The following is a 64,052-nucleotide window of genomic DNA, read 5'->3' as shown; positions in this document are numbered from 1 at the left end:
TTAAAATCGTTATCGTTCAGATCTGACAGAAAATCTGACCATGTGTATGCACCATTACATCCAAATATAAATCAGCTCCAAAGCAGTTAGTAAGATCTATTTGTTGATGAAAACACACTGATACCTTTCAGAAAATTCATATAGCCATGCGCCAGACGCGACGAGCGAAGGAAAGTCCTTCGCTCGTTGTGTCCGATCAAAGGGGGCGTGCTGTCAATGTTGATTGACAGCACGCCCCCTTTGGTAGGCATGCCGGGGGCGTGCCTCCCTGACAGGGGCGTTCCCACGGGAACACCTCCCGTCAAAAGCCGGCCCACTGACATCACTAGTGATGTCAGTGGGAGTGATTTTGGCTCTGATAGAGCCAAAATCACTCCGGAGCTTGCGGTTGAAAACCTCAACCGCAGGCTCCGGCTCGCAGTTTCGATGGTCGCGATGGTCACGACCATCAAAATGCACGCTCGTATAGCCTGTGGGTGGTGACCCACAGCTATACGAGCGTCCAGGACGACGCTCCATTTTCATGGAGACCGGCCCTCATTCAGAGCGTGCGCTCTGCTCAGAGCGTACGGCTCTGAATGAGGGCCATTGTGCCTTAACCAATGCATGAAATTACACCATTAAAATTATATATATATATATATATATATATATATACATACACACATACATATATATATATGGGCTGTCTTTTTATAAAACAGCTTCATAATGGGGGTAAGATGCAATCAGGGAGATTGCTGCTAAATTAGGGAGAGTTGGCAAGTATGGACTACTGTGGTTTGTATGTGTCAGATACAGCACTGGATTAACAAGTCATTTAAAAAAAAAAAAAAAAAAACTGTATGATGACAGAATTCATTTTAGCGTTATAGATGTTAGATGGTAAATGAACAACTATCTTAGTTTTGATTTATAGGGCCCATGGGACTGGGAGAGACATCATGAAGTTTTTCTGTCTATTTCCAGAGCCCTGCACAGGAATCAATAGGACAGCCACAGCATTGAGGCAGGCAGCCTATGCCACACAGTGACAGAAGTCAAGAGAAGAGGCGGCAAGGCAGGCTTTGAGTAAGTGACTGGAGAGGCTACAGTACCTGGCCAGTCAGGTACACATATTTTCTTAATTTTACTATAAGCCATCAGTGTTGCTCTTGATGCAGAAAGATTTGGATTATTATCCTCTTGAAAGACAAATTTCCTCCACAGTGTGAGTATTTTGACAGGGGCTATCAGAATTTGTGCAGTAACGGGCATCTTTTAGCTTCTCAACAAGCGGACATGATCCTGACTAGATTGTCAGTCAGCGCCACAAGACAGCATCCCATAACATGCTGCTACCACAGCAATACTTGGTGACATTATGCCTCAGTAAATCCCCTTACAATACATTATGCCACATAGTAATGTATAAAGGGCATTACTGTGGCATAATGTGTTGGTAGAGGCATTACTGTGTGAAATAATGACCCAGTTTTAAAAGTGATCACATCCAATAAGATTTCTCCTGAAATAGGAAAATTGGTGACAGAAGAGAAATATCGCGTATCGAGAAGAAAACATTAAAAACTTTCTCTTTTCTTAATAAAACCTTACAAAATTACATAGACTTTCTTTTTCTTGCGACCCACACAATCTTAGACCTTTGGCCCAACTGGTATTTTGCGTTTGACATGCCTGCACTACACAATGGTCATGTAGAGTGGTCACAGGTACCATGATTGCACAATGGTTTATGTGTACCCAGCTTAACACTTTAGTCTCCCTTTAACAAACATTGGCTGGGTGACCGTCCTTGAAATCTCTTATTTTTCTTCTTTAATATTGTTACGTGGGTATCAGATCCTAACTTTAATGAAATTAACATATTGGGGTGTTCTATCAAGTACACCATACTTCCCTACATCCCCAGAACGTTTGTGACACTCCCAATCCTCAACATCCAGCATCCTACCCACTTTCCTAGTGAAATAGGCAGATGCATACTGTACCTCCCAACATTGCTAGGATGCTAACCTACAAAGAAAAGTGATATGCTTCCCCTTTCCTGCTGCTGTTCCCCCGTCTGTATCCCGCTCATGGAATCACACGAGGGACAGGAGCACATGGCAACCATACACTGCTGCTCTGTTACACCTCCCCAACCAGGCAGCAGTTCAGACACTGCACCTCAAATAGGGACTGTGCCGCTGAAATCAAGGAGGCATGCAGGCTGTGTATTGACGCAATCATAGCAATGCATGTCATTATGGACTCACAATCCAGTTGTTACAGGAGTCTGCAGCAGGGCCTTCATACATATTGCGTCACCACCCCACACTTGCCACATGGATCAATTGAATCATAAATGTAGGCAAACAATTCTGGGCGACTTGAATAGTGCCAGGAATGAGTTCCCAGAGCTATTTAATTGTCCCCATCGTGCCCTGCACTAAGTCGGGATATTCAGGTTACCGCATTTGAAGCAGGATGTTTAGTCATGGTAATACAAACAAAAAGTATGGTGGTCGCTCACATCAACTTAATGACATTGCACAGGTGCTCGTAAAGGGTGGGGTTTACACTGAGCTACAGAAAAAAAAGGGATTTTCCCTCCAGCACACTGCAGCAAAAACAAAAATACTTGAATCCTACATGATAATAGAAATTCAGAGGTATTGGTTTACATACATTTGCAAATATATGAATAAGCGCTGGGCCAAACGTCAAGGCTCCTCTATACCAGCGTCCCTAACATTATGGGGTTCACGTCTGAAACGCAGGGAACCCCAAAAGAATCCAGCCAAGGACCATCCCCAGGGCATCACACGAATAATGGAAAAAAGGGTGAAAGTGAAGTGTAAAGTATAGTTGTGTAAAGATAAATCAATAAGTGTTAATGGTAAGGGGTTAAAATGACATAAATAATAGACAAACAAATAGAAAGGTGATATTTTTTTATCACCTTTCTATTTGTCTATTATTTATGTCATTTTAACCCCTTACCATTAACACTTATTGATTTATCTTTACACAACTATACTTTACACTTCACTTTCACCCTTTTTTCCATTATTCGTGTGATGCCCTGGGGATGGTCCTTGGCTGGATTCTTTTGGGGTTCCCTGCGTCTCAGACGTGAACCCCATAATGTTAGGGACGCTGGTATAGAGGAGCCTTGACGTTTGGCCCAGCGCTTATTCATATATTTGCAAATGTATGTAAACCATTTCTATTATCATGTAGGATTCAAGTATTTTTGTTTTTGCTGCAGTGTGCTGGAGGGAAAATCCCTTTTTTTCTGTAGCTCGTTGTTTAGTCATGGTAACCTGTATTCTGTGACTAAAGTGCCAGCCATGATGCTGTTAGCACAAACGTTAAGCCCGAAAACAAAGTAAGAATGCCTTAAAAAAAAAAATATGTTATGGTAGACTTATCATTGATAAAGTATTTATTTTCAAGATCTATAGGGATACCATGGGGATAAAGTGGTTGGAGTGATCCAGGCACCAAACAGTTAAGCTTTCAGCTCCCAGAACACCTCTGGTCCTCCTCCACATATACCCCACCCCCGGGAATTCAGTTCTGCAAACAAGCCCAAGGCAGGAGGAGGAAGACCAATCGTACACAAGAAAGTCTCATAATATGAGGGAATTCCGTGCCCGAAAGAAATATTAGCCAATGGAGCCAGGTGCGTCAGGGTGAGTGCCCTGTGAACCCTATGGACCTTGAAGAAAAAGTGTTATCAATGGTAAGTCTACCATAATTCTTATTTTCTTCTAAAGGGTCCAAAAGGGATCCACAGGGATGTCCTAAAGCAGTTGCCCTAAGGGTGGGGGACGCTCCTGCGCAGAAAGGAGAACTCGTCACCCAAAGAAAGTATCCTGAGAGGCAAAAGTATCAAAGACGTAGAACCTAAAACGGAAGACCACGTGGCTGCCTTGCACAATTGTTCAGCAGAGGCACAACTAGACGCACACAATGGCCCCACAGACCGGGTAGAATGTGCCGTTGCCGTGTTCGGGACAGGGAGATCAGCCTGTGTGTACACCTGAGAGTGATATGTAACCATCGAGCCAGAGTCTGTTAGTTAGCTGGCCATCCTCCTTGGTGAAAACCATAGAACACAAAAAGAGCATCTGAGTTTCTAACAGAGTTTGTACCCTCCACATAGATACAGAGTGCACGAACCACATCCAGGGAGGTTTCACCTACAGAAAGGTCTGAAGACTGAAAAGCTGGAACCACAATCTCTTCATTCACATGAAAACAGGACACTAACTTAGGACGGTAACCCTCCCTTGTACGGAAAACAGCTCTATCCAGGTGAAAAATAAAAAATGGAGAGCAACGAGAGCCTGCCAAATCTGCGTGCAGAAGAGATAGCAAGGAGAAAAAGTGTCTGCGCTGTCAACCATTTCAAATGTAACGAGTCCAGAGGTTCAAATGGGGAAACTTATAGCCATTTGAGAACCAAAGACAAATTCCACGGTGCTACCGCTGGGACAAAAAGGAGGATGAACTCTGAGAACCACCTGAAAGAAAATTACAACATCTTTTAATGAAGCAATCCTTCTCTGGAACCAGACTGACAGCGCAGAAACCTGCACACTCAAGGTGGCCAGGCGGAGACCAAGGTCTAATGCAGTCTGGAGAAAAGTCAGTACCCGGGAAACCCTAAACACCTTAGGGTCATATTTTCTGTGGGAACACCATTGACCAAAAGAATGCCAAACTCTGTAATAGATGCGGGCAGAGGAAGGCTTTCATTTGAATCACAGAGCTGGAGAAACCTTTGGCTCTTAAGATGGAAGGTTCAAGAGCCACCTCATCAAAGACAGGCAAAGCAAGTCTGGATGCAGGCAGGGACCCTGTGCTAACAGATCGGACTATAGAGGAAGAGGATACGGACTGTCTATGGATAGATTCCGTATGTCGGTGAACCAATGACGTCTGGGCCAAGCAGGAGCCACTAGTATTACTGTTTCACCTTCCTGCTTGAATTTCCTGAGAACCCTTGGGAGGAGGGAAATCGGATGAAAGAGATAAGCTAGCTTGTCCCATGTTACTGCCAGTGCATTACGAAGGCTGCTGAGGGATCCCTGGTCCTGGACCTGTATCTGGGGACCTTGTGATTGGGATGTGATGCCATGAGGTCTATGTCTGGTAGGTCCCATTTGTGCACCAGGAGTTGAAAAACCCCTGGGTGGAGAGACCACTCTCTGGCATGTATGTCCTGATGACTTAGGATGTCCGCTTCTCAATTGAGGACTCCTGGGATGAATATTGTAGAGATCGCCGGAAGATGACGTTCTGCCCAAATCAGAATGTTTGATACTTCCCTCATGGCTGCATATCTTCACGTGCCTCCCTGATTGAAATAGGCTACGGTGGTCGCGTTGTCAGACTGGATTTGGACCAGCCTGCCCTGTAGCAGGTCCTGTGCCAACGATGTGTGCTTTGTATACTGCTCGAAGCTCCAGAATGTTTATGGGCAGATAACTTTTCTGATTTGACCATCTTCCCTGAAAGGTGCGATGACCTGTCACTGCCCCCATCCGCGAAGACTGGAAGACTGGCATCAGTGGTGAAAAGCACCCAATTTGGAATCCAGAAAGGGCGACCTTTGTCCAGATGATCCTTTTGTAGCCACCACGAGAAAGACAAGGTCCCAGAGTATCCTCACTCCAGAGGTTTATTAGGCGATACTGTCCGTTGCACCGTTCCAATCAATTTTTGCAGAGGCCTGGAATGGAACGGAGCATACCCCACCATGTCGAAGGTGGTTACCATTGACCCCAGGACCTGCATCTCTGATAGAATGGATAGTTTGCTTACATAGCAATTTGCATACTCGCAATGATAGGGCCGCAATCTTGTCCTCTGGCAGGAACCCCATTGTGCCTGAGAATCCAGAAGTGCCCCCAGATGTACCATTTGCTGTGTTGGAAAGAGAGGATTTCTTCCAATTGATGATCCAGTCATGCTTCTGTAGACAGGCAATGGTCAGTTGGAGATGGTGTTGTAAAACAGCTGTAGACTGTGCCAATATCAGAAGGTCCTCCCTGGTGCCTGAGTTAGGCCGTCATAACCTCCATTATTTTGGTAAAGACCTGAGGGGACGTTGATAGACCAAAGGGTAGCGCCTGAAATTGGTAATGTTGCAGGACAGCAAACCGTAGAAATGGTTGGTGGGATGGTGTAATAGGCACATGCAGATACGCATCCTGAATGTCCAGGGAAACCATAAAACCCCCAGGCTCCATTGCCAAAATAAATTATCCGTGTACCAAAGTTCTGTATGGAAACTCTTTGGTCAAACTTGTTGAGGGGGCTTTAGATTTAGAATAGGGCGATGAGACCCATTCGGTTTCTGAACCAAAAATAGATTGGAATAATAACCACTTCGTTGCTGAAACACAGGAACCGGGATTAAATCACCCGTACCCCCAACAGGGAGTAAGTGGCCTCCTGAAGGGCCAAGGCCTTGTCCGCATCCGACGGGGGGATCTGTGCAAAAAAAACTTCTGGGGAGGGTGCCTCCAGAACGTGAGGACATACCCCTGAGAGACTACTTCTTGGACCCAGGCGTTTGTTTGATGCCATTAATCCGCAAATTGAAGCAGTCGGTCTTCCACCCTGGGGAGCAGCCCCATCAGGCAGGTGGTTTGTCTTCCGGCTTAGAAGCTGGACATCTGGTTGGCTCTGCCTTGGAGGAAGACTGTTCTTTTACTTGTCCCTGAGATGAAAGGACTGCCACGCGCGATCTCCCGTAAGCGAGGAATCGACTTACCTGACATCTCCATGCATCCGGTTGCAGTCCGGGCCCCAGCATCGCTGCTAGCAAGCTCTGTCGTGACCCGTGAAATCACCAGAGATCCTGGTGTTGCGGCCCGGCGGAGGTAGACTGAGTCGCAGGGCATGCGTCTTAAGTTAGATGCTCAGCACTGCTAACTCAAAAATAGAAGTAAAAATAATAAAACAAAATATAAAGCTTGGAACTGCCTGAGCAGTCCCGTTACAAAGGTGCATCTGAATCCTGCCGCACCAAACGAACAACTGAATGCCTGTTGGGGGGGTATATGTGGAGATAGGACCAGAGGCAACCCGGGAGCTGAAAGCTTAACTGTTTGGTGCTTGGATCACTCCAACTCATTATCCCCATGGTATCTCTGTGGACCCTGGAGAAAATAGAATTTTTAATAGTTTATTTTTTTTGTAATCATTTTACAAAACCCAAAGTGAATGAACAGAAGACAAATCTAAATCAAATCAATATTTGGTGTGACCATCCTTTGCCTCCAAGGCAGCATCAATTCTTCCAGGTACACTTAAACAAAGTCAGGGATTTGTAGGATTATAGCTGGTTGTATGATTAACCAATCATGCCAAACAGGTGATAAAGATCATCATTTTAATATGTAGGTTGAAACACAGTCATTAACTGAAACAGCTGTGTAGGAGGCTTAAAACTGGGTAAGGAACTGCCAAACTCTACTACAAAGGTGAGGTTGTGGAAGACAGTTTCATGTCACAGGTCATACACCATGACAAGACTGAGCACAGCAACAAGACACAAGGTAGTTATACTGCATAAGCAAGGTCTCTCCCAGGCAAAGATTTCAAAGCAGACTGGGATTTCAAGATGTGCTGTTCAAGCACGGGCAAAAACGGGCATCGTTGAGGACCATAGACGCAGTGATCAGCCAAGGAAACTTCGTGCATCAGTTAAAAAGAGACACCTCATGTTTCCCTTCAAAATCAGGTGTCCCGCAGTGCCATCAGCTCAGAACTGGCAGAAACCAGTGGGACCCAGATACACCTATCTACTGTTCGGAGGGGTCTGTCCAGAAGTGGTCTTCATGGAAGAATTGCAGCCAAAAAGCAATACCTTCGACGTGGAAACAAGGCTAAGCGACTCAACTATGCACAAAAACACAGGAACTGGGGTGCAGAAAAATGGCAGCAGGTTCTCTGGACTAAGGAGTCAAAATTTAAGATACTTGGCTGTAACAGAAGGCAGTTTGTTCGCCGTAGGGCTGGAGAGCGGTACAGTAATGAGTGTCTGCAGGCAACAGTGAAGCATGGTGTAGATTCCTTGCAAGTTTGGGGCTGCATTTCAGCAAATGGAGTTGGGGATTTGGTCAGGATTAATGGTATACTCAATGCTGAGAAATACAGGCAGGTACTTATCCATCATGCAATACCATCAGGGAGGTGGTATGATTGGCTGACTGTTTGGGGTTGTTGTCCTGCTGCAGAATACATTTGGAGCCAATGTTATTAAGAACTATCTTCAGAGTAAAGAACAACAAGGAGTACTGGGAGTGATTACATGGCCCCCACAAAGCCCTGTTCTCAACATCGAGTCGAGACAGAAGGATTTGAGCAAGCCTACATCCACAGAAGATCTGTGGTTAGTTCTCCAAGATGTATGGAACAACCTCCCTGCTCACACCAAATATTGATTTAATTTCTTTTCTGTTCATTTACTTTGTTTTTTTTCAATTAACAAAATGCAAACAAAAAAACAGGATGGGTACGGGATGCCAGCGCTCTGGATCCCAGCGGTCAAAATCCAGACGCCGGCATCGCAACAGGGTTAGGATACAGACGACTGTCGGTAGGTATCCTAACCCTCTCCCTGTCCCTACACTAACTCGCCCTAGTGCCTGAACCTAAAACCTCTCCCCCTAGTGCCTAAACCTAACCTCACTCTCCCCGCACCCTCAACCTAACCCACCCTCCCTTAGCGCCTAACCACAGTGCGTACTCTCGGGATCCCAGTACCGGTATTCTGACTAGTGTCGGCATTCAGGCATCCCAAATAAACTATTAATACTTTCAAAAATAAAAGTGTAATTTCTTTGCTACATTTTTTCCACACCTGCCTAAAACTTTTGCACAGTACTGTGTAATATGTATATTTGGGCTGTATGCCATTTGAAATCATAAACGTCTTGTATCACATCCCAGTCACATGAAGTCATTCCATTTTCTGCGAGTCTCATCTTCACAGAAATCGGTTTACACTCACCTATATGGTGCACATTAGACAAAGCTTCTGAAGCCCTTGACAGTACACCATTATTCATTTGCACTTATTTTGGCACATGCACTGTAATAGAACTCAATAGTTTTGGAGGCAATACAGCTTTTTGTACTTGGAAATCATTTATATCATATTTCAACATACCATTTCTTCAAATAAAACTCAAACTTCCTATTTTACATAAAGTAAAATAGTGTCACCAATGTACACATCTAAATGTACATATATATTATTGATGGGAGAATAATCGTATGGTGGACATCCCCCTTAAGAACAGTGATAATTCCTAGGCGAGGACGTTCCCTGTTCCAAAAACAGAAGTAGCCTAAAACATCTACAAATCCAAAATATTAGTGCCCCTCGTTTAGGTATACCATTCAAGGCAAGAAATTTTGTCTGCCCTGTATGGATTAATGATCAATAAATTATACATGCCTACATTTAATACAGTTGAAGCACTTTTTTTTTTAAACAGGTACTCTGAACACCATAACATTTTGGGAATCCCATTTTTTAGGAGTATATTGTACTCCTGTGGGGTGGGGGGCAAAATGTTGAGTTGTTCCATGTGACCCTGTTGGCGGTGGAATGAAGTAGCTAGAATGAGCACATAGAAATTCAACTATGACCATGTGTATAATGTGTAACCCTAATTTTTATTTTGAATTTGTGGCAGACAGCGAGTGATTGTAAGATTTGGGAGTACCACTAACCCATTAAAATAAGGTGTTTTGGATATACAATCAGATATACTAAAGTTCAGCACTTCTGGATAATGCACTTTATTTGTAATAGACCCCAATTACTTCTCTTTAATATCTATTAGTCCAAATATAAAGTAACACAAATACAAACCAGATATTTACCAAGCATGAAGTCGCACTACTTTGGTATCAAAGAAAAATTTATTGAACAAATTATGTACAATACAAAAGTCTTTTCAGGAAATCACTAATGACTTAATGCATTTCAATGGCTCATTCTTTATTGAAATTCTGATTTAAAAACAAAAATATATATTATAATAAGTATAATAATAGCACACATGTTCAGATATTGGACACAGTCTCTACATAAAAAGTGCGTTTGTCCACCCAAAAAAATTATTTGTACATACTTAAAAATGAACATATTAGACTATTCAATTTTTAGGTTGCATGATATAAAAGCATGGTAAAAAGCACATTACAAAAAAGAAAAACCTGGTAACTGCACTACCAGTGAGAGCATTTCTATTGCACTTTAAATATCAAATTACCATCAACAGCTCTACAAAAATGTAGATAATTGGAAAGGTCCACAAATCAAAATATAAGTTATAAAACAAAAGTGTGAATAATGTCTAAAGAATGTAATATCAACAGTTTTTGAATGACAATACTTCAGAGTGCATGCCTTGAGGAGTGTGTTAAATTGCAAGTGGCATAAAGCTGGCCATACACTAGACCAACTTACATCCAACTAGTTGGTTGGAATGAAAATCTGGGATGGAATAGAAGCAAATGACAATCAACCATTTGCTTCCAAACCCCAGAAATGGTTTAATTCAAACATTTAACCAACTTGTCTGAATGACCATTTTCGTCTGTTTTCCGGCATTTGGTAGCAAATTGCTGATCATCATTTGCTCCCAAAACATTAGCAAATTTTCATTCCAACCAACTAGTTGGATGAAAGTTGGTATGGTGTATGGCCTGCTTAAGGCTGTGATCATTGGGAGCCAAGTGTCTGTGCACACTGCTTAAAAAAAATCTACTAAGTATTTGCAGTAAGCTATTCAATGCCTTCTTTTATGGTATGTTGGAACTTTTACATACAGATTTGCAAATGTTATACAGTTTCAGATCCAGTCAGCGAAAATTTGCATTTTAAAATCACCTAAGTAAAATGTAACAACTTTCTAAATTTCAGTGCAAGCCGGGTGGATATCAAAGTCAAATAAAAAAAACAAAAAAAAAAAACAACCATCCCCTCATTTGAAAAGATGTACAAATTTAAAAGTAAAAAAAAAAGTTTAGAGAAATTAAACTTTGGAAACATCTTTCATATAATGTAATTTCAGTTTTCAATAATAAAAATAGCATTGTTAAGAATTCACTTTAAATTTCCAGGGGAATCTTACTAACAAAATTAAAATAAGAGCTAAATATTTTATGATCATTACCATTAAAAAATAAGAATGTTAATGGCCGCAAGGTCGAATTGTAAGAACGCCTCCTGAAACACTAATTTGTTACTATCAAATGAATGACACAGAAAAGATAAAATTAAACTATAAAACCAGCTGCATAACAAGTTAATAAATGAAATCACTCCAGTTTCCAAACTTAGGCCGGGTACACAGCAGATGATGTATTGGACGATATATCGTTCAAACGTGGTCTGGAATGATTTATAGCCTATATCGCTCATGTGCGTCGTTGTCCCATCCGATATACTGCCTGTCAGATGGGCTGAACAGGACGACGACAGCATGCAGGTGAATGGAAGGTTATATCGAGGTGTACACCGGATTGTGCAGTGCGAATGATTGCCCAATATATTCAGCCATCGGGCGTTGGGTCAGCTGGGATACAAGTCGTTCTGATGTGTACCCGGGCTAAGTTTTCATTTCCAATACGCCTTGTGTCACTGAGCCAAGGGTTCCCATCTACCCCTATTTTATTTTGTGAAGGTCCAATGAAAAAGGACAGAAGACAAGCCTCAGCGTACTCAGATACCAGACTGTGATGGGAAAAAGAATAAGTACAGGAAGACTGACAAATAGAAATTTCGCCTGGGAAGGGCAAAATCGTATGAGGAATAGTATGATTTAAACAAAAAAGTTCTCGTCTAACGCCATCCTACATACTTCAGTGCAACAGCTATGCAAATTATTATTCCACACAGGGGAACGTACATCCTTGTATTTATCTATGGAGGTTGTAGGTGCCATATTGCTTGTAATTTGGAGTCTCTACACACAGCAATAGATTGTCGCAAAGCAATATGCATCAAATCAGAGACATTGCTAGTACCATTATATGACGTGGCAAGAAGAGGTATGCAATAAAAAGGTATATAGCTTAAAATATTTAAATGTATAAAACAAATGTATACTGAATTGAACAACAATTTAACACCAGCTTCCCATGGTCTCCCTTTTCTGAATAGACCCTTCTGTGGTTTATCTGGTTTTATGCAAGGTAATTTAGTGTTTAAATATGCAAATACACACTATTAAATAGACAAGCCTTAGGAAGTTTTAAATTGCTGATACTTTTTCTTCCATGTCAGTTATGTATAAAAATGCAATTTCCACCAATGGACTTCTATAGAAAATACCCACGCATTTCACATCACATAAAAACCCAAAGCCTTAACTCACGATCCGTTTTGTTCTCTTAAACCGGTCTTTGCATACGAATCAAGAATGCCTTCTTTGTAACAAAATATTGTCTTATAACTACTAAATTATGCAAATTTAGGATTAAGAGACCTCTCTCTCTGGGAGCAGGCAATTCAGTACTGCAGTTCTACTTTAACGTAATTAATCCCCATTGTGCATGGATAGGGGTCTGATCAGTTTTCAATTGTTTCCCCAACGAATAGCAAAGTGGATCACCCAATGGAAAAACTGACCAAAACAGTACAAACTAGCTTTCAAGTATGTGGAGGTAATGCAGTACAATGACTACTGTATACATGAACATGTATGTTAGCTTGTAATCTTACAATATTTTTTTTATAGATATCTTGGATGATACCTTAAGAGGAATCCTAAATATATATGAATTTTTGCTACACTATCGGGGATAACATATTAAAGACCAGATATCCTGGATTATGAGAGGATCCACCAAGTTCATTGGATCAAATATTTAGTTACAGCTTCTGTTTACATATACTGTTTACGTATACTCCCAAAGGGCTTGATTTTATTTCTTAATTTAAAAACACGGTCATCCACACATTTCATGCTTGCACCTGGGTTCTACTTAAAGAAAAGCACACAGGTGTTTGTGAACTCTTTAGAATCCCATTCAAGTGAAAGTAATCATTGAGGAGCATCTAGAGTGTCAAAGCTCTATAATCAATAAAGATAGACAAAAAAAAAAAAAAAAGGCACTTGGACTTAAACATATACCCAAGGCTAATAAAACGAAGTGGAAGACTAAAGCAATAAGAAAAAAAAAAAAACAACGAATATGGTATAAAAACAAATATATACAGGAACATGTAATAATTGCTCAGTGTATCTCATCCTTTACTGACAGATGTTTAATCACTAGCTGACCATGCAGCAAGCATGGTATGTGATGCACGGTGCTCCACAAGCACACTGCTTATGTCAAACCTGGAAATGTTGGTGAATTAGTAAGGAGTAGTAAACTGTCCCTAGCCACAGCTTGTACAATTACTATAGGCATCACAGGACCTGCCGGCTTGGAAAGATAATGGAAGCACAAGTAAACTTTTAGTTTTTAGTTTTATGTGGAGTTATTGCTTAAAGCATTTACTAGTACTATATGTGAACAGACAATGCAATTTAAATTATATATATATATATATATATATATATATATATATATATATATATATATATATATAATCTGACTATTGACACATTGTCGGGAGCAATTTCTAAAATAACTATGAAATTTAACTTTTATTTAACTGAAAGAAAACACGTCATCACCCATCACTAAAAGAGCCACAGAAGTCCCTCTCACAGGCCCTTCTTTATGGAAATACCCGTCAAGGACTTTATTTGCCTGTTTTATACAGCCTGTGAGAGGTCAGGCAGTACAGTGTCAATGGGGCACACATTCAATATTCTCCAGGTCATTTGGAGTGGAAAATAAAGCCAACGTGGGCAGCTAATGAGGGACATTCATCTGTTTGGTGCTCAGGCCAAGTAGCCCTATCACATTACTGCAACTGAAAAGTTCTAAGGCTGAAAAGGGTCTTCATTCATCTGCATTTTACAAGATGCCCAATGACCAATCAATTTAAAAAAAAAAAAAGGATAGTCCTTGAGCATCTTATTCCTCCTTTGGGCCACATGCGTCAATATCAGGCCTTGTTACCGGCATTTATCTATGCTATCTGTATTTTTTATTGCAAGCATCTACAAAAACATTGCTAAATGCTGGGAGAAGTATTTCACAATTAAATAAAATAAAAAAAATAAAAAAAAAAAAAGGGCCAAGCTTTACTCATTTTTGTATGGTTTCTTGGAATGTTTGCAACATTCTCTACAGTAAAATAATTGTCTGACCAAAGATTAAATAAATCAAATTTCTAATAAATATTTTAATAAATGTATATAAAAAGCCCACACAATTCAAGTCAAAAATTAAATACAAAGCAAGTATATAGGACTTATACTACATATTGAGTAAAATTTTAAAGTAATAGCTGGTGTTTGCCATTTTGGTTAAAGTTTTAAAGATAATCACCTTCCTTATATTAAGTTTCTGGTACTGACATATGTTACCAATACCAGCGACAGGAAGATTATAGCCCCCTGTCAGCAAGTAAGATACACAAATCTCCCAGTACACACACTGAAAAAATAGAAAGTGAATGGATATCCTCCAGCAACTACAGACCTGGTCTAAAACATTTATCAAATAACGTTCCCACAACTTTATTGGCCAGTAGTTCCTAATAAATATTGTCTTAGCCCAAAAAGCTGTCTCTGGAGGATGGGTCCATATTAAAATTTCAGAGCCTTTCAACTTATTCTAACTTCTTGTATGTTAGCAAGTAGTTGTTACATAAAGAAGAAAAAAAAAAAAAAAAAGGGGATGGTACATTACAGTGTAGCAAAAAAGAAAATAAATAAAACAGTTGTGTAAATGAGAACCCAAAGCTCAGTTTAGTTCAATAAATTAGTTAGCATATGCCTGGTTGAATGACTCTCAACATAGGCAGCTGTGATAAATATAAAATATTTTATTTAGTTCAATCTTCAAGGCAGTACACACTTCAAAATTACATGGCACAATTTTTTTTTGTTGATGTTAAAATGTGAAAAGTGAAAATTTTTCTGGACTTAAAATATACACAACTAGCAGTCTACAAGTATTCTTAGTAAAATGTGAAAGCTGGTTAAGTCCTATTGTTTAAGGCCAAATTTGTACCAGAAAAAGGATGTTTGTTTTATCTTCTTGTGCAAGTGTTCACCAGGCACCTGTGAAAGCAAAGTGATATATTAATACATTAAGCTAATTATAATAATATTCCTTAACAGTTTTAATTCCTAAAAAAAAAAAAAAAAAATGTACACAGTCAACAGAGTCTGCAAGATCTGAAGATGTGATGTACGACCAGTGTATACGCGCGTCGGCATTGTGAGTGGACACACAATTAGGACATATTTTACACGATAACTCGTTCCGATGCGTCGGAATAAGGCGGATCGTGTAAAATATTGCCTAGTGTGTAGGCACTTTTAGGGATAAAAAAAAAAAACTGTCAAGGTTACAAATATCTATCCTGTTTAACTTAAATATAACAAAACTGCTTATGCCATATAACCCAGGTAAGGTGTTGACTCTTAGGCCAGGTACACACTAGACGACATTTTAAACGATAACAAACATTCGTTATTACAAATTCTTTAAGTTGTCCAGTGTGTACGCACACCCGTGCGTCATCAGTGACCTCGTCCGTCTGACCTACATGTAGGTCCGATTAGCGATATAGTCAGCCGGGTCCCTTCACCAGCGAGGTCGGTATACACTAGACAGTCTAGTGTGTACCCGGCCTTGGGCAGTGGCATCAAAAGTAGGACACCGACAGATAGAAGCAGAAATGGTCATTAGTAACATATGTGGACTATCTAATTATAATGTTCACGAAGTTTAACTCAATTAGGAGCACATGCTATTAGTAAACACTGCACCCTATGTTCCTAAGAAAGGGTGTCATTTTTGTGACCCCGTCACTGAGCTGTTAGGTTCTGAGTGACAAATTTTAAGTTGTCTCCATTTATCAAGTTGTACAGTTATCTGGAACACAAAGTCAGTCCATATAAGCTGGGCGTTAGTGAAAACCACATCTGCACCACTTTCTCCCTAAGCTGAACATCCCTGGCACAAATTTTACTTCCAACTCTTGCAAACTGACTGCATGTCAGACATTAGTCTGATGTAACAGCAACAAGTTCTTGTACTATTCGGTAGTGTCAATATTTTCAGTATAATGCTCATAAAGATTGTGCACTCATGAATAAAGTGGTCACTGCATTATCTTTAACCCATTTCACATTAAAAATTATACTAACCCTAGCTCTTAGCAATTATGGGGTCTGACCGACCTAAAAGTGAGCAACAGAAAATGAAAACAGTAGGGGTACACTAGAAGTCTCCTAAGCGAGACATTTAGCATTTTCAATTTAGAATGGGGTTCTTCTTTAAAAGTTAGTATAACCCAGTCAGCCCCTTAAACCTGACAGGGCCTATCATTTATCCAGCTTGTTTCCACAGAATTAAAGCCTCAAAGATTGACCTGGTTTAGGTTCATTAAAGAAAAAACCTTACAACATATGTGATCAGTCATGTTAAACATGACCGGTCACATGCATTCTGCACTCATTAAAGGCGATAGAAAAAGAGATTTTCTTTGATTAAAGGAAATAAACTATCATGAAACTGATAAAACAGGATTTTAAACAGCAATATAGTCAAAGCTGGAATTTGCTCAGTATATAAAATGGGGAAAATGTCACAGACCGCCGCATCACTGCAGGAGGCTGGAGTAGAAGGAAATCGCTGCAGTAACCGGGGAACACAGCGGCTGGTGTGGTCACATGTGATACGACCTTGCCAGAGGAAGAACCTCTGGCTCCATCGCATTACATACCAGTTAAGTGGTTAACATGTCAAATTTCCCCGGCCAGCTGACGGATCGCCGATCATTAATGTGGGCAGTACAGGGAATTGAAGCTCAGGTGTATGGGGCCCTTAAGCTTTGCACTATCTTAAATAATGATCATAAGTAAAATATTTTGCCGTGTTTCTGTTAAAGTTTTGTGGTCATATTTCACTGAAGCTTCAGCCCTGTCCTGTTACAGCCTTTACAATATGAAATATCTCTTTCCTCTCAATGAAAGGTAACAAGACAACTCTAGACTAGCAGCTCTAAGATCACTTTGTGATCTATTCTAATGCAATGCAGTTTTGTAGCTTTAGGTCCCTTACATGCAGAAAACGGGAGAGCACTAATTGGCTACTATTAGGTCATGCATTTATTATTTGTTATTTATTTAACTTATTGCCTAATAATATTTAACATTATTTTTTTTTAGGCTTTTTCAAAAGTCCTTGACACTTTTACTATAAAAGTTCCACTTTAAGAACATTGCGACATACCATGTGCTCATTTATGGGGAAAATGCATCAAACCTTATAAAGCGTGATGAAGTTGAGATGTTGCCCATAGCAATCAGATTCTGCCCATCAGTTTACGTGATAAATGCTACATAGAAGCTGATGGTTGCTATGGGCAACTCTTTCACTTGTCTGCTCTTTAGAAGTTTTGATACATCTTTCCCCTTACTGTGCTTGCTTGAAACACTTACTTTCATCATCTGAGTCGAACCCAAAATACAGCTGACACTTCTTTTGTGCTAGATGCTGTTCAAGTGCTTCTGAGCTGCAGTAATTCGTTAGGCACTTTGAGCATCTAAATTTGTCCACTGATGTTTTGGAAACCGTATGGTCCTCATCAGGGTGCCCTGGGTTGTTCTTTCTGCGTTTTGGCATCGTAAGGTACTGTTCAGCTAGGTAACTAGGTGGCAATGGTCTACGGTATGACTGCTTTTCAACGGTGCCATAATCGGATGTGCAAGTGGTCGGATTTGGCTTGGAGGGAGTCTGTGTATTTTCAGTAGCAGTGCTCGTCAGTAGAACCTCTTGTGCAGTATCTGAGCCCAATGTATCATTCATATCAGTTTCTGTTGTATTGGCTACAGGTCTTGAGGTTTCTACTTCCGCAACAGTCTGCTCCTGCATAGCACATCCATTGGGCATTTGTTCCTCAACAGCAGCTGGTGGCGCTTCTTGAATTGGATCCTGCCTAACATTTACCTCTGAAACTTTACAACTATTGCCGCCATTCACTTTTTTCTCCACTTGTTTGTAGGTCTTTGGTTCCGCTACATCCTTTCTAGACTTCCAAATGGGAACTGGCAAGTCCACAGCTTCATCTTCCTGGACAGGCGCAACCTTTTTACCAGGCTGTGCAGGTGTGTCTTCTCGTTTAATGTCCTCCTGTGGGACAGGAACAGTCTCTATGGGCTCCATCATGACTAGTAATGGAGGACAAACCTTCAAAGGAGTTTGTCCATAGTGCAGAGCTTCATGCTCGTAAAGGGAAGAAATTTGCTCAAAAACTTCGGGACAGTTCAAGAAACCGCAGCGAGCTATGAAAGACTCGTGGCTTAGCTGATGTTCCGTGAGCTGAGCTGCTAGCTTGAAATTTTTATTGCAGTTTAGTTGCTGGCAATAGTAGACATTGGGATAGCTGTGCCTCTTTAAATGGTCTATAAAGTGTCGACAATCCAAAAACTTTCTCTGGCAGAACCGACACTTCCCCTTATTACATGCCATTATATGCTGCTGTACCTTTACGTCAGATGGGTGGGCTTTCCGTGCATGCTTATTCAAAGCCCTCACTTTTTCAAAAACACGGTGACATCCCTGAGCAGGGCATTGGTAGCTAATTTGCCTATTTACAACAGTGGCTTCTTTACTAAATAAAGATCCATTTAATTTAACACACTCAGTCAGATTTTTACTTAATGTGTCTTTCACCTCTTGCATTTCCTGTACTGTAGTCGTATCTTCTGAATTACTAACGTCAGTGGAGAAAGACGTCTGTGTGGCAGTTGAGTGATTTAAATCCGCTGCCTCGAGCTCAACGATACGATTTTCTTCCGGGACGATATGTTCTAGGACAGGCTCCTGACACGGGGTGTCAATGGCACTCAACATTTCATTGGTTGAACTACTAGAATTTCCATTTTCTAAAGATAAAGATGAAGCTTCTGAGGAGTGAACTTCATTTGTATCCGAAACCAAGAGGAGGGGTCCGTTCGGTGGAGCTTCTGGTAGATTTGTTATTGGATGCCTTTGCATTACCTTTATATGATGTTTTAAATGCCTAACCATGTTTATTCTATTCCTGAATTTTCGGGCACATATAACACATGAAAAGCAGCCTCTGACGTGATGAGTTTGTGCATGTCTAAATATGTGACCGCCCAAAAATTCCTTATTACACAAAGTACAACGATGCCTTGGAACATAGTGCTCCAGCATAGGAGGACTGAACGTTGTATGGTTTTTCTTGGCATTTATAGAAATTCGCAGCCTGCTTCTGGGGTCTTTGTGCTTCAATACGCCATTACGTAACTGCATCCCAGAAACATCCAGGGGCAAACTTTGCTCCACAACATCCGGACAGACATCAGAGCAAACAGTGTTTTCACTCTGCGGAGTTTCCGGTGTAGTGGGGTTTGATAAAGTCACTGCAGCCTTATCTCCGAGCAGAGAAACACAGTTTGTCTGGATCATTTCAAAACTCCAAAATTCTGGATCAAACACTAGACCCCTTTTTAAGATTGGAAGTAATTCAAAGCGCACACGGTTTTCAACGCAGCTGGTAAACTCATTATAGTCCTCATCGGAGTATTTGTATAAACGTTCGACATCCCTATAAAATTCCATGGTTTGCTCCAAAAAGAAAACGGATAATGCGCAGATTCTGCAAATCTCCAAGTCAGTGGGTAAAAGGTAAGCTATAGTTTTATAAATTAAAGATTTTGTTTCAGGATTATCGTGAAGATCCAACTGTAATGCACATCCACATAGCTCGACTGACAGTTGTGCACCAGCTTCTCCAATCTGTACAGATCATAAACAAAAAAAAGTACGTTACTAGAAACTGTTGTATAGCTAAAAGGTAACCATCCTTAAATGTTGTATAGCATATAGAATTATAGAAATAAAATATTAAAAAGCAACACATCTGATCTTCTGTTGATTGTACTCTATTCACAAGCAGATTGAGGTTAACATTATGCATTAAAAAGAAAAAAAATATTGAATCTCTCTACATAAACACATTTTAGAAATAAAACAGTGCTAGTTAGTTTCAGGATCCTTTACAAATGAGCATTTGAATACATTCTTCTTTTAATAACTATTTATTAATTTGATTTCATATGTATGACAAAAGGCATTTCTTTTGTAGCCCCTTTCCCCCACAGTAAAGTACATTATTAAAGAAATGAACCACAGGTCAACAAGACGATTTTCCCCATTAACCTGGGTCTACTGCTCAAATAGAAGTCTACTCTGAAATTTCACATAAGTGTGAATATTCACTGTGACAACCGATCTGAAACCTTAACAGAACCAAACGTGTGCAGATATCAAAATGGTCAATAAATGGTATGGTCAAGATATTTGTGGGTTTCAAGATTAATAATAATCAAAACAAAATGTATGCCGTTATTCCCATCTCCACCTGCAGAAAAGATATGACAATTCTTCTGTTTCTACAAAACCAACGTTACTCCACTACTGCTCAGAGAAGCCTATTCACTATCATTTACCTATGCACAAAACACGCTTACCTCCTCCTTGATGATCTTCATGAAGGGAAATATTACTTTAACATTGGCCGCAATCCTCAACATATTGTAGCACTGTTCAACAAACACTTGCTTCGAGGGATTTACTTTCAGTTTAAGTTTACTCCATATAAAAATTAATTCCCTGCAAACAGATAACCTGGGTGAATTAGAAAGCTTATGCACAGTATCGCTATTTTGTCAGATAATTATAGATAAATGAAACTAAACATTGACGTCGGTGAACTTCACCTGTATATTTGAAGTGCAGATTATAACTGATATTTGGTTGTGCCCTTATAGAGAAAGGGTGGTTACATTTTACAGCCACTCACAAAATGGGTATAAAATTCACAAAGGTATTTTTATTTCAAACACTGTAACTGAGTTATTAAGGTCTTATAAGGCTGGAACCATTTCGATCTGCAGAGATCTTGCAGTTCAGACTCCAGGTCACTTCCCCCACTATAAGATGGTATGAGATTCAGTTTACATGGATCTACAATGGTCTAGCAAGACAGAACTGAAACCCCGCCCTCCTGCTATTTGTTTCATCATTAGAAACACCATACAGTAATTCTGAAAGTGGTACGCAATGTCTGAGTGCACTATTGCAGAGAGTAGTTATAAGAGTATATGGTGCACTAATTGATATCCAGATAGTTAAAATTCTAATAGATTTAGATGGTGATGCCATTACTTAGATTTACAGATACTAGGACCTGGTGTACAATACGTAACCAAGAGAAATGTTATATTTTGCAGGTTTAAAAAGGTTTCTTGTATCTGACAAAACAGAAATGAATACTGTGCAAGGGAAAAACAAAAACTCCACAGAAAGTTTAACCTTCTGCGGTTACTTAATCAGCGATATATCAATGTATTATGAGTAACAGGACAGTACTTCCGGTGAATACAAAAGTGATTTTTAGATCCCTAAGTTAATCAACGAGATGAGAAACCGACAGTTGGTTACTATAGCTTACAAACAGAGATTAATAATAATGTACATCACCAAATGGTGAGCCATAGTTATAGAGTGCGGTCTCAAGGCTGGCGGCTCTATACCAACTCTTAACGGGCAATGTCTAACATTTGCTTTCACATTAGGATAAATGATTAAATGGATTTGTATGCAGGATCCCAGATATCAGCTGGCACTATTACCATTCTTAAGTTGCCCATACACGGTGCGATAAAGCAGCCGATCTGACGGATTGATACGATTTGACTGCTCTATCGTATCGTGTACGGGCATGATATAGGACAGAGCGCACACCCGTGGGGTCGTATATCGCACCCCCTGATCTTACTGCAGGTTCAGTTGATTTGGGGATAAGATGTGCGATCCAATGCAGCGCTATGCGGGTGGGGGAAGGGGGAGCCGGCATATCAGACGGTCGGCCACCCAATCGCTCTGTGTGGGGACCACCCAATATGTCGGACGTCTGATCCCCCATCGCATCACACCGCGAATGGGTGGTTTTAGTCTCTCACTATTGTAGCAATAGGAAATGAATAAATGATATTAGTTCCATAGTGATTATACCACAAATTGCTCACTATGAGGCCGTTTCAGATTAAGGCCCGTATTCATTAAGTTTCGCGTACGCGATAAAGTTTTGCCTACCAGAATTTTCGCCTCGTATTTTAGCTGCGGAAACTTATCGCGCGCGTACCTGCGATTGACCCTATTCAATTCCAAAAGACGCGTAAACGGAGACACGCTAAATCAGAACATGCGAAAAGTGGTGTCTGAATCGGGGAAATCCGCCTGAACCCTCCCAAAAAGATGCGGAAACATTTGGGATCAATGTAGTAGTGCCCGATTAGCCCTAACGAAACAGAACTTTACTTAAGTTTGCACAATTGCCTCTAATTAGCATCTTTGCACAAGTGGTGAAGAATAGCATAAAGCAGTATTTTTAGGAGAATATAAGTAGTCCCGTCTAATTTGGGGTACTTGACAATGGGTGCAATCATATTTAAAAGTTGCTAAAGTGAAGTTGTAAGAAACGTAAAAAAACGCACCTTCAGCAAACACTTGCAATCAAGAAAACACCCCACCAATACTTGCAGACCCCCCAAAAAAGTCTATTTCACTACTTATGTTAGTACCCCACTTTGCACTTTTTCGCCCCCGTTTTCAAAGTGCTTTTTTGGGGTGTTCCTCACTTTAGGTATTTTTTGACGCAGGTATCCTTTGGGGGGCTGTCCAAAGGGTGCTGAGTGATTTCTCCACCTTTGCACCCCAAAATAGCGATTTTGCACTTTTTTCTCAACCTACTCAGAGGAGAATCTATTTTGCATATTACATTGCGTTTTCAAGTACACGAAAAGTGTTTGCAATTGAATACGGATATAAGTTTCCGCCTGGCGAAAAGTCACAATTGGCGATACTTTTTCGTAGATTCTGACTTTTCGCGACTAATTTAATTAGGGACCTAAGTTATAAAATGGGCTTAAGTTACACGTGAAAAAAATACATGATTATAGAGTGGCCTGATATACATTGATCATCAATTGAATATACATCGCTGCAGTGAGAAACTCTGTGGTGTCTTACAAATGTAACCCACAGATTTTCCTATTGAGACTAATGCAACACAGAAGCTCAGATGATATTTTTCTAGGAAACAGTTTAGATCAATTGATTATTGATAGAGTGACACACAAATACATCATATTTCAATATAACTCCACTCAAGTGGAGATAACTCTGTGGATGTGGAGTAAATTGCTCACCAATTACTACACTGCAGATCTTAAACTGAAAAAATGCAAATGTGTTTTAAGTGGCGTAATTCAACGTAAGGACTAGTTTACCATCCCTTAATAAACTGTAGCCCAGCACATCTCAACTGTTAGGTTACTAATTACAGGAAAGTGTTGTTACTAACATAAAGCTAAACAGCGGTGCTACCACAGGGGCACCTTACACTCCTATCTATTCCAATGACCCTATTCCAATGAAAGGGTCAACATTGTAGGCCTTGTTCTAACCAGGGGCGGATCTAGACTGTTCTTTTAGGGGGGGCGATTTAATTATGAATTCCGACTCCTCCTCTTTGCTGTACTGGCACCTCCCCTTTCTGGTCCCAGCTCCTCCCCCTTCTGCAGCGCCCCCATATGCAGCGCCCCCAGACTGGCCCCATATGCAGCGCCCCCAGACTGGCCCCATATGCAGCGCCCCCAGACTGGCCCCATATGCAGCGCCCCCAGACTGGCCCCATATGCAGCGCCCCCAGACTGGCCCCATATGCAGCGCCCCCAGACTGGCCCCATATGCAGCGCCCCCAGACTGGCCCCATATGCAGCGCCCCCAGACTGGCCCCATATGCAGCGCCCCCAGACTGGCCCCATATGCAGCGCCCCCAGACTGGCCCCATATGCAGCGCCCCCAGACTGGCCCCATATGCAGCGGCCCCATATGCAGCGCCCCCAGACTGGCCCCATATGCAGCGCCCCCAGACTGGCCCCGGCCCCAGCCCAGACTGGCCCCATATGCAGTGCCCCCAGACTGGTCCCAGCCCCAGCCCAGAACTTACCTGAACATACTCTGCGGCGGCGCTCCCACTCCCGCTGCCTCGCTGTGACTGGACCTAGCAGGAGCGCAGGATAAGCTCTTCACGTCGCGAGTGATGTCATGACGTCACCCGCGCAGTGCATCACTGGGAACGCTTGACTCTGAAGCAATCGGAGGCTTCTTTAGCCTCCGCTCACTTCAGAGGCCAGCGTTCCACACCAGGAGGCGGAGGGTGACTGGGAATGCGGCAGGGGGAAGTGCCGGACGGTGGGCTGTTTCTGCCGGGCGAAAAAAACAGCCTGGGGAGAACACTTCTATAGGGGGGAGGGTTAGGGTGTGGGGTGGAGGAGGTTAGGTTTAGGCACTAGGGGGAGGGTTAGGCACCAAGGGGGGAGGGTTAGGCACTAGAGGGAAGGGTTAGGGTGCGGGGCGGGGGAGGTTAGATTTAGGCACTGGGGAGGGTTAGGATACCGACTGACAGGTGTAGGTCTCCTATCCCTGTTGGGATGCTGGCGTTAGAATTTTGACCGCCAGAATCCTGAGAGCTGACATCCCTTACCCATCCCAAAGGAAACGCTAGGTTAGGTAAGTAAGACATAGTAATGGGGAAAGGGAATGAAAAACTCAGCACAGACCAGGAAGTAAAGACTAAGCCATGAATTTTATATTAAAAACATAACTAACAATATTTATTTTCTAGGAGCAATTAAAGCGATTTAGTTTAGTTAACTTGGTAAAACAATGCAGCACTAAATAGAGCGACCCTGTAACTGAAATTACACAGCCATCTGATAAAGCATAGGGAGAACACAGCCCCTGCGGGTACAGGTATAATGGATACACACACACACACACACACACACACACACAATGACAGGTAATGCTCCCCCCCCCACACACCCCTCCTCCCTGAATTATTTACTTCCCATTACATCTATACATTCATGATAGACAATAGTCACTGTACTCACTGCAGTGCTGTCTCCCAGACCCTTCTCTACATTTTCTCTGACTGTGACTGGGAGCCGGAGGTCAGGAGTCACGCTGGGAACAAGCAGGGACAGTGTACAAATTACCAGTCACTATTCAAGTGTACTCAACAGTGTTTGAAATTGAATACACTTGTAAACTGGCATATATTTTGCAGACTGTCCCTGCTTGTTCCCAGCGTGACGATCTTTCAAGCAGGGAACAGGAAGAGAGGGACTCGGACTTACTGAAAAGAGGAGGAGCACTGGCAGACGCTCATCTGCCATCCAGACATCCCCCACGGCGCTTCAGTTCAGGCTGATCGTCCTACAGGTACTGTAGCTAATCAGCCCTCTGTCTCTGATGGGACTGTATGAAGAGCGCTGCTCACCCGCACTTTTCTGTATAGTAGGCTGCCGCTAGCTGTCTCAGTGTGACAGGCGCAGCGGCAGCAACAAGAAGTGTCTCAGCAGCTGCTGCAGGGAGAGCGCCTCTCCAACCTGGCGCCTCCCTGCAGTGCAGGCTCTGCTGAGCGGTGTGCGCCGGCCCTGATAATAAAGGACGGACTGTGCTAGGGGGGGGGGGCGATCGTTCCAATCGCCCCTCCCTGGATCCGCCACTGGTTCTAACGTGTGTAGTTCTGCAGCCCCTGTTTTGCCATTTGCCACTGCAGGCAAATTTAGAGCCACAGGTTGTGCTAGAATGCATCATAATAGAGGTTAGGCCTTCATTGTTTTGGAGGAAGCACTGCAATGAGCAAAGCTAATAGGCTCCAGAAGAGAGCAATGCTGTCTTTGTGCACGTACCAGATGAACTTTACCAATTGGAGTCTCAGCACTCAGCTGCTGCTCTTCTCTTCTGATCTGATCTGAAGATTAAGTCCTCTCAAACAAAAACTTCCTGCAACTTTACCAAACTGCCGTGTTCTGGTCATTTTCAAACACTTAGGAGCTTATTTACTAAGTGTTCATGTCCGATATTTGAAAGGGCAGTGCTTTTACTAGCAAGACACAGATAGTTAAACACTGCCCTTTTAAATATCGGGCAAGGGCATGAACAAAATGTGTTGAGTTTAACAACCCAACACTTAGTAAATAAACTCTTTAGCTTCTTTAAATTGTTCATCACAAGCAAACAGAGGCTTCTACAGCACATTTCTTTTCCAATAAAAATTAGCAATTGTTTTAGTTGGACTATCAAAATGGACACCTCTATAGGAATGTGGGAGGTAATGGTAAGCTTTCCTAACCTAAAGGGTATATAACATGTTTCAGGCTAAGGGCCGTGTTCAATTAGCCGCAATAAGCAGTTTTCGCCGAAAAGTTTTCGCCGGTGACGTCATTTCGCCAGGCTGGAACTTATCCCCGTATTCAATTCCAAAGCCTTTTTGCCTTGTAACCAGCGGAAAAGATTCGCCTCTGAAAGCAGGCGAAAAAAAGTGCAGAATTGGGGGTTTGGGGTGCAAAGTTGCGGGAACACCCCTACAGCCTTGGGACAGCCCCCAAAAAGGTAAACTGCGTAAAAAAAACACTTCAGATCAACCCAAAAAAGCAGTTTCGTTTTGGGGGCAAAAAAAACCCCAAAGTTGGAGTACAAGCTTAAACTAGCGAAATAGAATCTAGGGGGTCCCCCAAGTACGCCCCAGGTGTTTTTTTGATTGCAGGTGTTTGCTGAATGTGCGTTTCTTAAAACCTCACTTTAGCGATTTTTAACCATGCTTGCACCCTTTTTCATCTACCCTAAATTTGCTGGGACTACTTATTTTTGTCAAAAAAAACCCTGCTAAATGCTATTCTTCACCACTTGTGCAAAGACGTTAAATAGCAGCAATTGAGAGCATTTAAAGCACCCCAAATACCTTCAGCAGGGGTATTCGGGGGTATCCATAGTGATCCCCCATGTCAGTACATCTTTTGGGGGGTGTCAGGCTGATTTCCACAAATCTGACAGCACTTTTCGCATGTTTTGAGTTTCACCGGGACACGTTTTCGCGTCCTGTGAAATTGAATAGGGCGAAAAACAGCCGTACGCACGGAAAGTGTTTTCTCCTAAAACACGCGATGTAGGCGGAAAGTCTGGCAGGTGAAAAGGATGGGACTTTTCGCGACCAATTGAATACGGCCCTAAGCTGTACATCATTGACCAATGTGGTTTGTCGACATTAGCAACACCTGTGAATATATTTTTTGCTTACTGACCAATTGCAGGGACACCTCATGAGGCCATTATACACTTATGTTCAGGTATAGCTGTTGATCAAAATAACATTTCATAAATATCACCTGTCATATGGCTTATCAACTAAACAACTGAACTGTGGGTCTCATTCAGACCCGCTCGCGAGCGCTGTACGGAGGCGCCTCCATCAAGCGCATGCGCGAGAACCGAATAACGACGGGGTAGCCGTCGTTATGGGTCTCGCACCAAAGGGGGCGTGCTGTCGATGGTTAGTGACAGCACGACCCCTTTGGTGGGCGTGCCAGGGGCGTGGCTGCCCAGACGGAGGCTTGCGGCAGACGAGACCCTACCACAAGGGTCTCGGCGCAAGCCCGATGGTCGCGATGGTCTTGACCATCGCGACCATCTTTTTGGCCGCTCGCATAAGCTGTGGGTGGTCACCCACAGCAATGCGAGCGGCCAGGAGGCCGCTCCAATTTTAGGTAGGCCGGCCCTGTTTCAGTGCGAGCGCTCTGGTCAGAGCGTCCGGCTCTGAATCAGGCCCTGTGTGCAATGCCGTCTGAGGAAAGACACCAGCAGGTGTGACATACTACAGGCATCCCTATATAAAAGTTTGTGAAGGATAATTACTCACTTCTCACACAGTGATCAATAGGTGCGTTAGCAATGAAAATCCCAAAACAAATAACCATACTATTAAATGTTGTATCCCAAACCAACATCGATCGTATGAACATCAGTTACTAAATTATTATTCCTTGCTGTGCCAGTCCTCCTATCCAGTCCTACCCCAACATCAGAGAGCAGAACAAATAATCGGTTGTCTCTACAACGCTATTAAAGCAGATTATAATGTCTGTGAAATACGAATGTACACATACATTGCTGATGGCAAAGCAAAAGCCAAACCTGAATCTTGTATCAGTAAAACGTTGCAACTCTGCCTGTTCGGTCACAAAACTAGATTGGTATGAAAAGACTTGTTCCTTTTAGTGGCAAGAAATGTTGTATTGTCAGGGATTCTAATAAAAAGCAACACACTAGGAGATCGCCAGACACATTATTATCTTTTACCAAGCAGGTGCCGAATGCTACAGCTGCATTTGGGCACGTCATCTTTTATTTATAAAGCTCCAACATATTATGTAGCAATGGACTTTGAGGGATCAGCACAAAAACAAAAAAAGTGAAACAGAAGGTAAAGCTAATGGCGACTGTCATGTCTGTGCAGCTAAGGGTGAAGTGGTGCAGTTGGAGCAAGGAGGTCCAGCAAGTGTCAGCTGCCAAGCTTCAATCGGCCACAGCAGAAGTCATTAGCTGTTCTAGAGAGTTAGGTAACAGATTACAGCAACGCAACTAAAGCCCATTTCTGGTCACCGGCTGTAATGTTGAAATGTGGCTCAGAAGAAGCTGTATTTTGAATGAAAGTTTCCCTATTTTTAGACACTTACCAAACACAATACATTTTCCCAGTCTGCAACTGTGTGATAAGAAAAGCTTCACTGAGTTGCAGCGCCAAAGCCGTTTTACCTTCTTTTTCAATATCGCAGATAATTTTCACTCCATCGCTGCAATCTATTCTGAGCACATGCTGCAAAAGTGGGAAAAAACACAATTAGACAAAGCTAGGAAAAGAATTTGTAGATATCTGAAATATGCCAACGGATTCTTATTCTTTCACAGATAATGCTAGATGATAGTAATCACTTTAAACTGCTCAAACACCCATCAACTTTTTAGGGGCGATTCAACAGGTTTTTGGTTGGCGATCATTAATGGGCGCTCGAAGGTGCAATTCAATTGTTTTGGACGCCCATTAATTATCGCGGAAAAAAGCACCGGGTTTAGCAGTGCAAAGTGGCTAAACCAGTCTTAAACTAATGAGCGCGACGTGAAAATTGCCGTTTGGGAGCCCAAAAGCAAGGTTTTCCACACATTTCTGCTTGCCATCTTTGGTGGCTGCGAACAGAAATGTGGGCACCCGCGGCCCTCGCACTTGAGAGCAACAATTGAATTGTTCCGTCAGGCGCCCATAAATTATCGCCACCTGAAAAAAAAAAAACACTGAAATTGCCCCCTTTGTTTCTAAACAAACTGGGATGCGTTGTTGTACAATAACATCAACATACAATTGAGGCGCATACAATACAATCGATTTAAGAAAACCACTTTATTTAGCCAATCGGAAAACACAATTACAGCAAGTGTGCAATATAGGATCCTTAGAAAATAAGATCGCAATGTGTTTAGCATTAACTAGGAGCAGAAAAACAAGCTTTTATTTTAAAATAGATCACAAAAAGATGGAGAATAGGCCAGAGGAGATTCCCTTTAACTAGTCAGACATACCAACAAAGTATTTTCTAAACAAATTTTGAAAATTATCAGGTTCTGCATCAGTGAACACAGAACTAATGTGATGTTTGCCATTGGACAGTCGCAGCTACATACCCAGTGCCTAGTTTAGGAGTCATGACTGTGCAGTAGCAGACTACTTTAGAATTTAATCCTACAAAACACTTTTGTTTGAGAAGTGTCCAGGGCCATCAGCACCCATTCACATTTCAGGGAACCCATGTAACTTTCTATTACGATTACTGTGGGGGTCACAGGGAAAGTTTAAGGGGGTCAATCCTATTAGGTGCGAATTGCGAGATGTGAGGTGCAATTTTCACTTCGAATTTGCATAGCGAATTAATTTTGCAATCCAATTAGCAACTCACACTGATCAGTCAGACTGAAATCGCAACTTTCCACTCGCACCTCCCTGAGGGTGAGAGATGGAAAGGAAATGTCTTTATTTTAAGGTTAAAATGTGAAGACACTGTGCTGAACCCCTTGGACACCCCCTGCTAATGACTAATTAGGCATTTGGAAGTTTCTAATTAGCTTATTTAGCCCATTAATTACAGGTCTTTTTTTGGGGGGGGGTAATAGGGTATTCAAATCACTTCAAAATCAACTCTTTCCTTCGTTTAGGCACCTCAAATTTAATTACAGTAATTGTTTAGTTGAAAAATAATTGCTTTTATAATTTATTTTACATTTTTCAAGGTGCCCTGAAAGGACCCCAAAATCACCCTTTTTTCCTAGTTTTTTTTTTGCATTTTTCGTTTAATTCGTTTGAGATTAAATGAAAAAAGGTTTGTTTTTTTTATCATTTTCTTGCATTTTAAAAAAAATGCAAACAAAAAAAAAAACAAATCAGCCATTTGACACCATTTCAAAACCTACAGTAACTTGCTAATGGCCACAAACAGCCATCTATACGGTCTTGCTAACGAAATTATCCATTTTGGGGGTCCAGGATGGTCTCCCCACATTTTCATGCATTTCCGGGAAATCTCATGTGGCTGTCAATTCACACCCCCTCCGCTGCGAGTAGTGCGAATAGGCATTTTTAGTGGATTGGGGAATGCTCAGGAGCCCACTTCACGGCGAAGTGTACAAGTTTAAAGAAACAAACTCGCTACTCACAAATCGCACCTTATCGGATCGAGCCCTAAGAACCCATTTAGTTCTACTGAATATTTAAACAAAAAAATAAAATGGAAGAGACTATGGGCTACTGACAGTTTTAGGTCACCTCTAACCGGTTTATGTTCCTGTCACCTCTTTGTATACAAGGGGTCATATTTTCGGTGTCCCCCAATTATATCTGACACATCCCTTGCCATAAGGCAAGGGAAACCAAAGCGACAGGACAGCAGCAGACTTTCTATCATCATAGAAACTGGATAAAGTCCTACAACTAGAATCGTATTATTCTTTTCTTGCTTAATATATACCTTACACAATCACAAAGGAAACAAAGTATTACAGCTGCTTTCATTTTACGGACAATATAATGTTAGCACAAGTCTATTTGCTGCCCTGTATGCTCGCTCACACAGTAAAGACATGAATGCACGCTATTTAAAAAGAAAAAAGTAAATATCAAACCTCAGAGAGCAGCCTGTCTGTTAAGCGAGTCATATACAGACATATAAAATAGGCCTGATGGTAATACAGATTTCTACCGATTTCAGGATGACTTAGGCAAGTAGTTATTAGAGCCACAGCTTCTGAAATACGTTCACAGGCAATGAGGTATCTCACGCGCAATTCGAAGAACAGCGGTTTCTCAGACCTCAGGTATTTATCCACTACAGAGAGAAAAGTGAGCTTTAAATTAGTGTCTGCAGCTTACGGTTATTTCATATTACAAAATTACATATATGCAATATATACTTAAAGTAATACATTAATTCAAAACAATTTTCAGTATAAGCATAAGGTATTAAATATATCTGTATACATGAAAGCATCACCTACGTTAAACCGCATAAATACCCCTTATAGCATTCTTCAATAATATTACTCCAAATTCAGACAAAAGTTGGTAGAAAATTAAATCCGTAAGTATACAAAGATATTGTGGTGTTAATGCTCTATTCAGGACAAATGAGGTGAAATCGCAGAAGAATTGTATAAACATTTCTTGCAGAAAGACAAGTGATCAAAACTCTAAATATTATACAATTAGAGCAATCATTTTTTGTGATGGTTTCAACACTACAAAATGACTCGCATATACGATCACTAGATTCAGTGAGCAAGCACATGATGATTATCCTTCATCTTTCCCTTTGTTGCCAACATGATGTACACATTAATGCAGTAAGCTGGATTTGCTGACTGTGCAATGAGTTTTTGTACACAGCTGAAACTCACGTTCCTGCAAAAATGTCACCAATACATTTTCTTTTTGTTCCATAAATGTAGCTGGAAAGGTTTAGCGCAGCGTCCAATGATGAACAATACCACATAACGCCAATACTAATAGAGCCAACTCCCTAGAACTTCCCAAAGGAGTCAGCTTCACTGTTACATAATGGGTAGAATTCAATTGTTTACGCAGCCCGCATCTCCCGTCTAAAGTGACAGGAGTTCGTGGGCCGCTATGCAATTGTTCCAGATTTTCGTGCTGATCGCGCCCAAAGTGGTTGGGTTTAGCCGCGTAAAGCAGCTAAACCCGACCAAAGTGCTGGGCGCGATCGCGAAAAGTGATGTTTGGGCGCCCAAACATGTCACTTTTTGCACATTTCTGCTCACCCCCCTGGGGCTGCGAGCTGAAATGTAGCGCTGCCAGCTGATCACGACCGACAGGAGCAAGAATTGAATAGCTGCGTCGGGCGCAGGAATCAATTGAATTCCGCCTAATGAATCATCTATTATATTACGCAAATGTGACAAAGTGCTACTGTAAGGAATAGTGTTTATTTGATCAAGATAGGGGCAAAAGCTCTGATAATCAGCGGGTTTGGATAACCCCTAACCACTTGTGTGCAAAATTGTTACTCTCTACTATGAACGTGAATTACCAGAACACGAGCACTGGTAATCCAAAAGAGAGCTGCAGTGTGTTAATTAACTAGTGAAACACGATTCAGATATTATACAAGAGAGCATTTAGCTGCAAATACTATACATTAACTAAATAATGCTACAATTCATCTACAGAGTTAAGCTGCGTACACACGGTACGATCTACACAACCAACAATATCCTGAACGATTTCCTTTGAACTTTTCTGTAGTGCAGGACAAACTATATTGAGTGTACACACAAAGATATCTATGATAGATAACCTGCCACATTTCTGAACATGCAAATCGTGATGAAATCGTCCAAGTTGGCCTGCATGTACGGATGACCACAGATCTCATTATCGTCCATGCGGGAATGCACATCGTTGGTCGTTCACTGCATAAAAATGAACGATATGAGCGACTTATCGTGGAACGATATCATTGTTCATATCGTTCATAGATATCGTACAGTGTGTACGCACCTTTATAGCTTCAAAGATATTACAACTGTTGCAACAAAATTCACTCTGCTGCAGAATTTTACCTGCAATAGCTGATAACTTCACAATACATTATAGAGACATAAATTGACTCTCCAGACTGCCTTATACTAATACAGAGCAAGGAGATAGATAAGAGTCAGCTTACTGGGTAATTATTATACTGCCCTGTAAAATACAAACATATCTTGTGCAAATAGACAACAGGATTGTTGGAGTGCTTGAGCTCTGAGTTTTCACAGTGGAGAGCAGAATACTGTCTGATAACCTATATAAAAGGATACCTTGATACCTTTTATTAATCCTAATAGAACATAACGAGAGAGAAAAATCAGACTTTGGATTGCCAGTTCAATAACGTCACACAAAACGAAGGAATATAAAATAAGTCCAGCGGGAAAATGAAAACAATTTTTATTATACATCTTTCTTCACATGCTATTCTTAATATTTTTAATTTTATAATTAACATTTCATCTCAATCCTACAACTTCCGAATAAGTTATTTATATTTTAATTATATTTTCCAGTTTATGTAATTTGACTTGCAACTGAATAAGTGCACCACAAATTACACTCATCTTGTCCTTTTTGTATACTGTAACAGTGTGATAGGTAGCAGCTGATCCATATAAAGAAGTTATGAAACTATTATTAGATAAAAAAAAAAAAAAAACATTATAGGTGCTTCAGCTACCGAGTTTAGGTTGATCATATAAATATATAGTGAATTAGAAACAAATACAGAACAGGTACCGGTGCGGGATTGCCATCATAATGATATATATGGTGGTTTATGTAACAATCAGCGTCTTTGCTTGCATAAATAAGAAAAAAAAGCAATACTAACACATTTGCAGAAAAAGGAGTGTTTTGTGCTGAATGATACTGCTGTTTTAAATTGTGTGGCAAAAGCACTGATAATCAGCAGGTTTGGAAAGCCGCCATTTAGTAAAGCCTATATGGTAGATCAATGGCAGCATAGATGCCAGTCTGTATTTCTCCTGGTATAGAAATTAAATTGAGACACTTGTTGGTCTAAAAGGAAAAACACTTACCAATATCTTGAGGTTCAGATTTTCCCTTGAGTATAGCTTGTAATACTAGATTCTCCCAAGGGCCTCCATCCTTAATAACACAAGTAACCAACCTTAGGTCTATGTTGTCATATCGGATTAAGAGGTCATGGCATTCCTGAAAAATTATATTATGGTCAGTGTATCAGCTTATCTTCATGTACTGTAAATGTAACAGTGCGCAATCTAACGCTGCTTTAGACTTCACGATTAGTTAATTTTTATGGTTAAACTATAGTTTTAGAATTTCTCTTAAGACATTCCTAATTTTTTCTAATTATTTTTATTGCAGTGTGTTTGCGTGCGCAAACAGCATCGAAAAATGAGTCTGCCAGTGAGACATCCTCATGGTAACTGCTGCCCCAGATCACATTTAAATGCAAGTCCAAAATGCGGATGATAAACACAGATGTAGAGAGACAGACATATGGAATATCATCTAAGGTCTCCCTTTACTAAGCAGTGGCATATGAAAGTGACCACTCCACAGTGGGTTTGACATCAAAATATATAGTGGTCCTAATATTAAATGCAAAACACGACACATGATATTAATACGGGTTCATATTTCAAGGTCAAACATGCTGAGAAGCGGCAGCCACTTGGTAAAGCTAGCCCTAAGTGAACATGCCAGTATTTCCCTAGACTATATTGTCTGAACTGGTTAGGTTTATTATTTTATTTTTAACACAAGGCAAGATCTATATGTTGAAAATAAAGACGCCAAAAAATAAAAAAAATACAAAAAAAATTTACCTGAACTGAGCCAAGAATGTCCTTTAAAGGAGCTTCGTAAAATTCATCCTTTCCAAAAAATAGCAGCAACTCAAAAAGACTCCTGAAACAAAACAGCCAGACATGATACAATAAAATGATCGGGTTGCGTGAGCAGACATACACGTAATATGGAGCCCTTACTGCCCTCATAATAGTGAGCAACAGCTTTCATTTAGCTGATTATGAAACACTAACAGTGCACAGGCAAATTATTATACTGCTTCACACTTGCCAATCTCATACACACCAGACAATAAAGGGTTAAAGACTATTCGAACTATTCATACAATGTTATTTGATTAATGATATGGATTCCTTGAGAAAATACAGTTTAAATTCAGAATTTAGACTTTCCATTAATTTAATCTCTCTTAATGGATTTGAGATTGATCAGAAGACACTAGGTGCTTGCAGGATAAAGATCAGAGCACAACAGATGTGTCTATAAGAAAGGGTGGTTGTATATTGGATATCGTGTTCTTTTCTGACACTTGAGCCCATCCCTGGCACTGAGGCACTAAATAATACATTTCACAGAATGTCTTGTGTGATGCGCAGAGTTCCTACCGATAGTGGGTGTCGGACTGCAGTGTGGGGCAGGAGAGAGAACACCGGAGGCCTAAACACACCCTAATGACTCTGTAGGTATGCAGCAGGAGGTGAGGAGTGAATGAGCCACCTGATTGGATGATTGTAGACAACCCATTTAGCATGGGGCAGTTTTCATCTGCATCTATACTGTGCACTATTACCTATTTTATTATAATTGCTGCAACAGTTTGCTAGCACCATCTCACTGGATAAATCTCTTTAAGTACATAAACTGTGTGAAGGATCATTAAACTGTACACAATAAGTGATACATAATGAGACAAACCATTAAACAGTCCCTGCTCATTCCAATTAATATACACCACATAACTCACCTTTGCCATCATACTCTGAGGATATACTTAATTGCAGAAGTACACCACCAAGTCACAAATCTATACTTTTGCTAAAGCGTCAAATTAAAAATCAACTTCTTTCTATACACCCACACACAACTCTGCAAGATCTGATAAAGTGCAAAAACACCCATACAAAAGTCCACTGCGAGTGCCTCGGCCATCAACACTGACAGATTAAATATTTTAATTACCTTTAAAAAGGACATGACCTTGCTACATTGCTTAGGAATAAAAAGGGATAAAAGGGGAAAAACTATGTAAAAAAAAAATAAAATCTCCCCATAAGAGTCTAATTATATATTAAATGTAAAAGTGTACTTACAAAGCTAGTCTACTCAAAACATACTGTACGTGCTCACTTTCAGCTTGGAAAGACACACTTGCGGATGTGAAGCAACACAGAGCCGTCTGAAGTACTTGAAGCTGGGGCAATGGGACTTGCCACCGTGCAGTATACTCTTCAACAACCTGGGGGAGACACAAGGAACAGAATCATAAGCAAATAGCTAAAATAACACATTCTGTAGTCTTGTATCAGGCAGCAGCTGAGTTCCACTAATCTATAAAGAGCTGGCCAAGGAAATATAACCATTTTATTAATACATTTTTACAAAATTATATACATTTTACACAGTGTTGTACCCTTTAGGAGAAAGATACACTTTTGTAAACATCCATTCTGCAAATATAAGCTTTCAATCACATCTCTCTACTGTAAGGCTAAGTAAACGTTTATATTTGTAATGGGTTTTATTTATGTATTTAATATGCATTTACACAAGCTTTAGGCAAACGTGTGTTACAAAACAGGAACTTATCTTGTCCAAGTCCAACATATAGGTAAAAACCTCTTGCATATTATTTTGTACAAAGCATAAATAGGAGATTGTACCTGCCACTGCATTCTAAAATTTAAAACAATTGTTCTGCATTAAGGGACACTACCACACAACACTGGAAAAGCAATGTCGTAGGAAACATCAGTAAAGCATGCATTAATTATTTTACGCATTTATAGATAATTTCCTAACATACAAAAAAAGACCTGTTTGACTTCTGAAAATCTAAAAACAGCAAATCCAGTTAAGACATTATGCAATAACAAAAAAGTTAGTCAGTTCATTAAGAATGTGTATTTTTCTGCCTAAAAACATAAAAATTCTGCCTTTAAAACATATATCAGTTATCTACAGAGCTATTAAATGTTTTGTTGCACAATTGTCAAAACAAAGTGAAAGTATATAAAAAAAATAAAAAATTTTTTTTTAAGGTACTCAGGTTTACAGGATGGTAAATGCCGCCTGTGAGTACTTACTGTACTTTGTTTAATGGTCTCAGAAATGCACCTTGTTATGCTTTTGGTATTTGTCACTACAGTATTAAGTACCTCTCAATTCTTGTTACCTACATAGCAAACAAAGCATAAATCAGGGGCAATGTAAAAGTACCCAGTAGTAATTATCCTAACAGTAGTCCCAACTACCTGCCAGGACCTGTTGCAAATAGATCAAATATTTTCACATTTATTGTGATATCCATTTCTAGCAAACTAATACTATACAAAAAAGCCATCAATATATGCTTATTACTATATCATGCCAACAGTAAGCACCCCGAGACCCTTCATGTGTGGGGTTGCTTCTCAGCCAAGGGAATGGGCTCACTCACAATTTTGCCCAAGAATTCAGCCATGAATAAAGAATGGTACCAAAACATCTTCCAAGAGCAACTACTCCCAACCATCCAAGAACAGTTTGGTGATGAACAATGCCTTTTCCAGCATGATGGAGCACCTTGCCATAAGGCAAAAGTGATATCTAAGTGGCTCAGGGAACAAAACATCAAAATTTTGGGTCCATGGCCAGGAAACTCCCCAGACATTAATCCCATTGAGAACTTGTAGTCAATCCTCAGAGAGGCGGGTGGACAAACAAAAACTCACGAAATCTGACAAACTCCGAGCATTGATTAGGCAAGAATGGGCGGCCATCAGTCAGTATGTGGCTCAGAATTTGATTGACAGCATGCCAGGGCGAATTGCAGAGGTCTTGAAAAAGATGGGTCAACACTGCAAATATTGACTCTTTGCATAAACTTATTGTAATTGTCAATAAAAGCCTTTGACACTTATGAAATGCTTGTAATTTTACTTCAGTATACCATAGTAACATCTGACAAAAAGGTCTAAAAACACTGAAGCAGCAAACTTTGTGAAAACCAATATTTGTCATTCTCAAAACTTTTGGCCATGGCTGTACTAGTGTAGTGGCACATTACAGGGCTCACCCACCAATGTACTAAACTTGACAACAAAATATAGGGTGCCAACTCCATTGTTTCAAGGCCTTTATTTAACACTGATTGCAAACAACTTTGCTACAATGTAAATGCAACAAGTGTGTGTAAAGGCAATGGCAGTGTGCAAAGACACCACTCTGAGCAAAGATATCTATTGTTAAGGGAGCTTCAGTTTCCAGGTGAGTGTCAGAAAATGGTTGCAGGTTCAGGCAAGACATTAAGGGCGGTATTCAATTGTTTTCGCGGTCCGGATCTCGCGTCTAAAGTGACGGGAGACCGCAGGCCGCTATTTAACCATTTGCCTGGCACGGTCGTATCAGATACGACCATACCAGACTGGGCTTTACCTGACATGGTCATATCTGATATGACCAGTCAGGAATGCCCACTGGGCGGCTGTGGGAAGCTAATCTTCCCGCAGCTGCCTATATCAGCACCCGCGGCTGCCTCTCCAGCGTGTACCGATCACTGCTGGCCACAGTGATCGGACACCCGGTATCAGCCCCCTTCCAGCGTGGTTGACTTTCATTGTAGCAGCAGCCACGGCTCCTGTAGCGGCGGCTACTGCGGAGTCCCGATCACTGTGGCCAGCAGTGATCGGGATGCTAGCATCACCCCCCGCGGCGCGGCTGCAAGGCAGCCGTTACCTCAATGGCTGTAAGCACCTCCGGCTCCTGGAAGCCAGTCGCGGTGCTGCTCTGACCAGCAGACTCCGGCGGTCGGCATCCCACTCTCCATGCAGCCGCAAGGGCTCCTCCTCCAGAGAAAGCAACAGCAGTGGCTCCTGGAAGCTGTGTCCACCCGCCAGCACCCTCACCTCCCCCATTTGGCTGCTCTCTTGCAGGCAGGTATTTCCTCCTGGCCGGGGCCAGCCACACCTCCTCCTCATTCCTCCTCGCCAGGAGCAGCTCCACCTTAACTGCCTCCCTTGTGCCCGATCACAGCTGGCCACAGTGATCGGGCAGTAAAGAAACCGCAAATATAATACATATATACACACACACAGAGACCCAGTATATATATATACACACACACACACACACACACACTAGGGATGGCCACTGACCATTGAGGTTTTGAAAACCATCGATGGTCTTAAAAAAAAAAAAAAGTGGTTTTTCCCTGCTGACAGGCACCGATGCTGCACATCGATGGCAGCCCCCAACCGATGTTAAGGCAACATCGATTGCTGTGGTCTCAAATAATCAATGAACATTTTTATTGATGGCTTCCCCGTTGACCATCGATGGTACACCTGTCAATAGCTACCATTACAGTATATCATAAAAATTGCTATTGTTATGGTGTACGGTGTTAAAAAAAAAATAATAATAAAATCACTTTGGATAAGTTTTAAAAAAGATGTTCTTGACCTAATTCAATCATAAAAAAACCCGACAAATTCTGAGCGGTTTTTGGAAAAAGAATTTGTCAGTTAAGTGGTTAATTGTTCCTGCTTTTCGCGTTGATCACGCTCGAAGTGGTCGGGTTTAGCCGCGTAAATCGGCTACCCCCGACCAAAGTGCTGGGCGCGATCATTAAAAGTGCCCAAACAGGTCACTTTTCGCACATTTCAGCTCACACCCCCTTAGGGCTGAGAGCTGAAATTAAGCGCTGGCAACTGATCACGCCCGACAGGAGCAACAATTGAATAGCTCCGTCGGGGGTGAAGGTGGCTGGAAACAATTGAATTCCGCCCATACGATCAGTCAACTTCTTTAAGGATACTGTATACCCAGTCCAAACATGGCAAAGAAACAGGCTGACAGAATAAAAATAAGGCTTTTAAGGCTTATGCTCGTGGAAACATTTCAGAATACCAATGCAAAATTTATTGATTAAAGTTAAATTCATTAAAATTAAGTTAATACTGATTGTCCACTTTAACAAAGAATAATAAAGTTAAATCTCTGAAACAGTACAATAACCACATAATGCAAAGTAAAGACTATTGGGGAGCAACGTGACACACACAAAAAAAAAAAAAGGAGATACAAGCAGCTCAAAATGTAAAGATGTTGCCATGGATGATACCATAAACCTGAAATTGAATAAGCTTAGAAGAACAGGGGCTGACAATTATAATGTGTAAGAGGTCTCAAACAGACTAGCATTGCAAAAGTTTTTTAAGGCAATCCATATACAATTCAGTTTTGAGTAAATCTAATCTTCTATTTATCTGCAACTACCACAATTAGGTATCTAACTATACAGAGTGTGTTTAATAAAAATATGCATTTTACCGTTGGGGGTTTCCCCACAAAAGTTACTTATATCAGGCAACAGCTCCATGGTTACTATCTCCACTCTGGAGGAGTGGAAGGTCATTGGGACTTCTCCAAGATCTTCTCCTGATCGTGGAATTCAGCAGGACTCGTCCACGATTAGATAGCAGTGATCGCGCAGAGCAAAAAAATTTGTGGGTCCCAGGGACCCCTCACTTTATAAAACTGGCGTCCTGCTCCACAGTTTCTGGGTCCCATCACATATTATGGGGGGTGAGGGCAGGCAGCAGTTGTGACAGTGCTGGCGGCAGGTAGCAGTTGGGGGTAGAGCTGGCGGTAAAGGCAGGGAGAAGTTGGGGGAAGAGCTGGGGTAGAGGGGAGTAAGGGCAGACAGTGCTGGGGGTAGGGAGGGGTAAGTGCAGAAAACAGTTGCGGCAGTGCTGGGGGCAAGGATGAGGCTAGGGGAAGGCAGTGCTGGTGGTAAGAAGATGGCAAGTAAATGTGCAGTGGGCCTCTATGCAGTATGTATGTGAACAGTGGGTATGTGTGCAAAATGTATGTCTGCAGTGGGCATCTGTGTGGTATGTATATGTGCAGTATGTATGTGTAAAGAGGTCTGACAGTGAGGGGGATAGTACTGCAGCAGAGAGGAAGAGATATGGTGCTGATGCAGGCCATTTGGATGGCTCTACAGGCTTTCCGTAGACGCAGGACGCAAAGGGGGAGGCAGAGGCCATGAGTGACAGGGAGAGGCAGTGGAAGGGGGAGGCAGAGGCCATGAGTGACAGGGAGAGGCAGTGGAAGGGGGAGGCAGAGGGTGACAGAGAGAGGCAGTGGGTGAGTCTGGTTTGTTACTACACAGCTGAACTATTTTTGTTTAAATGGACTCCCTACACCCAGGGGCTGCACAGTGTCCCCACCCCCTGCAGACCCATACACAAACAACACCCCAACACAAGCACAAGGGTACGTAGGTATGCAGAAGCACAACAGTAGCAATATCTGCACTGGATCTTATAGCAGCTGCAGGAGTGCAGACTGTGACACTGCTGTCAGACAGTCTGACTGGGATTCCAAATAAATCAGCTGCACTCCGGTTCAGTGCCACTATATCACTTTCCTGCAGGTCTCATTATCATGATGATAATGGAGACAGCAGGCTTGGGACTTAGGAAAAGACATGCTACAGGTGGGGGTGGGGGAAAGAGTGTTACGTTAGGGAGAAATGTATTTACAGGGGCGTTTGTGTTACAGAGGAGAGAGTGAAAAAATGTGTTCTCAAAGCCGCGTTAATTTGTGCTCACATTAAACAAGCACCCCACCTCTGTCGCGGTCTTGACTTGTACTTACCGAGAGCTGCCTCGGTAAAGTGCGGAATCACGGTGGCAGCGCTGCCCTCCTTGATCTGGAGCCCAGAGGAGTGATGGTAGTGTGGGGAAAGAGGCAGAGGCAGTCTCAGGGAGGAATGACACTTGATCCGTGAGGAGACAGGAGAGCCTGGCGGCGTCACATGAGCAGAAGGAGGAGGTCTCAGGGGGTGATTGGATAAAAAGACACCAGCGTTGATTGGTTGGGGACTCTGGGACCAGCGTTGATTGGTTGGGGATGGCTGCTGCTTAGCTTGTTAATGCCTAATGTTGAGGAATGTCATTCAGTCTACGAGTGTGATGGACTGACAGTCTGGTCCCTATTTTAGGCCAAAGTTGAAATTTTTGCAACATTAAACTGCAAAGGCGCGTATCCACTACACGATATTAATAGACTGAAGGATAACGATATCATTATCGTTCAGTCGTCCATTAATCGGGCAGAAAAATGTAATTAACGACCAGCAGTGTGCGTTCACGCTGGTCGTTGCCGACATCACTCATCGCCCGAACATATTTTTCTTTGTTTGCTCCACCCGCAAAACTCTCTTCCAGCTCTTCATTGTATTTTAGAGGCCTATTCCAAAGTTTCCTTTTATAAACTTAACACCAATAAATCTGAAGCCCTGCCCTTAAATATCTCTAGCGATATATTGGAGTCACTTAAGGTGTCTTATAAATATGCCTAGCAATCCTGCTTGCTTAAGTATTCAGGTGTCCATTTAGCCAGGTATAAAGATATTATTGAATGTAATTACAACACTCTCCTTAAAGCGTTTGAAGGCTTCACAAAGGACTGGATGTCCCATGAGGTCTCTTGGCTGGGCTGCCTTTAAAATGGTACTACTGCCAAACCGTTTATAGACTTATTCTGTACGATTCCTAGGCTGCTTCATAAGCCTTTGTACAACAAATTTTATAAAGTCTTTACTAATTAAGTTTGAAAGGGAGGCAAACCAAGGATTGCGAGGGGTACTCGGTCACTGTCTAAATTAGATGGTGGTGTAGCCTTCCCTGATTTAGAGAAATAGCAATATTCCTGCCTATTGAGCCAGGCAAGAGATTAGTTTGAAAGGGACACATCTAAACCATGGGCCCTATGGGAGAAAGACCTGGTGAAACCATTTGCTCTCCCCGATTGATTGTGGTTGCCTGTTACTGTAAAACCTCTATGTAACATGCTTTCAAGATCAGCCCAATCCACCATATTAGTGTGGCATAAATTTGCTCCAGCTGGTAAAGAAATAACTCTGCCAGCACCAGCCCAGTCACTACCTTGTAGCGTTCCCGCTAGGCTGTTTCAGCGGGGCGCCGCGCCCTGCCCTATTTTTGAATGGCAGGAAGCACCCTGCCCTCCAGCGCGACACTCTGCTGAGACAGCCTGCGGGTTCTGTCTCCACCCGTGGGTAGTCAAAATGGCGGCGCAGCAGGTCACTGCCGGTGAATGGGGGCCGGGCGCATTCGCCCGGCCTCCATTCACAGTGACCGTGGCGCTTGGGGGCTGCCCGGCATGTCCGTAAGTGCCCGGCACGCCCCCAGGTGTGACGAAAAAGCAATGCGTCATAAAGACACACCCCCTTTTCGGGCACGCACAAAACTGCCCTATCTCTAGGTCCAGCCTGCTGCCGGACGTAGAGTGAACACTACCTTGCATAGCTGACTTAATTGGGAATCTGCAGCTACACTCTTGGGTTACGAGTGGGATCAGTTCTTTAAGAGATGTCGGATATTGGGGTTGTTCCCTTTTCTGACCTTTGGAGTAATGAGGCCCATCCATTACACGATGGGGGACGATGGCACGATTACGACGCCGTCGTCGTCTCCCGCGGGGTGAAGTGCATACACTGAACGTTCAGTGTATGCAGATCAATCACCCCCGAACATGGCAATCTGACGGCGGTCGTCAGGTTGACCATCATGTTCAGGCGATGATACATGTTCAAAAACGACCAGCGGGCGCATCGCTGGTCGTTTTTAACCTTTTACTGCCCGATTTGCAGGCAATTACCAAGCGATGGAGTGATAACGACCGTCGTTATCGCTCGGTTTAATCGCTTAGTGGATGGGCAGCATTAGTATAATATTCCCAATCAGGATTTTTATAAATATCTCCAGGTGAGTCACTGGATTCAAAATGTCTTCCCTTCCTTAACAATACATCTGTCTCTACCAGAATATAGTTTAAGGTGTTTTCAGTCCTCTAATCATAAAGGGGTGCATAACGTGGTGGTATAATCTGCAAATAATGGAAGGAAAATCTAATAAATTAGCTTGTCAGAGGAAATGGGAGGAGGATCTTTCTAGGACATCTGAGCAGGGGGGACTGGGAGGTCATTTTCCGTACGTGTTTTAAGATGTCCCGTTGTATTAATCACTCGGAAATGTTTATTAAGTTAATTCACCGAGTGTACTTTACCCCTGAAAGACAACATAAAATATGGCCCACTATCTCTAAATATTGTTGGAGGAGTTGTGGTTCTGTTTTTTGGTCATGTCTCCTTCTACGATCAGTGTGTTCTGAAGCTTTTGTCATGATTGGTAAAGTCACGGGGGTGAATATACCGGAGGATCCTTTAATTGCCTTGTTTAATTTTTACCCTGGTAATTTGACGCTGAGAGATTTGTTATGGGTCACATCCTATCTAATAGCTACCAAGGCTGCTATTGCGCAACTTTGTAAATCCACCACAGTACCTAGTCCGATTGCTATTGAGCATAAGGTTCAAAAGCATGGTGATTTTGAGACTGCTGATTGTAAATATTCCACTTCTGCTTCGTCTCCTCATATGAAGTGGTTCAGGAGAAATGAATTTAGGGAAGAGCAGGGTCGCTCCTCCAGCCCGAGAAGGAATATTGACTTTGACCTTACTATCCTTCAATCCCCTACTTCTGATGTTTAGTCTTTTTGTATTTCTATTGTAAATTCAGTTTATGCTGTATTAAATTGTAATACTGTATATGTTGTATATAGGATTTTTGTCCTGTATATATTTGAACACCCATTTCTTCTTTTTATGTTCTCCCCTTCTTTTCTATTTTCTGTACCCTTTTAGATTATCTGAAACATTCAATAAAAATTGAATGTGTGAAGAAAAAAAAAAAGAAAAGAAAAAAAAAAAAATATATATATATATATACACACACACATACACACACATATATATATATATATATATATATACACACACATTTCATTTGTAGACGGAGTTCCATAGGACAAATGTGAATGATTAGAGGGTTAAGTACCACCAAGGGAGAGTTAGGGGGGGAGAGGGGAGGGATAGCGTACTTACCTTCCCTCTTCAGACGCCGGTATTTCATACCCATCCCTTTAAGGATAACCATGCTTGAGCACAGGTGACTTAATTAGTACCTCAGTCAATTTGATTTAATCATCTTGACTCAAGCGTAAATATCCTTAAAACCTGGACTGTAATGGCGGAGTTTGGGAACCTCTGAGTTACATTTTACTTTCCCGCTGTTACTGGATTTGGGCATTTCTGTAAAGATTCCTAGCTACAGACAGCATTGGCATTATTTCAGGTGCATATCTACAAAGGTGTGTTATTTCCATGAAAATAAGGGTCACTTGCAATAGGGCAGTGCTGGCCACCACGCTTATTATTATTTCATTTATTTTTTAAGTGCCACAAGGGTTTTACCTCACTGCATGGGGAAAATCAGACATAATTCAAGTACAGACACTATATAAAAATTCACAGAGGGAAATAATGACAGTGTCGAGCCTGTAGAGAAGATGGACAGAGGGCCCGTACAAGCTCACAATCTACAGGTGATTTGGGTGGGCACAATATCCTTTTTCCAGACATCACATATCCTTGTTTTAAGGGGATGCACCTAGATTGTGTGTGCTCAATGTCGTTAACAGGGACACACTAGATGATATCGCTCATGGAGCGAGCAGTCTAGTGTGTACGTACCTTAACTTTATTTTCATCTACTTCTTACTCCCCACTAGGGCACCTAACACTTGCAGGGGTATTCAATTTGAAGCAAAAAATTCGGAATCGATGACATAATTTTCTCCTATTTCAATTATCCCCGTATTCAATTTCAAAGACTTTTCGGAGGTTCGAAAAAAAACGGGGATAACTTTTCACCACTGAATAGGTGGCGAAAAAAAATGCAGAATTGGGGTTTAGGGGTGCAAGCTTAAAAAAAAAAAATAGCCTGCAACCCTGGGAATGTCATTTAAAAAATGAACTGTCAAAAAAAAGTTAACACCCCAAAAAAAAATATTTAAAAATTGGGGTGAAAAAAAAAAAAAAAAAAGTCTTTAAAAATAGGTAAATAGGTTCAGGGGTATTCTGTAAGTATCCACCAGGTGTTTTCTAGAATAGGCTATTAGAGGCAGGTGCATTTTTGCAGAATTTTTTAAAAATTACTTTAGGGACATAAATATATGCTAGTACCCATTTTCATGTACCCCAAATTTGATGGGACCACTTAAAAAAAAACGAAAAAAAATAACCTAAGTGCTCTTCTGCATCACTTCTTCAATGTCGGGAAAAAAAACCACCTGCCGCGGCTATTTAAAACCCCGAATTTCATTTGCAGGCTAAAACGGGGGTACCCATTGTGATCCCCCATGTTTTGAAAGCTTTAGGGGGGTCCCACAATTTATTCCAGGTAAATCCCGTTTTTTTCTCGCCGATCCTATTTCGCCGGCTCCCGTTTTCGTACTTTTTAATTGAATACGGGGATAAAGCGGGCGCGCACCCGATACTTTATCCCAGGAAAATCAGCGATGTAGAGCGAAAAGTCCAGCACAGACTTTTCGCTCCAAATTGAATACCCCTGTTGGTTGCTTATTTGGGTGTTATGCTAACCAATGTATACATGTCCTTGTCTTGCATTGTATTGTACTGTTAGTCACTTTTTTGGTTATGTACTTTGTAAGGCGCTGCGGAACACTTGTGGCGCCATATAAAACAATAAAAATAAATAATGATATAGCTATATGAATAATGGATACATTTAGAAAGTTTAGTGTATGAGATCAGTACAGGTCATGGAGGAGTTGTGTGCCTCCCGCTGCAGGTTTACATGGCAGCTCAGGACAAGAGGCCAATATAATAGTTTGTGTACAGCAGAACCAGGTGAGAGGCAGGTATAATAACATACAGCACACACAAGTAAGGGACAGGTATAAAACTCAGAGTACGGCACACCAACGCGACAGTGAAAAACAAAACCAAATTAGAACAATAGTTGGTTGTGTATGGCAGAGACTGGTGATGGGCAGTGTAAGACACAATCAGGTGAGGGACAGGTATAATGGGCAGCGTAGGACACACCCAGGTGAGGGGCAGGATTAAAGGGCAGCATGGGGCACACCCAGATTTCCGTAATTATCTTTGTAGCTACTTCTCTGTGTACACTTGTAGTGTGGCAACTGAAGTTGGGGATGTGTGAGGCCCCTTTAAGATACTTTTCTCCATTTTAAACCTGTGGTGGTGCGTGTCCCCCGCACTGTGGTGCGACAGAGTATTGTGGACCCTGCACTTTGAATGTGGTGCCGTGGCGGTGTCCCGCTCTGTTCATTTACCTGTTAGTTGCTGCTGGTGTGCAGGTATAAAGGGCAGTGTGGGGAACACCCAAGTGAGGGGGCAGGTATAATGGGCACTGTGGGGCACACCCAGGTGAGGGGGCAGGTATAATGGGCAGTGTGGGGCACAATTAATGGGCAGTGTGGACACACCCAGGTGAGGGGGCAGAATAATGAGCAGTGTGGGGCACACCCAGGTGAGGGGGCAGGTATAATGGGCAGTGTGGGGCACACGTAGGTGTGGGGGCAGGTGTAATGGGCAGTGTGGGGCACACCCAGGTGAGGGGGCAGGTGTAATGGGCAGTGTGGGGCACAATTAATGGGCACTGTGGGGCACACCCAGGTGAAGGGGCAGGTATAATGGCCACTGTGGGGAACACCCAGGTGAGGGGGCAGGTATAATGGGCACACCCAGGTGAGGGGGCAGGTATAATGGGCACTGTGGGGCACACCCAAGTGAGGGGGCAGGTATAATGGGCACTGTGGGGCACACCCAAGTGAGGGGGCAGGTATAATGGGCACTGTGGGGCACACCCAGGTGAGGGACAAGTATAATGGGCAGTGAGGGGTACACCCGGGTGAGAGGCAGGTATAATGGGCACTGTATCGCACACCCAGACACCTGCCCTTTTCCTGGGTGTGCCCTACACTGCCCATGGCACACTGCTGGGCAGTGTATGATACACCTAGGTGAGGGGCAGGTATAATGGGTACTGTGGGGCACACCCAGGTGAGGGGCAGGTATAATGGGCAGAGTAGGGCACACCCAGGAGAGGACAGGGCTGAAGTACGGCAGTTGGAAGCCACGGGCCACAGACTGCCACAGACCTGGGCTAACTGCCCCCGGCAGACATCTCCCTGTGCTCACATAGACCCTCACCTCACAGAAGCGGCGGCAGTACACCTGGTTCCTCAACGCTCCCACTCCGAGTCCACGGAGCTCCTCCTCGGATATGGCTTCCAGCTCCTCCACCAGCCTCTCCGACTCCTGATCACTCTCGTCTTCCGCCATGCTGCTGTCCCCGACCTGCGCGTACAACTACCGCCGGAGAACCGCCCCCTCCTCTTCCTGCTACGCCTACACCTCAACTCCATTGGCCAAGAGAGAACTCAATCCAGTAAAAAGGGCGGAGCTGGGTGCGCTGAAGTTTCCATGGTCATCGCCGATTGGACGTTTCCTATATCCGTCAACAGTCTGTCTCTGGGCGAGATGACGTTTCAGCCCGGCCGCCATCGATTGGCTGTGCCTCTAGTTGTCAGTAACATCTTTTAGAATGGTCTGTCATGCAGTGGGCGGGGCTGCGTCTGTGCAGCTGATTTACTCGTTATTATTATTGTCACTGTGTCTGTGTGTGTACAATGTACATGCAGAGGTGCTGCTGTCTGTCTCACTGGCTCAGCCCTGTCTCCTCACACACACGGCTTCTATATATATATATATATATATATATATATATATATATATAATTATATGTGTGTGATTATCGTGTGACAGTGAGCTGTAATTACCGGGCTACAGGGTTATTTTACTCGTTGTGCTATATTTTGTCTCTGTTTTTATTAATAATGGTTTCCCATGTGTATGAGGTCATGTTTTGACAGCTGGTTTAGCCAGACTAGGAGCACATTTACCAACCATCAGTAATGTACTTGTCAGGGGATAAAAATAACATACACTTAGTTACATCAGAGGTTCCCAAGCTCTGCCTATACAGTCCATGTTTTAAGGATTGGATGTATTTATATTGTTGGCAGACGGGATGCCCGGGCATCGATATTCCCGGCATAATGCCAACACCGATATCCCGAATTAGATCAGGATATCGGCGTCAGCATCCCGAACCGCTGGAATCCCGAACGTCCAGGACGGGTAAGTATCTTCTTGTCCCCGGGGAAGGGGGGGTTAATTTTAGGCACCCCCCCCCAGGAGGGTTAGGGTAAGGCATCTCCCTGGGACGGTTACGATTAGGGTGCGGGAAGGGGGGATTAGGGTTAGGCACCACCGGGGAGAAGTTAGGGTTAGGTACCACCAAGGGAGGGTTAGGGGGGGAGAGGGGAGGGATAGCGTACTTACCTTCCCTCTTCAGACGCCGGTATTTCATACCCATCCCTTTAAGGATAACCATGCTTGAGCACAGGTGACTTAATTAGTACCTCAGTCAATTTGATTTAATCATCTTGACTCAAGCGTAAATATCCTTAAAACCTGGACTGTAATGGCGGAGTTTGGGAACCTCTGAGTTACATTTTACTTTCCCGCTGTTACTGGATTTGGGCATTTCTGTAAAGATTCCTAGCTACAGACAGCATTGGCATTATTTCAGGTGCATATCTACAAAGGTGTGTTATTTCCATGAAAATAAGGGTCACTTGCAATAGGGCAGTGCTGGCCACCACGCTTATTATTATTTCATTTATTTTTTAAGTGGCACAAGGGTTTTACCTCACTGTGCATGGGGAAAATCAGACATAATTCAAGTACAGTCACTATATAAATTCACAGAGGGAAATAATGACAGTGAGGAGCAGTTAGTATAATTCTGTAGAGATGATGAAGGAGAGATGGCCAGTACAAGCTCACAATCTACAGGTGATGTGGGTGGGCACAATATCCTTTTTCCAGACATCACATATCCTTGTTTTATGGGGATGCACCTAGATTGGTAGGCTAGTGTGGTTCAGTCGTGGGGGTGCCAAAATTTACACCGGAGAATAAGAGGACATGGACCTTGGGTATCTCTTGCTGAAACCAAATTGAGATATATCTACTTTTAAACCAACATATGAAAATTATATTTAGTTTGGTAAGGTGATATTACTTAAATGAGATAAAGAGGAGTTCCCTCCTTTGTGGAAGGGAGTATAGCCCTTGGCTCCCTGATTTTTTCACCACATTTGGAGGTGGTGGAGATCTCATATGTTTTTGATGTAATAAACTTTACACCTTCCTGTTGCACTTCTCGTTTTTCCAGAAACAGTTTCAAGGACCTAAAAGTGGGAACGTGCTTGGTGGACAAGTAGGCACACATGCAGAAACAAAGAAGCGCTGTGGGTCTGCTATTGTTTGTAAATGAGTTTTCAGTATGTGGATCAGGGTAAGTTAGTATGTGTATTAGGGTAAGTGATAAGTTTGGCAATAATTGAGAAGACACTTTACAAAGGATCGCAAGATGAGCAAATATTGACTGGCCATTCAAACACAGTCTAGTAAAGTTAAGGCTCTAAAACAGTACAATGACCGCATAATGCAAACTAGAGAAGGGTCTATGGACCCGATTCAGACCTGCTCGCTAGGAAGCGTTCGCCCACAGCCAGCCGATTTTTGCATTCTGCGCATGCATCACAGTGCACGTGCGTGAACCAATGCGAGCGATTGGAAAGCATTTGCTCGCCGCGCAAATACAGCCCGGCCGAATGAGTGACAGGAGAAGCCATTTATGGGTGGTGACAGGGGCTGGCCATTAAAAACGGGGGAGAGGAGGTGCGAACGCAAACGTGCCTGAGTGTCTCAATGCCGTTTCAGAGGCGTGCATAATTAAGAGGCAGCGTCATGGTACACGTCAGCTGGCTGGATTTTACACTGAAGTGCTCGCAGTGCTTGCGGTAGGGTATGGTCAAGCACAAGCGCTGCGATTACATCCGATGGTACTCAATGTTAACGATGGTTGCATACACTCCCTGGCGATGACGTGCGCAAGTGGGCATCTTAAAACTGGCTGGTGGGCGTCTGCATACACAAAGCAATCGCACGCCAAGACATAGTGGGCGCGCTAATGCCTTGTCATGCGATCGCCTGCCTTGCTGAATTTGCATACGCATCGGGCGAGCGAACGCATCTAGTGAATCAGTTCCTATATACTAAGCCTTGGAGAGAGATAAAGTGGATGGAGATAAAGTACCAACCAATCAGCTCCTAACTGTTACTTTAGGCTGTGTTTGAAAAGTGACAGGAGCTAATTTGTTGTTTTTTTATCTCCATCCACTTTATTTCTCTCCAAGGCTTAGTACTTAGGGCCCTTATTCAGAGCCGGACGCTCTGACCAGAGCGCTCGCTCTGAATCAGGGCCCTCCTCCATGAAAATGGAGCGTCCTCCTGGACGCTCGTATAGCTGTGGGTGACCACCCACATCTATAGCGAGCGTCCATGGTGATGGTTGCGATGGTCAAAGACCATCGCGACCAACGGGCTTGCGACGAGACCCTGCGGTAGGGTCTCGCTTCCGCAAGCCCAGGAGTGATTTTGGCTCTATCAGAGCCAAAGTCACTCCCATGGGAACGCCTCCGTCTGGCCGGCACGCCCACCAAAGGGGGCGTACTGTCAGTCACCATCGATAGCACACCCCCTTTGGTGCGAGACCCCGAGCGACGTATTTCTCGTCGCTCGCCGGGTCTCGCGCATGCGCACGACAGAGCTCCCTCCGTCGTGCGCATGCGCAGTCTCACAACATCGACCCGCTAGCGAGCGAACTTTGCTCGCGAGCGGGTCTGAATGACCCCCTTAGACCCCATACTGTTTAACATCTTATCACTATAAAATATAGGAAAATAGAAAACAACTCTACAAAATGTAAATGCATCGCAGAATCAATGATACTGTAATCTTGCATTTGAATGAGCTAGGAAGCAAAGAGGTTGACATAGGGGCTCATTCAGAGGTGGACGGTAAAAAGGCACCGTCTCTGCATTTTTGTACGTAGCGTCTGTGCTAAAATATGTAAAATCCAAAAATGGTGTCTTGTATAAAAATACACCTATTGCCGGCTTTGCTTTCCGAATACGGCGGCTAATTAAATTCGGCCTTAAGTGTGTGCATCAGGGCCAAGGCAATTGGAGTAATTGTAATTGAACTTTATTTTCGCCCCATTTTCCAGGAGTGGCCAGCCCAGGGACTGCGTGGACGTACGAAATCTGCCGGGCTCGTAAGCCAGCCAGCCTGAGTAAGCTGAGATTTACTCAGCTGGCCGCCTGCCCGACAGCATCCACCATCACGACCATCGACCACCGATGGTCGCGATGGTGATCCCAGCAATGTTGGGATTGCAAATGCAGCAGGTGGTGTCATACACCTCCTGCTGCATTTGCATTATTGCAAGGATCACAATTGCAAAGTTGCCTGCGTTCAGCTTTGCAATTGCGTTCCTTGCTGAATCAGGCCCTAAGTCACCTGTGCTCAGGAGGAATGGGTGTTAAAACAGCAGCATGCCACATTTATAATCTAATGTCTATGTTAACTATCATATTTTATTTATTTAGAAAAAGCGGTGTCTATATGTGTTATACTGTGATTAGTGTAATGGACATTTTTATTTAGCAAATAGCTATGAGAGTTTTAAAGATTAATGGTAGAGATGAGCTAAATTTTCAAAATTTGACTACTGTATTAAATATTCACCTCATTCTAACCTGGCTGTAAATTGAGCATGTTTTGCCTGCAGAATTTGGCCTTAAGGGTTCCCCACCCTTCCCTATCCATATCAACAGCACAATGCATTAATAGTCATCGTACTAGCTTTAATCATTCCACAACATGCAATTTACGTACGTAAATATACAGTATACAAGGTCTGATCCTGAGTCGGATACAAGTGGGGTTGCGGACGGACCTTGCAGATTTCAGCATACTGCGCACGCGCCATAGAATGAAATTGATAACTGCGCATGCATTAGAGCAAGCAGACGCACATGGATGGAGATCACAAGTGCGGACGGACCACTCTTTCCGTGAAATGGGCATTTTTGGGTGGTAACTGGTGGCGACAATGCGGATGCACAGAATTGTTCCATCTAGTGGGAGTGTCACAGGAGTGTCGTGGGTGTGTAAGCCAACTTCAGTAGCAGGCAAACGCAGATGGAGAGCCTGTTTCAGGCGGATCTTTTGCACCCTGCATAGAGTGGGTGCATGCCCAGATACTACTGATGGTGGTTGCAACTGAATACAGGAAAAAGTGGGCTGGACGGCATTGCACACACAGACGCATGGATGTTTGGCATACGCTGGTGGATTCTCGAATTAGCATAAGATAGTAAGTAGTCTGCCATGCCCGTACAGAGAAGCGCTAGCAGATGAACCCAACTGAGAATTGGCTGCACAGTGCGCAACAACGGTCCATAGAAAGGTAAAGTAAAAGCGGCACTCAAAGGGGTTATTTGGGCGCACTTGATGGCAGCCCGAATTTGCACAAAAGTGTTCGCAGCACCATAGGACTCCAAGCAAAATTATGCGTAAGGAATAAATCTAAGCCACATTCCCACAAAAAAATTTAAATATAGGCTGCCCTCATAGAAAACTATAAACCACATTATTAACCAAATACCTGTCAGTGCAGAGCTGTCAGCAGCGTGAGAGCGTGCCAGCATGCAGGTAGGCAGGCGGGATAGCAGTCAGTCTGTCTATCTTGTGGAGCAAGCATGGCGGGCAAGGTGATTGGGCGGTCTTGCTAAGCAAGCATGGCGGGCGGGCGAGCGGTCATGGCGGGCTGTCTTGCAAGACTCTTGAGGAGCGGACATGGCGGGCTGGCTGGCAATGTGGCGTGCGTGATCTGTGAAGTCACACCACTGCATCTAAGCAGGTCACGGCCCAGGTGCGCCTGTGTCTCCCAGTGGAGCTCAGCGGCAGTGCTGCCCGGTTCGCAGATCTGCAACGAGACCGGTGGCCCTGACCGCCGATCCTGAACGCGCCGTGGCACACCTTACAACCAGCCACGGCACACTAGTGTGCCACGGCACAGCGGTTGAAAACCGCTGCTTAGTATATACAAGGAGGATGTCATAATCACAGGGCCGTAACTAGGGGTGTGCGTCACCGTTGCCACCTCACGACCCCTGCTTCTGGCTACAGGATGTCTGGAATGGCATCTATTAGACGCTACAGGCAGGCATCCTGCCATGATTACAGCTGCCCAGAACGTTTTAAAGACGCTCCTGGCACTGCTGCAGTTTCACGCGTCACCGGCTCCGCCCCCTTATGCAGGACGTCATGATGTCACGTGCATAGGGGGCCGGCACATGGCGCTCATAGCTCTAGTTATGGCCCTGCATAATCATCAGCTATATAGGCGTTTACAACAAATGTATAACTGCTGGCCTGATTCAGCTTATTTTGCACAGATTCCCGATGATAGGGGAATCACCTCATGCGCTGGACACATTCTGTGCATGTGCAGTAAGGGTCTGAGATATCGCTCGCAGTTTTGGGGCATGGGAACGGGTGGCGACACTGTGGGGGAGTGATGAGGCCAGGATCTCCGTTGGCTCCGGAGAATTCTTGCTCTCTTTTCAGCATCTGCGGCAGCCAGCTTGCATGACCCCATGGGTCACTTACCTGGCTTATGGCATCACAGATGATCCGATGTTGCGTTCTAGAACACAACACGGATCAGTAATGCGTGCCAGGTTAGTAGCTGCTATAGCTACTACGTCCACAGCTGAATCAGGCCTTGTGTTTTGATAGCAAGGAAAAAAGTGTGGGAGGGGTTGGAGGATCGTTTGAACAAACTTATTTATACCTAAGGCAGAGGTTCCCAAAGTCCGCCATTACAGTCCAGGTTTTAAGGATAGCCATGCTTGAGTCCAGATGGTTAAATCAAATTGACTGAGGTACTAATTAAGTCACCTTTGGTCAAGCATGGATATCCTTAAAATGTGGACTGTAATGGCGGACTTTGGGAACCTCTGACCTAGGGGGTTTAATAACATCATTTTAATGCTTTTTTAAAACTAAATATATATACTTATGTATTTTTTTGTGAGGAGGCAGTTGCTTTGTTACACATGGGTTTACAGGTATATTCTTGCTTGCCACTTAATAGGTAGGTTTGAACGCTTTTATAGATTTGTGTATAATTAGAAAACAGCATCCTTATTGCCTGATGAGCAAAGATATGCATGCTTTGAAAATCATTGCAGGACACGTCTGACTGGCTTAACTTGTATGGTGAGGGGCACATAGATATTTCTCACATATTTTTACAAGTTCTGAAACATATAAAATCCCCATCGGCAGATAATGTGTGCAACCACAAAGTTATGTAACCAACTTAAATATAATAAAGAGACAGACCAAGTATATATGCGATCAAAAATATATGGTCAGCTTTATTTATTTTACAATCAGAGTATGGTGGCATAAGAAAGAACGGCCAGTAAGCTTACGCCCCACACTTGACTTATGCAAGGATATAAAAACACTCACTGAACGGGCCAATATCCCAATTCAAGTGTAATAGTGATATAAAACTTGCAAGGGCCGATATCCCTCTCTGGCAAGTGAGACGGTATCCAGCCCCATCCCAATGGACTATTTTAGCCCTCTCCAACGAGAGGTGCCGCTGACCCCAGTAGGGTAAAATCAGCCTAACCAATGCATAGAAGGGGGCGCACCGCTCATACTGCAGCGAGGTGGACGCTTTATAGATACTGCCGTTCTTTCCCGCCCTTGAAATAAAGCCGACACAAGAGAAAAAAAGGGGGAGGGAGGGTGGGAGATCAGATTCCAAAGAGGCAGTGTAACATTGCTGACCTACCCACACTCCTATTAACCACACCCCTTACACAACACTCCACCAATCCTAACCTAATGTCAATCTGACCATAAAAAACTAACACTCCCCTACCTAACTTTATTAACCCCACGCATCCCTGCCTAGGGGTTTTATGTGCCCTCTGATCTATTCGAACCTCGGTTATCTTAAAATCCCCATCGGCAGATAATGCGTGCAACCTCAAAGTTATGTAACCAACTTAAATAAAATAAAGAGACAGACCAAGTATATATGCGATCAAAAATATATAGTCAGCTTTATTTATTTTACAATCAGAGTATGGTGGCATAAGAAAGAACGGCCAGTAACCTGACGCCCCACACTTGACTTATGCAAGGATGTAAAAACACTCACTGAACGGGCAAATATCCCAATTCAAGTGTAATAGTGATATAAAACTTGCAAGGGCCGATATCCCTCTCTGGCAAGTGAGACGGTATCCAGCCCCATCCCAATGCACTATTTTAGCCCTCTCCGACGAGAGGTGCCACTGACCCCAGTAGGGTAAAATCAGCCTAACCAATGCATAGAAGGGGGCGCACCGCTCATACTGCAGCAAGGTGGACGCTTTATAGATACTGCCGTTCTTTCCCGCCACGCATGTTCCCAATGATGGAACGTGCCCGCCACCATACAACCTACTCTCTAAAACCTCCCCACACCGAACAAAAAACACTCTATAAATGAAATTTGTCCCTGCTAGGCATCTTGCACCCCATTAAAGGGTGATGCTCCACAAATCTACCCCCCCCCCCAACCATGCACCTACATCACCAGGAAAGGCTAGCACAATATCGGACAAAATATCACGACATCTGGCCAAAGCCAAGCAACCCACCCAAATCATGAACAAATAGTGTGTCGCAAGTAAAACAACATCTGCTGGCACAAATCATTCCCTCCCAGGTGAATTGCTAAGACCAAAGGAGAACCAAAGTCCTCCACTGACATCCGTGTACAGGGCACTAATGCCTCCCTGCCCAAAATATAAACAAGTGTCCCATAAACAAATGAGCTATAATCCTGTAAACCACCTGCAAAACATGAAATACACATGAGTACCGTGACTATGGCATATTGCACAGGGAGGTGATGGGGGGGAGGGAAAGGGCGGGGAAGGAGGACTTGACCCGAGGTAAAAACCTACAAAAAACCTGCTGGATCTTTCATTTTTGTTAGTAATGTCATTCTATATTCTGTTGTTTTATTAGCCAAACATTGTCCTAAGCAGGGAAAAAAAATAGGGCAAAATCCCTCGAGACCCCCACCGGAAAGGTGGCAAGTTGGCCGGAGCACTCAAGTCCACAAACAAAATTACACATCAGTAGTCCACATGAATATAGGCAGTGGACTTCCATCATCACAGAGCCTGTATCCCCTGCCGAGCTGTGACTGCAAGAAAGTCTCTCACTGCTGCCACAAAGAATGATAGGCAATCAAAGGACTGAGGAGCCAAGGACAGACATGCGAAAAACTCTCCATGATGTCTTGAGAATCGTACGGGGTATCATCTGTGCTGGCGACTCCGTTCCTGACAACAGAAGCAACAAAATCAATCCCTTGGGTGGCGGTAGGAGGGGATTCGGCCACATCGATGTCTGAAACAAAAGAAAAAACAGGGGCAGTATCGAACTCCAGGGTCCCTTGCATTCAGGCCATGAACAGTAAGCTCAGGTGCAGCAGTGTAAAGAGCAAACGAGACACAGGGAGCAACAGCTGCAAAGCCAACCTAACTGCTGAATGAGTGGACCCAGCGGGCCGACATGGCGGATGCCGTGGGAGCTAACAATGCCTACCCTTGTTGTAAACAGAGCCCCCCGACTGTTGTGACAGCAGGGGCCTCAAAGCACCCCCATTGACACAAGCAGCGCAACAATGGCTCCTGAATCGAGGAAAGTAGTATTCTCCGGTATTGGCAAACCCGCATAAACACTGACCAAGCTTCACTAAGCCATTAGGAGACCACAACCCACTGCCCGGGGAACTCAAGCCAGAGTGTCCCGATATTACTGAGGGCTGTGTATAAAATATGGTGCTTTGAAGAGCGTTGTGTGTGGGGGTGGTGGACTCGGGTCAAACCTGTTTCCCTATTTAAGATATATATATGATTAGGCATATATGAACGGGGATGAGAATGCAATTTAAGTTGTGTAGCTCCCTAAATTCATTGAACATATATTTGTAAAATAAAAGGCGGTGTATATGAGATATGTTGTATTTTGAAGAGCGTTGTATACGGGTGTGAACTCTGGCCTAACCTGTACCTGTATGTAAGATAAATATATATGATTAGATCTCCATTGGAATAGGGATGAGACTACAAGTAAAAATTCTGTCGTACTTATTTTCTCAGCTATGTGCACAAGTAACATGAATGTTTCTGCTGTAATAAATGAGTTTGATGGACGATACTGTCTTATTCAGATTAAATAATTGACTGTATTAATATTAAAATCAATATACCTATTGCGTGTACTGACTTATAATTTTCAAATGTCAACAATGTGCCTGACTATAACATGAATGTTTGCTGTAATAAATGAATGTCATATGACAAAATCTATAACGCGATATATCTAATAAAGGACCATGAAGAAGAACTGCAGTACCAAGTGCCAAAGGCCAGTGGTTTCTGACATGCTGGCCTATGATCACGTGTTACAACGCATTTTACGTGTATAAAAAGTCATTGTATAATTTATGAAATAAATGCTCTGCCAATAGTATTGAATAATAAAACTGTTGAGGTGACAATGACCAACCGACTGTGAATAGACCAATAAAGGATGTGCATACTGTAGGTGGGCTATTTAGCTACTGATGACAAAAGGCACGTGGCCGAAAAAAACGATATACTCCACGTCCTTGCCGTCCTGGATTACGTATGAAATGAGCCCACACAATGCCCAAATTGACAAGCGGGCGTAGGATGCCGTCTCCTAACGCAGAGAAGCAAGGAAAAAACCCTCCCAGCACTGTATATTACATATTCCCACAGCCCAGCCCAGGAGCTGCGGCTGACATGAGCGCTGGAGAATTGCTATTAGACTGCCACCAGATATGAGTATAACTGCCTTCCTAAAGTTATTTTTAATACATTATACTGCTGGCTTACCGATACATAATTATACTATAATATATACATATCTTATACTGCTGTCTTACCGACACATAACTTACCACAGGCGTAATCATATATACCTAATTAATACCAGAAGGACCAAATTAATAGTGCCCTACCACTATGCGTATCATGCAGCCTGTTATACTTGAATGTGCATGTACTACTAATAACTGTTTGCTTTGCAGAAAGAAAAATGTGGAGGGAGAGGCTGCATACATCTCTATAACTGCCAAGCTCTTGGGACGTATACCGCAGGCGCGGCCGGGGATGCATCAGACTACTCCACACCTCCAGACTGCACCCCCACTGCCACCAGCAGAACGGCAATAGTCAGTATGCAGGGTGACATAACAGTGAAGGGGCACAGTGGCCGCCATAGGGGGCCCCATGGCAGCAAGCATACCCTGCTGCCCTGTGAGGGGTACAGGGCTGCCATGGGTAACCCCACGGCAGCAGGCAGACCTTGCTGCGATTGAATCCTTTGAGGACAGTGAAGATGGCTGCAGGCCCCTCCCCCCTGTCCATAGAAGATGGCCGGTGGCTCCGTCCCCAATGGTATGGAGCGAGCCGGCGCCATTACAGGCTCCCGGCTCACTCACGTATTTCTGCGCTTTTTTGTCCCCCGGCCGTGCAGCTTCCCAGTAGGGGACCCAGCCGGGGGACGGTAACCGGAGCCGTGTTAAGGCTGCGACGCACGCGACCGCGAGAGCAGGGGGATGTGCGGCGGCAATAGCATCCATCGCGCCTGGCTCCCCCGAGTATCCAGGGAGCAGGAGCGATGTGGGCAACGGGGAGTCTATAACCCCAACCCGGCAGCATCCAGCGGATGCGCCTTCCTCGCCAGCACCACCGGATCGACGGGATGACCGGCAGGGCTGACTAATGGGGATCAGGGGAGCAGGCTGAGAACTAGTGGGGTGAGCCCTAGTCCGGCAGCATCAGCCAGCTGGGCAGGGACAGAGCGGGCACGCTGGGGGCGAGACATAGCTGGAACAGACTACAGAGAAAAGGCAGAAAAGACAGAATAGATAGGAAAAGAAATTGAAGGTTAAGATGGTAGAATAGAGAGAAAAAGAATAGATGAAATAAAAAGCTTTCAAAAAACAGAACTCTAAAACCTTGTGTCTGTACAGTTTGCAGATCAGATTCCAAAGAGGCAGTGTAACATTGCTGACCTACCCACACTCCTATTAACCACACCCCTTGACACAACACTCCACCAATCATAACCTAATGTCAATCTGACCATAAAAAAACTAACACTCCCCTACCTAACTTTATTAACCCCACACATCCCTGCCTAGGGGTTTTATGTGCATCTGATCTATCCGAACCTCGGTTATCTTTAAATTGACAATAAAACTATAGTGCACATCTTCCTTCTGTTCCAGGGATACAGGTATAGACTTTCTCATTATGTTAACAGGGTCCTACTGCTATATGGGGCTAGAGACCCCTAGGACACTACTTTCTCTGTGTGTCTAATTATCACCTGGATGCAGGGCTGGTGCTACCATTAGGCTGCTTTAGGCAGCTGCCTAGGGGCACTTGCCACTGGAGGGTGCCACTAAGTACACAAGAAAAGCAAGGATGTCTCTTTGGGGGGAATTCAATTGTTTTTTTTCTGGGCGTGCTATTTCTGGGCCCAGTTTCTTCACCATCAAAATGGCTACCAAGCCTATTGGTTAGGTCGCAATTCAAATCATTTTCATGTGGGCATGTAAAATAGGTGGGCGCCGATGATCCTTTCTTCATGCCTTCTGATAAATACGCACCCAGACCCAGCTTCCAGACTTCAGCCCAGGTAACCCAAGAGGATTCTACAGGACCCGATTCTCTAGGGGGACATAGGGCAGGGGGCGACTGCAGTAACTAATGTGTAGTGCAGACAGCAGTGTGCAGTCCGCACTACAAGCAAACACACTGATGCCCCCCCAGTTTAGGTGTGTGCTATATAATATTTATATGTGTGTGCTATATAATATTTATATGTGTGTGTGTATATGTGCATGTGTTTGTTCCTATGTAATATATGTGTGTGCTATATAATATTTATATGTGTGTATATGTGTTTGTTCCTATGTAATATATGTGTGTGCTATATAATATTTATCTGTGTGTGTGACGTTTCTGGCCTCAGGCGCTCCTTTGTCAAGGTGAAGAGATCATCTCTTCACCTTGACAAAGGGGCGTCTGAACCCCGAAACATCGGAAGTCATGTTTTTGATGTAACTTAATACAAGTTTGTTTAATTGGAATTATACCGAGTGACGCTGCTTGCTTGGGGATAAGTGATTTTATATATATATATATATATATATATATATAAAAATCTATATTACACACACACGGAAACCCCCTCCTACGAACCCTGCATTTGTCCCTGGCCACACAGTGTGGAGGGGTTGGCGTTTGGCTGTGTGTGAGGCACAGGCACAGTAGGAGTCACCAAAGGAAGGAGTTGGGACCAAAAAGGGGTGGTGCCAGGATAGAAGAGAGGAGGAGTTAGAGTTATTATCATTAAACCGGCCCCCCTAAATGAAAAGTCTAGGTCCGCCACTGATTTCACCTTTAGGGGCCTATTCATCATAACTAAACTTTCTCTGGAGGTAATTAGGTTTAGAACTCGCATAGAGTTCTACCTAATTACCGGAGGAATTCATCATTCCTCCTCCCCTGTAATTTTTGCGATGACAGCTTTTCAGGAAATAGATAGTTATCCCTCTCTCCACTACCTTATCGCAGCTGGAATCCATGCTGCGCATGCACTGTTACATCTGTAAAACCAGCGCATATGCAGCACTGCCTACAGATGCGGTACGTTTGTGTCCCCCCCTCCGCTCACCTGCCTCCCCTCCCCTCCTGCTCACCTGGATGGGGGTCCAGCACTTACCTGCCCACGCAGCAGCCTCCGCCTCCGTCTGCTATGCTGTCATGTGGTCTCCCAACAGCACACAGTACTGTTTAGAAAAAAAATATTTTTTTTTTCTAAACTTTATTGTGTCCTGCTGGGAGAACACATGACAGCATAGCAGATGGAGTCAGAGGAGAGACCAGAGCGCCGGAGGGGGATGCCGGGGGACCTACCCACGCTGACACAGGTAAGTGTTACCTTCTATTCGCCACCTCACAGTAGCGAATAGTAACTCCATCAAATTCCGAAAATACATAATTTTCGGAATTTGATGAATACCATAATTTCCATATCCCTATACTAATGTATGGGGAGTGTGAAAATTAACGCAGGGGGACTTAGCAAGGAGATATCAGTGATATCTCCTGTTTTAAGTCTCTTCATGAATACCAAAATAACGTTATTTAAGGAAAATGTCCTTAAAAACGTTATTTTAGTGTTGATGAATAGGCCCCTTAGTATGATAAAATTGATTCCATTGTGCCTACTATGTCACATTACTACATTTATGGCACAAGGGATAATACTCTATGTATAACTGTGTAGAAGAGTCAGTGTCTATTTCATCCAATGAGATTCTGTCATGTTCTAGTAGTATATAAATGAAAGCAAATGTCTGATTGGCTGCTATGGGCAACACCAACTCTTCTTCACAGTTACCTGCAGAAAAGTCTATATAAATATTTCCCACTATATCATATAACATGTCACCATTACTGCTTCTCATTGCAGAGGAAGATTGCACCAAGAGATTCCTAGAATTGACAGCTGCAAGGAAATGTCAGACAAGGTATTTATGTTACTGTTACTTATCTATTACTATTTCCTTATATTCTTACTCAGTAGTGTGTAATAGGTGGGAAATAGGAATGCTGAGGTATGTACATACACACGCGTTTCTCCATTCTGACTGTATAACTGCTATTTCTATCCTAGTACTTGCTGCCAGCTGCGTTGGTGTATTTCCAGAGATCCGGCCTGACCAAGGCCGGCCGGCCCATTACACCAGTTACGCAGTCGCTTATGGCGCTAAGTTATAAGGGCGGCAGAGTCCAGTCACTGGCCCCCAAAGATGCCGGAAATTAATTACAATGTGTCACACTGACTCCTGAACGGCTGTGTCTGGCTGCGCAGCGGCATAACAGGAGTCAGTGTGACTCATTGTAAACCACACTGGCCCACGAGTTCATTAAAGACAGGCCGGGGACGGCCGGAGGGAGTGGAGTGGCCACTCTCTTCTCCTTCCCTCAGCTCCTCCCCCCCAGAGTGACTCATCTTACAGGAGTCTTTGCCTGGCTGGAGGGGGAGGAGGGGTCTCATTCTCCCCTCTCCTTAGCTCCTCCCCTCCAACCCCAGCTTCCTCTTCTCTCTGTGCTACTGCTTGGATGCCGGGGATCTGACGTCACGATCTCCGTCCCCGGCGTTTAGTGAGTACTCCAGGGTTAGGAAGGGGAAGAGCCATCCACGCGCTGCAGTTCTGGCCCCAGGTAAGTCAATTTAATTACTTTCTATTTGTCATGCAATGGCTGTCACCCTGTCACCTAATGCTGTCACCCTCTTCCTGTCACCTAATGCTTTCGCCCTCTTCCTGTCACCTAGTGCTGTCACCCTCTCCCTGTCACCTAACGCTGTCACCCTCTTCCTGTCACCTAACGCTGTCTCCCTCTTCCTGTCACCTAACGCTGTCACCCTCTCCATGTCACCTAACGCTGTCACCCTCTCCCTGTCATCACCCTCTCCCTGTCACCTAATGCTGTCACCCTCTCCCTGTCACCTAATGCTGTCACCCTCTCCCTGTCACCTAACGCTGTCTCCCTCTTCCTGTCACCTAATGCTGTCACCCTCTCCCTGTCACCTAACGCTGTCACCCTCTTCCTGTCACCTAACGCTGTCTCCCTCTTCCTGTCACCTAACGCTGTCACCCTCTCCCTGTCACCTAACGCTGTCACCCTCTCCCTGTCATCACCCCCTTCCTGTCACCTAGTGCTGTCACCCTCTCCCTGTCACCTAATGCTGTCACCCTCTCCCTGT

General features: G+C 43.2%; 1 protein-coding gene across 1 annotated transcript; it reads right to left on the bottom strand.

Moving 5' to 3' along the window:
• Positions 1–14,569: 14,569 nt before the first annotated feature.
• Positions 14,570–48,509, bottom strand: ZNF654 (zinc finger protein 654). The gene is made up of 9 exons (XM_088442044.1): positions 48,324–48,509; positions 36,307–36,452; positions 35,014–35,095; positions 34,240–34,375; positions 31,273–31,475; positions 28,782–28,921; positions 20,661–20,802; positions 17,601–19,926; positions 14,570–15,209 (listed from the first exon to the last, which is right to left on the bottom strand). Exons 1-9 carry the CDS (start codon positions 48,453–48,455, stop codon positions 15,199–15,201), a joined length of 3,318 nt encoding a protein of 1,105 aa, XP_088298170.1. The 5' UTR covers positions 48,456–48,509; the 3' UTR covers positions 14,570–15,198.
• Between the last annotated feature and the right edge of the window lie 15,543 nt (positions 48,510–64,052).

This window comes from Taudactylus pleione, unplaced genomic scaffold, assembly GCF_031769625.1.
Source record: "Taudactylus pleione unplaced genomic scaffold, aTauple2 ptg000303l, whole genome shotgun sequence".
In the NCBI taxonomy this organism is placed as follows: Eukaryota; Metazoa; Chordata; class Amphibia; order Anura; family Myobatrachidae; genus Taudactylus; species Taudactylus pleione.
This window is presented reverse-complemented; position numbering and strand designations above follow the sequence as displayed.

Bases quoted from the DNA above. Each gene is read 5' to 3' on its own strand.
- ZNF654 (XM_088442044.1), bottom strand. From the start codon at position 48,455: ATGGCGGAAGACGAGAGTGATCAGGAGTCGGAGAGGCTGGTGGAGGAG. The intron at 34,376-35,013 runs GTAAATTTTTTT...ATAATTTTTCAG, and splicing joins ACATTCTTGGCTCAGTTCAG to GAATGCCATGACCTCTTAAT. The intron at 19,927-20,660 runs GTAAGCGTGTTT...TGATCTGTACAG, and splicing joins TGAAGATCATCAAGGAGGAG to ATTGGAGAAGCTGGTGCACA.